The 71,364-nt window shown below is 33.7% G+C and overlaps 8 protein-coding genes across 17 annotated transcripts; 5 read left to right on the top strand and 3 right to left on the bottom strand.

Annotated features, from left to right (window-relative positions):
• Positions 1-6,834: 6,834 nt before the first annotated feature.
• LOC129896955 (probable ADP-ribosylation factor GTPase-activating protein AGD15) lies at positions 6,835-12,813 on the bottom strand. Of its 2 annotated transcripts, XR_008768087.1 has the most exons (9): positions 12,443-12,812; positions 11,353-11,411; positions 11,054-11,144; positions 9,921-9,975; positions 9,186-9,276; positions 8,897-9,080; positions 8,517-8,691; positions 8,328-8,428; positions 6,835-7,033 (listed from the first exon to the last, which is right to left on the bottom strand). XR_008768087.1 is itself a non-coding variant. In XM_055972957.1 (8 exons), coding segments are annotated over exons 1-8 (708 nt in total). In that variant the 5' UTR covers positions 12,494-12,813; the 3' UTR covers positions 8,231-8,426. The 2 variants fall into 2 exon arrangements, 1 of the variants encoding a protein (XP_055828932.1); XM_055972957.1 differs by lacking the exon at positions 6,835-7,033 and having other exon boundaries at positions 8,231-8,428; positions 12,443-12,813.
• Positions 12,814-19,452: 6,639 nt separating this feature from the next.
• On the top strand, positions 19,453-20,310 carry LOC129896621 (uncharacterized). The gene is made up of 2 exons (XM_055972554.1): positions 19,453-19,581; positions 19,671-20,310. Exons 1-2 carry the CDS (start codon positions 19,465-19,467, stop codon positions 20,169-20,171), a joined length of 618 nt encoding a protein of 205 aa, XP_055828529.1. The 5' UTR covers positions 19,453-19,464; the 3' UTR covers positions 20,172-20,310.
• Positions 20,311-27,106: 6,796 nt separating this feature from the next.
• On the top strand, positions 27,107-28,466 carry LOC129895994 (uncharacterized). The gene is made up of 2 exons (XM_055971800.1): positions 27,107-27,458; positions 27,550-28,466. The coding sequence occupies exons 1-2, from the start codon at positions 27,225-27,227 to the stop codon at positions 28,195-28,197; spliced, it is 882 nt and encodes a 293-aa protein (XP_055827775.1). The 5' UTR covers positions 27,107-27,224; the 3' UTR covers positions 28,198-28,466.
• Positions 28,467-33,334: 4,868 nt separating this feature from the next.
• Positions 33,335-35,820, top strand: LOC129893758 (F-box protein At3g57580-like). Its single transcript, XM_055969141.1, has 2 exons — positions 33,335-33,512; positions 34,386-35,820. Exon 2 carries the CDS (start codon positions 34,396-34,398, stop codon positions 35,539-35,541), a length of 1,146 nt encoding a protein of 381 aa, XP_055825116.1. The 5' UTR covers positions 33,335-33,512; positions 34,386-34,395; the 3' UTR covers positions 35,542-35,820.
• Positions 35,821-35,886: 66 nt separating this feature from the next.
• Positions 35,887-37,920, top strand: LOC129893757 (pentatricopeptide repeat-containing protein At2g13600-like). The gene has a single exon (XM_055969140.1). The coding sequence runs from the start codon at positions 35,976-35,978 to the stop codon at positions 37,761-37,763; it is 1,788 nt and encodes a 595-aa protein (XP_055825115.1). The 5' UTR covers positions 35,887-35,975; the 3' UTR covers positions 37,764-37,920.
• Positions 37,921-40,798: 2,878 nt separating this feature from the next.
• On the top strand, positions 40,799-43,799 carry LOC129895870 (E3 ubiquitin-protein ligase RING1-like). Of its 9 annotated transcripts, none has more exons than XR_008767874.1 (4): positions 40,799-42,089; positions 43,194-43,303; positions 43,406-43,450; positions 43,589-43,799. XR_008767874.1 is itself a non-coding variant. In XM_055971645.1 (2 exons), the coding sequence occupies exon 1, from the start codon at positions 40,926-40,928 to the stop codon at positions 42,066-42,068; it is 1,143 nt and encodes a 380-aa protein (XP_055827620.1). In that variant the 5' UTR covers positions 40,799-40,925; the 3' UTR covers position 42,069; positions 43,589-43,799. The 9 variants fall into 9 exon arrangements, 4 of the variants coding, with proteins under 4 accessions (XP_055827620.1, XP_055827619.1, XP_055827621.1 ...); XR_008767872.1 differs by having other exon boundaries at positions 43,194-43,323; XR_008767873.1 differs by lacking the exon at positions 43,406-43,450 and having other exon boundaries at positions 43,194-43,323.
• Positions 43,800-44,672: 873 nt separating this feature from the next.
• LOC129894115 (dolichyl-diphosphooligosaccharide--protein glycosyltransferase subunit STT3B) lies at positions 44,673-50,696 on the bottom strand. Its single transcript, XM_055969643.1, has 7 exons — positions 50,139-50,696; positions 49,160-49,673; positions 48,178-48,714; positions 46,392-46,846; positions 45,958-46,080; positions 45,666-45,725; positions 44,673-45,013 (listed from the first exon to the last, which is right to left on the bottom strand). The coding sequence occupies exons 1-7, from the start codon at positions 50,495-50,497 to the stop codon at positions 44,884-44,886; spliced, it is 2,178 nt and encodes a 725-aa protein (XP_055825618.1). The 5' UTR covers positions 50,498-50,696; the 3' UTR covers positions 44,673-44,883.
• Positions 50,697-57,385: 6,689 nt separating this feature from the next.
• Positions 57,386-67,826, bottom strand: LOC129895298 (plastid division protein CDP1, chloroplastic). Its single transcript, XM_055970992.1, has 12 exons — positions 67,036-67,826; positions 63,771-63,884; positions 63,555-63,692; positions 63,142-63,246; positions 62,924-63,046; positions 62,132-62,500; positions 61,821-61,916; positions 61,618-61,737; positions 61,172-61,237; positions 60,310-61,092; positions 59,551-59,741; positions 57,386-57,841 (listed from the first exon to the last, which is right to left on the bottom strand). Exons 1-12 carry the CDS (start codon positions 67,342-67,344, stop codon positions 57,757-57,759), a joined length of 2,499 nt encoding a protein of 832 aa, XP_055826967.1. The 5' UTR covers positions 67,345-67,826; the 3' UTR covers positions 57,386-57,756.
• Positions 67,827-71,364: the final 3,538 nt, after the last annotated feature.

Here is a 71,364-nt window from a genome sequence, read left to right as displayed (position 1 = left end):
GAAAAGATACTTGAAAAGTTCTAGTATTTAAATTTCAATGTTGCAAAAACTTCAATTGATGTAAGTTTTGCACTTCAAAAGAATGAAGGTGAAAGTGACTCACAATTGGAATATGCACGAGTTTTGAGAAGTTTGATGTATATTATGAATTGTACACTACCAGATATAGCATGTGCTATTAGCAAGCTGAGTCGATTCACGAGTAATCCCAATCAAACTCATTGGATATAATGGCAATGAAACGAGTCTTAAGGTATTTGAAACACACCCAAAACTATGTTTTACATTATAATAAATATCCTGCAGTAATTGAGGGATATAGTGATATAAACTAGATCACCGGATCATCTGAAGTTAAATCCATAAGTGGATATATTTTCACCGTTGGTAGAGGAGCAATATCTTGAAAATCATCAAAACAGACATGCATCGCCCGCTCTACAATGGGATCTGAATATATAACTTTAGACAAGGCCGGTGAAGAAGCTGAATGGCTTCAAAATTTCTTGGAAGATATTTCATTTTGGCACAAACCTTTGACATCTATATGTATATATTGTGATAGTCAAGCGGCAATAGATAGGGCAGGGAGCGTTATGTATAACAAAAAATCGCATCACATTCGACGGCAACACAATACTATTAGACAACTACTCTCTAGTGGGGTTATTACTATTGACTACGTAAAGTCAAGAGATAACGTATCGGATTCACTAACAAAAGGCCTATTTAAAGAGGCTATTGAAAGATCATCGAGGGGAATGGGTTGAGGCCTAGGATAAGTCATCATGGCGGTAACTCTATCTAGTATACTGGAGGTCCCAAGAACTAGGTTCAAAGAGATCAAACAAAGTTATGAATGACGGTTCAACATTGTCAAATAACTCAATCCATTCTCGTGATGATGACAATGTTCAGAAACAAGAATAAAATCCTAAGGCTTTTTAATGAGTTAATAAAATATTAAAGTTTTTTAATGATTATCTAAGTTTGGCAGAAAATGACTAGATAGTGTGTCTATAAGACTACACGTTTAGAAATCACCTATGTGAATGTGAAGTATAAGCTGCTTCAAGAGAAATGACGGTAAAGGCCCATTCTCTATGCATTCACGAAATCAGGCGGTGTTCATAAGTGAAACGAACACAACCGTGAGAATCATAGATGGTTGAGGGTTAATTGTGTGACTTATGTTGTCTAGTTATACAACAAAGTTCGACGGTTCAAAGATATCACATCTACTGATTGATCGAGTATATCCTATAAAAGTTCACTATGAAAAGTTGAATGGAAAACCTACTTATCGAGATGCAATTAATCTTCACTTGTATATCACACACTTATCCATGCATTCCTTTATCTTATAGCCATTCTCCATTCATGTGGGGGATTGTTGAGTTTAATTGATAGGTTGAATGAGAAATGGAGGGAAAAGAAGTGGAGGAAAAAATGAGTTGTTCCCTTTTGCTTTATGAAATAAGCATTTGTCCCACATAGGTGGTGGAAAGGAAAAGTCTCCTACTTAAAAGTAGAAGCACTCTTTCATGTTGCTAAAGGGTCAAGAAGAAGGTCTCCCCTCGTGTCGTCGTCATCGCTCGCTCGGCTCGGCTTCGGCTACGACTTCGGATTTGGATTTGGTCAAATGATCTGATTGATTGATAATCTTTTTGGACCAAATTTCCTTTAATTTTTTAATTAATTATTATTATTTAATTAATTCATTAAATAAAAAATCCTGACCCGTGATCCGACCCGTTTCTTTCTTTCCCGAATTAATTTAAAACATATTCTACCATTTTTTTCAATGGATTTTTCTGAAAGGTAGTAACTTTTTTTGAAAAGTTGCAAACCTTAAAATTGCGACCTTTCCCAACAAGCACATTTTTTGAAAAGTTGCAAACAGACTATATATTTTTGTTGATCCTCAAAATTGTTCCTTACGAAAATTTCTGATAAACAATCTTCTTCTTCTTTTCTGCACTTCCTAAAAACTGTGTGATATACTGTATTCGAGTGGTTCGCTATCACTATAATTTGCTGTACCGCTATTCTGGTGAGTAAATCATTCTATCCTGGGAGGAAAGATTCCAAAACCTCAGGTACGTTGAGAGGAATAATTTCCTTAAGGACACACTATGCATTCAGTGGGCTCGATTTTTGTTCTTACATAATTTTTCAGACGATGTTCTTATTTTCAGTTACTATCCATTTTCTGTCTTTTATTTTCAGAAATTATTGTTACTGTTTTAAATTTTTGCAATACAATTTATTAACAATTACAAAAGTTTTTGAATTCTGATATCTCAAACATAATATGATATTAATATGATTATGAAATTTATGATATTAAATATGTCATAATATTTGTATGCTGATGAATTAATTGAATCTATTATTATCTTTGTCCACCTTAGACATGAACGGCGCTAGAATACCGGAAAGTTTGATATGCTTGAGCACTAAAAATATATATGAGCGTGATTAAGTTATTTAAGAAATAAAAAATGGTATAGTTTAGAATCCCACAAACTTCTTCCTACTTGATTCATTATAAATATTCCATATATCCCAAATTATAGACCTACTTCTTTTCAGTACATACCACAAAAAATATCATCTTTCTATAATTAAAAATAATTAAATTTTAAGTTTTTCTCAATATATATAGTCACGCAAAGTTTTTCTTATTACATATAGTCACAAATATAAATCAAATTATTATTATTATTATTATTTATGTAACTTCAAATAATATTACGTAAATTAAAATCTATATACAGCTAGAGTAAGGTCAAGTTTAGTGAATATAGGAGTGAGGAAGGGACACAAAAGGGTCACATTCATAACTATAGGCTCTAGTGATTAGACTAGAATATGATGGATAAAAAATGAAGAATCCCCACCCACATACATAATTCATTTTTTTATAGCATAAATCAAGGGAAAAAGTCTCTCTCTATATATAGGCGTGGGTATAGATGGCGGTGGTGGTGGGGGCGCTTCTATCACTTTTCATGCCTATTTTAAGAAATTGTTTTTTCACCTAATGGCCTAACAAACAAATCAAAACATTTGGTGGTAATTTTTGGAAAAAACTTAAAAAATATTCGAGAATTTGTGTTTGTCTATATAATTTGTTATTACTTGACAAATATATTTGGCATAATCCCCAAGTTCTAAAAAAATTAGAAACGTGGAAACTTGAGAAATTTAAAAAAATTAAAAATAATCCCAAATTTTTATATTTTATAAAAACATCAATCATATATTAATCCGAACTAAATATTTTATCTACCAACTTATTCCATTAATATGATCAACCAAGATTTTATAAAAGAATAGTTTGGTATTACCTCATCCGGAAAAGAATAGTTTGAGTGACAAGATTTGAAAAAATAATATATTTTTTTAATTCGATTAATGTATTGCTCTTGCTTATAATATTATTTTGTTGTTGTTGATAATTATCAATTATGTTATAAGATAATTATTTTTTAACGGAACATGTTCATTATAAAATGATAACACAAACTTATGGGTATTTTTAATAATTTTTAGAACTTATAGGTACAAAATAATATTTTTTGAAATTTCACCAAAAATTGAGAAGATTTGTGGCCAAACGCATGGTGAAACGTCACCAAAATTTCTTTCAAAAATAAATTGCCAAGAATATTTGAAAACTTGGGGCCAAACGACACCTTGGTTTGGGTATTTGAAAGAATTAAGTCCAATATAAAATTTGGCAAAAGATAATATAGTATTTGATTGAAATGCATGAATAACTAATTTCAAGATAAAGTTTCGCATGTATAATAATTTCCTTTGTCTCAAATTAATTATTATGTTTCTTTTATCGAAACTCAGACTATGTAAATCTTGACCAACATTTGTTATATGCGTCTTTTTGCATTTGTAGTGTTGCTTGGCTTAAAAGATTTTATTTCCTTTAGAGCCTCAATTTTTCAAGAATGTGTAGTGCCATACTGGGAGGGCATACTTGAATGCCAAGACAAGCATTGATCATGATCACTTTTACCCCCCACCTCCTATAATCAGACACCAATTTGTTTTATTTTTTGTCAATTTGGAAATGTTTAATTTAAACAGAAGATTTTAAAAGTTGTATTAATATCGAATTTAATATTTTCACAAGTTTGAAGTTTTTGATGATATAAATTAGAAAACACAACAAGCAAAGTTTCACGTTACTTTTGAATGATGGGTGTATAAGTTAGAAAACCAGTGAAGATGATAAGAAATAATTAAAGGATATCTTATTCTAAAAGAAAAAAAAGCTAACTAGAGAACTTGGACAATTTAACAAATACTCCCACATATGTTTGTTTACAACTAAAAAGATCTAGGTCCCTCAAGGGACAATCCAATTGTCAAATTCAACAATTTAAAATGAAAGATAATGAATTTGAACCATAATTGAGTGTTTTTTTCAAAAATCAATCATGTAAAAGAAGAAAGGAAAATAAAATAGTAAAATCTATTTGTCCTTGGGGCCTTGCACATGGTCCTAGCCAACCAAGAGCAACCCAGCTACCTGATTTGTATCATCATGATGAAATAAACAAATTGGACCAGCAAGACAATCAGACTTATAGTTTATGTGACTGCAAGTACATTATTAAAAGTCATAATTAATTTCAAAGTGCGATTTTGATGGACAGATAAATATCACTTGAAAGGAAATACTTTATGGAATTTTCCATTGCAAATCCCAATTAGTCTAGCGCCAAGTGAATATAGTAGAACCCCCACCCCCACCCACCCATCCATATTTTTTTTAAAAAGTCATTATTGAGTCTTGTTTAGGGCAAAAAATAAATAAAGAATATGATTCTCCTTTGAACTGAAAGTCAATTAAAAATAATTTTTTTATCTTTTAAAGTAGGAGTAAGATTTATGTACATAATTACAAATTGTCTTTTCTAGATTTCACTTGTAGAATTACACAAGTTATATTGTTGTTGTTATATGATTGTCTCCTTGCCTTTTTAGATATCTATTTATTAAACACATATTGAAACGGGAATTTTGAAAGGACAGTGAGGAGCGCCAAAAAATATTTAGGGAAAAGCTCTCAAAATTTCTTGAAAGGTTTAAGGAAAAAGGAACATGCTTTTATTGATTATATATTTATATGAACATTAGGTAAAAAGTGTGACAAGTAAATGAATTCTCATCTTTAAAGTAAACCACTATGCACATGTTCTTGCTGGGTGAAAGAGACCTTACATTTTAATTAATTTCTACCAAAAAACAAAAAAAAAACAACTAATCTACTAATTAAAATTATTTATATAATCTTCCGTATACGTTTCACTCTTAGATAATTCATTACAGTATTATAATGCAATTTCCCCTTTATTGAAACTTAGAAAAATTATGATTTGAGTTCAAAAAGTTATATAACAACAAATCCAATGTAATAAAAAACCTTATTTATCTCGTGAAGATAAATAAACTGTTTCTAAAAGACCGTCAACTCAAGAATTCAGAAAGTTATAATAATTCTCTAAATTCTAAAATACAAATACAACCCTATTTCTATAATAAATAACGATGTCCTTTATCTCTTTTCAAGCATATCTAGTCATAATACCAACATTCGAATCTCAATCAGATGAGAAGATTACATAAAACAGGATTAAAGAAATATAAACATGTTTACCTGATTTTTAAATACTTGGATGATCCCTGATTGGCTTGTATAATAATAATAACAAGAATATTTTAAGGATTTTTTTTTTGGTTAAGTGATCCGTACATAGTATTTTGTTGACACATGATACCCAAGAATTCAAGTTAGATTTCTTTGTGGGGATTAAAAATATTGTTGGAAACATCATGAAGGTTTCCTAATTGCTAGGAGGGGAAAAAGGGGTTAGATATTTGTTGAAACGTCAATTGGTAACTCAATTTTATATATATATATATATATATATATATATATATATAATTTTTTATAATAATAAGTGAGTGATAATACAAGTTAGATACGGCCCCATAATTCAGATTGTGAGACAAAAAAAAACATCACAGTCATGTATTATATTTATACATATATGCATGTCAAGTTGATTCATTCAAACAACTTCAGCAACTCAACAAATTTTAATTAATTAATAAATTAATAAAATAAAGCAACACATCTAATCTATAGATAATTATTCAATTTATTTCTCCTTTAAAATCTTCTAGTCCAATCTTAAATACTTTGAAGTTGAATCCATTGAATTTATAGAGTAGTCAAATCAGTCGAGGAAGATTTATTATACACACTCACACTCAATGAATACAATGTGTGTGTTTGTGTATGGATACAATGAATATACGGGCAAGCTGACAACGGCTAAGTTAGAATTTTCATTAACAAATTTAAATCATAGAAAATCAAACACACAAAAAAACAAAAGGAATTAAACATCTTCTATATATTCCGACAAAAGGGAATTCAGATGACCCACTTGCGCAATGGTTCTTTCAATAGAGAGCTTGGCTTAGATACAAGAAAAAATGGACACGTACTGCGGGAGCTGGAAGTTTATGGCAAGAAGGGAAGAATTTTTTCATTTTTTTTTTCCTAATAAAAGTTGGCCTCGACTAATTCCATGGGATACCTGCCACCTCTTACCACCAACAAGTACCAGGTTAAAATGTCCACCAAGACTAGAACACGGGAATATATTTTTCATTTTATTTCAATTATATAAGGGAAGAAGAGTAAACAAACTTAGGAAGATAAAAAGAAACAAAAAAGGATCAAAATAGATTGTAGTATTACATGAAAGAAATTAAATCACTTTCTATACAGAAAAATTCATGAACCATACATTAGTCATTAAGACACAAGTGATAGAATCCAGTTGTCAATTCTTTAATTAAACATATTGGAAGCAACTAGTATTAGGTCTATACATGTTGTTTGACCCATGGAAACTACATTAACAATGGATAGAGACTAATCAGCCCAAATAACAATCCCAGTAAGTCTTCTCATAAGAAAAATAGGCACATCCTGCAAACAATACAAGGAAAACAAAAAAACATACTCTGCTTATTACAACTCTCCAAGAAAAGGAAAAAAATAAGGCAATATGTGACTCTGGGATAACCTTTTTAGGAAAACATATCAAAGCAAATGTGTAAATTATGGAAAATCTTCCTCTAAAAGGTAGTTATAAGAATCCAATAGTGGTAAATGAGAGTTATTTTTTTCTGATAAGACATTTTATACTAAATGTACTTGTCCGAACGAAAAGCAAGGCAGAAATCCTGGTGTTTACTGCATATCGAAGTATCCCTGAATTAAAATGAAAGAAATATGTGAAACTATATCTATAGTCGTCAACTTGTCTTGACAGATGGATCACTACATCTGAAGTGAACAAGATATTCTATGATGTTGAGTAACTCGTCTAAAATATGAGGTAGAGAATCGCCAACCAATTCCAGGATCCTGAATCCTGATAATACTTGGAGAGGTGTTGATTCACGCGCGACATATTTGCTAATTACAATTGGACATCCATTTTGCCTTTCAAGAGAAAATAAGAAATACAGATATATCTGTTCACCATTAAGCTGCCATTCAATCATCCTAGCAATTTTAGGGTAAGAAGGACGATTTTATAGACCACTCTAGTTTGCACATCGTTATGCATATTGAAATGAAACATGTATCCTATTCTGATACTTAAATGGATCTTGACATCTATCTATAAACGGTTTTTAATATATAGAATGATTCAGTATCACAGGAAGTGTGATAGCATGTTGAGCTAAGGGAATAATCCAGTTTGATCCGGTAATTAATCAATAGCTTTCCAATTCCATCGCCTTCTCTTGTCTCGGATTTTGATCATCTCAAGAAAGGAAAGATGACTCTTTTCTTTTTCTTTGAAAAATTTGACTTAAAAACATAGTATCCTTTCTTTTCTTGCAAAAGTTCTACTAAAACACAGTTTCAGAAAGAGTGAGATACTGCTTCCAAAATTTCCTTTTTCTCCAGTAACCATTCAGTCAAATGAACTTCTAAAATAAATATGCTGTTTTCACTCCAGAAATTTCAAATTCTAAGTTTTCCACCTTATCCATAGCGCAATTAGATCCCCTAACAGCAATCAGGAAGAATGCAGTTGATTATGCCAGAAGAAAAATCTACTTTAGTAGGACGGTATCAGACTAAAGTTATAACTACTGTAGTCCAGATGGATTCAATTGCATGAGATCATTAAATTTTTTATCTTCACTGTTTCTATAGTGCCGGTTGAATAAAACAACAAAATAAAATATGCAACAGATGTGCTTACATGTTGAAGTGCAACACTATTTATCATCCATGAACTCTAATCCAATGCAAAAGTGCTTGAATATAACTCCCAACTGGTTCTTCTCTTGGTCTCCTCAGCTCCTATATCCAAAAACAAATCAATTTATAGGTTGGTATTTCGTATTAATAAAAGTTGACCTTTATTTATTATAAGCAAGAGTGTACTTACACTCAAAAGTTGCCCAACGAGATGGAGGCACAATAGTGCGATCTTGGTTTCCCTCTGAGGCATAGAGCAAACTGAAGAGATCTTGTGTTTCTTCTTTGTGCTTCACGGATGGAGCACTGATGAGACCAGTTTTTGGAGGTAAATTAAGAAATTCATCCATCGTGTCCAAAGAAGCCTGATAAAATGAAATGCTTTTCTCAGCCATGCTTGACAATGAAATTAAAAGTCCACACAAAAAATGTAGTCTACATTTGGCTATACGACTAGCCAAACAACATAGCACATAATTAAGAGATTGTTGTGAACCAAATTATAAAAGATTAAGACGTATTCAAAGGCATAGTAATAAACATGTAAACAAAGTACAATACGTGCAGTACCCCACGAGATCTTGTTGTTGCAGGAACTTGTGGCGGTTGTACACTAAAAACATCCTCCTCCAAGGAATATTTTCTTGCTTTTCTTGGAATATCAGCTTTTCCTCCGAATTCACTTGTTTCACCAATCATATTAGATAGTCCTGGTTGAGGTTCATATCTCGAAGCCCATTTTTTATCCTGATACCTGGAATCAGAATAAAATTTATGCAAAGGGAACTATCGTATAGCTGTCGATCATTTGTAAAAGGAAACTTGTGAGTGCATGAAATAAGTTTTTGTGAAGAATTACTTGGTCCGGATAAATTTCCCAATGTCACTTCTATCTACGCTTGCTGATAGATCTGCCTCCCAATAATTGTTTGACTTCTCATTACCTACACCTGCACAACAAAACATGAAACAGAATATCAAAGGCAAATGGAATATAACAGGGCTCTATTTGGGATGAAGAAAAACATTTACTCCAAAGATAACAACTGTGTTTCTTATGTCTTGCGTTGTAAGCGTCTAAGGAAAAGTTTAAAACTGGAGCATACTAGTGCTACAGAAAAAATAGTAGCTCGCCCCCCACCTCGACAAAGCACATGACCAAAAAAAGGATGAATTAGTTTGACTTCACTATTGATCAACTTATATATCATTCTTGTGATAGTTGAAAAAAATGTATATATTACATTAATGGTTGAATAATTAGTTTGAAACATGTAATGAATTTCTTGTTAAAATTGTATAAAAGACAAATCGTAAAAAATATTATTCACACATCCCAAAATAGATAGAACTTCATGTAAATTAGGAAGAACGAGTCTCTTTTCCATATTATTCATTTAGATAAGGTAGTGACAATCTTCAAGGCTCATGAATACCTAAAGGTTTTTGTTACATTTGTGCTTGTGTGGTTTGCACAGAAAGAGCAATGCAGAGAGAGAGAGAGAGAGAGAGAGAGAGAGAGAGAGAGAGAGAGAGAGAGAGAGAGAGAGAGAGAGAGAGAGAGAGAGAGAGAGAGAGAGAGAGAGAGAGTTACATTGCATAAAAGAAATCTGCTCCGGCAGCCATGTGTCCAAAGTTGTTGATCTTACCTATCACAAGCAAGAAGCATGACAGATAGCTATTATCAATGAAGATTAAGCATTCAGAATCACTTGGACAATTCAAATGGAATCACTTAAATCTTTGATTCAGTAAATTTGCAGAATGTTTTTGTGCAGCAATGAAATGTGAACTTTCATGTACAGAACAATTGTTTGTTGTAGTAGTCTCATGTATATATTGCTTCCATCTTTTCAGTAAATCAGTTAGAGCCTCATGTCATGACCCGCCACTTGATCATGAAGACGGGGGAAAGATCTAGAGTCTTGGAGAGGTTAATAGAAGGCTCTAGAATGTCCAAGAGAATTCTAGAAGAAGGTAGAGGAATCTAGAGTCTTGGACAGGTTAATGTCATGACCCGCCACTTGATCATGAAGACGGGGGAAAGATCTAGAGTCTTGGAGAGGTTAATAGAAGGCTCTAGAATGTCCAAGAGAATTCTAGAAGAAGGTAGAGGAATCTAGAGTCTTGGACAGGTTAATAGAAGGCTCTAGAATGTTCAAGAGAAATCTTGAAGAAGGTAGAAGAACCTAGAGTCTTGGAGAGGTTAGTGGAAGACTCTAGATTCTTGTAGAAGCTTATAGAGAAGTCTTGAAAGACTTGGAATTCTCTAGAGTGTAAAGAGAGTTCTAGAGTAGGGACTTCTTTGTAAATATAGGAGGACTTGTATAGTAATTTTTATTTACACTTAAGCCCCTTAGGAGTAGTATAAATAGAAGGGGTCATTCATTTGTAAACCATCCAGAAATCAAGCAATCAAGCATTCTTCCAAAGCAATACAAAAGCCTTCTTCATAAAAGCTCTCTTGTCTTTCTTGCAATCTAGCATTCCCTTAGCGATCTAGTCTTAAAGGCTTACTTGAGCTTACGAGATCGTGAAAGATTCGTGAGTAAGTTGTCAAGTGCCGCACGGAAGTCTTAGTGGAAGTCTAAGTCCGTGACACTCAGGACAAAAATCAATGTTTTTTCTTTAATTTCATTCAATAAGTTCTCAGTAAAAAGTTAAGGTCCATTGAAGGAAAAAAAAAAAAAAAAACTGAAGTCAACAACACATATCTAAAGTGTGTACCTTGGAGATATGTACCCCAAGACTCCTATGAATTCCTGAGCATTGCAGACAGATGAATATCCCAAGGTTGATGCTCGCCCACCTCGGGGCCCTGATACAAAAATATCATAAACACTAACCAAAATCAATTCTGACTAATGTGTTAGATGAAAGGAACACCGTGAAAGACCTATAGATACAGAACAATCAGTACAAAAAAGACAAACATAGAGACAGTCTAGCTCATTTTATAACCTACTACAACTCTAGATGGTCATGATATACCGTTAATTGCTACAAACTGGTTGCAGAAAACTCACCTTCCCCGACAATCTGCACATTCCCTATTTTCTGGAAGCTTAAGAAGGCCTTCCAATATCTGCAAGTAGTAAATAATACACACTAAGCTAAAAGAGAATAACCAACTGTAACCAAAATAAAAATAAAAATTTAAGCACGATGAAAAAGAAAAGACAATATTCGAGTCCACAAAATTCATTGTGGGTCCTTAATGAATTTAATCACCTCACTGTACCCGAGGTTATAGATTATATACTCTTAGAATAAAACGGATAAACTATTAAAAAAGTAGTGGTACCTCAAACATAATAATTTTAGCGAACTCAAAAGTCAGCAATGAAATCACACAAAGATTCAACTTTATTTGTAAAGAAATAAATGCAAAAGAGGGAGAAAATCCGATGTAGAAAGCTGAGCGAAAACCTCCCAATTTATAGCCAACAATGAGTGCGAACTCACATATTCAAAACAGTCTCATTTGTTCAGAACATGTATAATGTCTTTTGGGGAAACAAATGTATGTTCGGAAGGAACAAGTCCGTTCTAAATCAGCGAAATTCAAATTAATTCTGTTCAATTCAAATCAATCAATCACATCATTTGTCGAAGCCGAGCGAGCGACTACAACGATGGTGCGAGGGACACCGTCTACTTAACCCTTTAAGAGCTAAAGTAAGTGTTTCCTAATACAAAAACAATTCCTTTCTTCTACCGATAAGAGAGAGATAACTTTTTATTTTTTATTCACCTGGTTCCGCACATTTATCAATTCTCATTTCCCAATTCACACCTTATTAAACTCAACAAAAGCTAACTCTCTTTGATTAAGAAAAAATTCTACTAAATCTAATTCCTCACTAAGGTCAGATAAAATTGGGCATAACTTCTATCTCTTCTCCTTATGAATTGTATATGCTGTCAAATTGCATTCAGTTCAAAGTAATCAACACACAAAGCTACAAATAAACAGGGTGATGATGAACCCAATACTTTCAACTCGAAAAATAAATTCATTAAAATTGCAGCATAATTTCAATATCGAGAAGCTAAAATGTTGAACCCATAAAATTTAAATCATCATGACTCACATATGCCTACGATGAACATTACCTTAGCGTGTTTGGCATTAAGCTCCTTAGAAACGGAAGCCTTGTCGTTCATGGCTGCTGATTAATTAATTTGTTACAAAAGCCAAAAAAGAACAACAAGGCCTAGCAACATCAACGGAGAGAGAAAGACAAATAAACAATCTCCCTCTCTGGAAGATATGGTGTATTTTTTTTTTTCTTTTCTTTTCTGAATGAATGAATGTTTTTTTTCTCATCACACATTCAAAGGAAACAGTTTCTTTTACATTCCCATAAAATGCGCTTTTTGTTGTAACGGCAACTCTAATATTAACCCATCAACTCCAATCTCTCTCAGACAACACACTAAATATTTTTACCCACATTGCTGTAAGTTTGGTTGATTAAAAAATCTGATAATTTTCTGTATGAAAAATGTACATTTTATTTTATGACCCAAATAAATTCTTATCCGCAAGGACAACCAGGCAGATACATATGCTTATCTAACATAGGTTGTGGTGCAATGATGAGATTGTTTCACCCTTAATTAGAGGTCTCGGGTTCGAGTCTATGTATAAAATTTTTTTTATTGGGAGTGTCACCCCTGAATGGACCTGCAGTGCGTAATCCAAATTTAGTCAGGGCTCCATGAACTCCGAACACCGGGTGGGAAACCAAAAAAACCAAGCACATACACAAATATCCATACCTAGAGCCGTCAATAATTGTTAGGCCCGATGGGCCAATCCGGTCCAACTTGTGATTTGATAGGGTCGTCCTAAGATTTTTAGAGCCCATATAAGAATATGACTTTTTAGTCCTGTCCGAATAAGATCACTACCATGTAGGGCTGGTGTAAAGTAGGTTGGCTGGCCCGTGGACCTAATAAAAAATAATTAAAAATAAAATAAAATATTAAAAATACAAGAGGAGTCCAAACTTAAAGTCTTAAACCATGAATATAAATATTATAAAGTTCAAAAACCCAAATATTAAAAATATTTTCTTGTACGGTTGTATCCAAAATATTTACATAAAATTACAACGATTTTGGATTGAAGTCATACAACCAAATATTTACTTAAAGCTAAACCTACTAAGTATTATTAAGATTATTTTATTTATGAATTAGAGACTTGGTTAACAAGTACTAGTAAATACCATGTAATATTGTCTTGTCGATATTTTTATGAGTTTGATGCACTTAAGCCGATGGTTTTTTGGAAACAGTCTCTCTACCGCCTCAAGGTAGTTGTAAGGTCTGCGTACACTCTACCCTCCTCATACCCCACTTAGTGGGATTACACTAGATATGTTGTTGTTGTTGTCAATATTTATGTTAACATTTTAAAATTAAAATTTAAATTATAAAAAATATTTTTTCTAAAAAAAAAGTGGGTTAGACCTACATACCCCATAGCCTACGTAGTTATGGGTTAAGCCGACTATTTTTTTGGTCGCCAAAATAATGGGTCAGCCTGACCTGACCCGTAAAGTTTCAAAGTATGTATGGGCTTGCCCGAATGGTCCACTTAAAATAAAAAATCCCTAATTGCATTAAAAAATATTTTATATTATGTATTTAATTATTTTTAAAAAAAAGAAAAAGAAAATTGAGGGGTATTATGAGGGTGGGGGGTGGGGATGCACCAAAGAAAATATGCTCTTGAGCTTATATTCGAAACTGGACTTAGTGCAGCAAAACCATCACCTACTCTTATGAACACTAGTGCAAAATTAACTACTATTGAGCATGATCAACATCTCAAAGAAGTTGTAAACTCTAGTGATGAAGTACTAACTGATTAAGGTGCCTATCAAAGACTTATAGGGAAACTCATATATCTATCAGTAGATCTGATACAGCTTACAGTGTATAAATACTCAGTCGATTTCTACTGAAATCAAAACAGTCTCATATGGATGCAACACTTAAAATAGTCAAATATGTAAAAAGAAAATTAGGACAAAGTTTGTTACTATCTAGCAACAAAAAAGATGTTCTCACAGCTCACTGTGATGCAAACTGGGCTGCTTGTGCCTTCTCTAGAAAGTCAGTTACAGGATTCACTATAAGCTTAGAGACTCACTAATTTCATGGAAATCAAAAAAACAATCTATTGTATTTAGGAACTCAGCTGAATTAGAATATAGAAGCTTAGCTTCTATAGTGGTTGAGTTAACTTGGATTGTGGGCTTAATCACATATCTTGGAGTTCAAATTCAACTACCAGTTACAGTGTTTAGTGACAGCAAAAAAACTATTCAAATGGCAGCTAATCCCGAGTATCATCAAAGGACTAAACACATAGAAATAAATTGTCATTTCATCAGGGAGAAGATTCAACAAGGTCTCATAAAGCCATAGTACATATCCACATATGATCAACCTGCTAATGTCCTAACCAAGAGCCTAAAAAAGGTTCAACAGGTCTACTTGATCTCCAAACTTAGACTGATAAACCTCTTTGAAGTACCAAGTTTAAGAGGGAGTGTTGAGGATATAATATGATCTAGAAGGCTCCTTGTTAGTTACAAAGTTAGTTAGGAAGTTAGAGTTGTTAGCTTGTTGTAAAGAGTATATTATACTCTTATATATAGACTACCTAGCTCAGGTTAGGATCACAACATTGAATGATATCCAATCCATTACTCTCTCTGCTTCTCTCTTCTTATTCCCCTTCTTCACCTTTTAGTTACTGTTTCATTGATTCTTGATCAGTAATTCATCAGAAACCAATGGATGTGGACCTTTGAGAATTTTACCTTTGAATATAAGGGTATGGGGTTTAACTTCGAAATCGGAAGTGAGAAACTCTTTGTGAGTTTCAACAAACCAATTGATGATATGGTCAATAATATATTCATAGTCGAGTTTTTAGGATGGTGATTAGTAATTGGGAGACCCAAATATTTTTCCATTCTATTGGTTGGTGTATATTCATCATAATAGATAGGATATTTGTATCTTGAGTAGTAACATTTTTTGAGAAATAGACAGTTGATCTATTGAAATTTATTTTTTTGCCAGATTGTTAATTTTGAGAGTGTATTAAATATGTGGACAATAGTAGCAGCATTGATGAAGTCATCTTCAGCCGTTAAAATGATATTATAAAGTAAGTAAAATGTAAGATTTGTATTCTACAAATTTTAACAGGTTGGCAAAGTCGTTCTTGAATAAAATTAAAGTTTTGTTAAGGATTCCATGCAATTATGAAAAGATAGGATGATAGATACTTTGTCTAGCGTCTATATTGGGTAAGAAGTAGTTAGTAGGTTTGCCATGGACAAAAATGAATATGGAGGAGGTCAACACACAAGACATTATAAGGGAGATGATATTTTTGGAAAAGCTTAGAAGAATAAGAGATTGCCTAATAAACTAAAGGACCATTCCAGTTGATCAAAAGTTTTATCTAAATCGATTTGTAAAAGCATTTTACCAAATTTGCATTTGACAATAGTAGATCGGTTATGTACTAAAATCTTCAAGAATTTCATCATGAAACTTTTCGAAGAGTGTACACCGAAACAATGTTGGTAACTACTACGATGAAGTACTACCACTACTATGGTACACTAACATGTTCTTGAGTCTTAATATTTTCTTTATTATCTCGCTACGTTTTTTGAATTCTGTCTAATAATAAATAACTTAATAATATCAAAAATACATATATGTTGATGAGATAAATTAAAACCTTAGAACACTTACATATATTTTGATTTTACTATATAGTTTAGGACTCCTTAGTTTTTAAAATATATTTCTCTCTTATCATATATTTTAGGATTACTTAATTATTAATTTTCCTAATACGTCTCACCATATATTTTTCTAAAACAATATATTTTTATAAAAAAAAAACATGTTCCGTGACAAGTCATGACATTGAACTTGACTATATGAATCTGGAAAAAAAATAAGAGAAAAATATCATTAATTTTTATACAAAAAAACTACTATTACTATTTATAATTGTAAGTGACTTCAAAGAACAAGTCCGGATAAAAATTGCATAATATATATATAACTTATACATTTTGTACAACAAACTATGATTAAATGTCACGACCCAAATTCGGGTGTGATGGCACTCATCTCAACCCACCGAGATAAGTCAGCCTAAACCTCAACGGAAAGTAAATGCGGAAGTAATTGAGATAAAACAAGGTTTAACTTAGTCAAAAATAAATAAATAATCTCCAAAATCCCCCAAGACTGGTTGTCACATATACAAGCCACTAATATATTACCGAAGTATGAAAGAAAATACAGTCACAGTGTCTTTGTCTCTAGAGTAGGACTAAAACATAATAAAAGATTAAGAGGTGTCCGCTAGATGGATGTAACAGCTACCTCAACACTCGGAATTGATAACCTCGACTGTAGTGGAAAACAGTAGAAGATCAAGCAGATCCGGGCTCACAACCTACACAAGTGTGAAAGCAAGGGGTGAGTACCAAACAACACGGTACTCAGCAAGTGGATAGCTAAAACTAAGCAAAGCTTAATAGATACAAGTACTCCTGTCCTCCCAACCGAACCTCCTTAACTACAACCTGCATAAAATCAGCCCAACTCTACACTTGTACAATAACAACAGTAATACAGTCCATAAATACTCATCAATAGTCTTGTCAATAAATCATACCAAGTCAAGTTCAGCATACAGAGCAATATGGGGGTAAACACAAAGTCATAAATATCAGAAAGGTGCAATGCAGTGCAATAAAATGATGCATGTCTGTCCTATCGGTACACATCCGCTGAATCACAGTCCGGAACCCATGGGGGACATTTCTGTCCATGTAACCTGCCACGGAGCGTGTGGCCCGTCCCCTTAATATATATATCTTGCCACGGAGCGTGTGGCCCGACCCCTTTTGTTTCACAATACCTGCCACGGAGCGTGTGGCCCGACCCCTTTGTTTCATATTACCTGCCACGGAGCGTGTGGCCCGACCCCTTTTATTTCGTATCATTTTCAGTCTCACATAATATGTCAGAACCAATGCAATCAATTCATGTTCATATAATTCACGATAATAACATGACAACAATAATAATATTGCATATCTCACATCAACATAGTCATTTCACATGTCCAAAATAAACCCATAATCACAACATATCAATTCCACCAATACATGTCATTAGATCACCATTTTATACCCCTCATCTCCATTTTTAAGGTCAATCATACAGTCAATAACCCAGTCCAGTTCTCATTACTCCCTAGTATATATGACACGGAAATACAAGCATCTATAAGCTTAAACTGAGGTTTAGAAATTCACTTGCCTTAATTAATCAAGCAATTACACCGGTACTTGAGCCTTCCTTTTTCGTTGGGTCTCCAAATCAATGTAATCTAGTCAAATAAATAACCACAATAAGATTTCGAATCTAACAACACCCATATTATTATATGTCTAGCCTAGATCAAAAACCTATCCAAATCTATAATCAAATTCTTAATGTTGACGTCAAATAACATGTCAACTCTCATATTTCCAAATTTTAAGCCTAGGGTTAGGTTCTAATTTCCCTAATATCATAAATTTAATGTAATTCATAAAATATAATATACCTAATATTTAATTATCTATTTTAATATATCAAAATTCAGGAACTAACTCATTCTATGTCATTGAAATCAAATCTGAAATTTTCTTTCCGATTATGTTCACTCATGATAAAATAAACTCACATGTCAAATTTCAGCTAAAACGGATCGTTATTCGACCCCCAAATCAAGATTTTATATGAAGAACCCTAGGGTCATATTTTCTTATTTCAACATTGTTTCTCCACCAATATACCCTAAAAATATATTCATAATCATATGAAAATTTAATGGAAAGGATGAGAATAATTACCTTGACGTTTTGGAATGAAAATCCCTATTTTTCTCTTCTCCTTTATTTTTCTTGTCCCCTTTCTTTTCTTTCTTCCTCCATATTTTTTTTTCTTGTTTCTTCGTTTTTTTTTTCTTGTTTGCCGCCGCACATCTGATGGCTTAATGCCATCAGATTGTGTGTATATATATATAAAATTTATTATTATTATTATTATTATTATTATTATTTATTCCCTTCTTTTTCTTTTCTAAATTAATTATGTACTAAAATGACAAATCCTACTAACCTAATTTATTAAATATAAGAAAAGTGGTATAAATATTAAATAAATTAATACTTTAGCCCATCAATTAAATTAATTATTTAAAATCACCCATCAATTAATTAAATGAAGTTATCGAATAGTCTAAAATTTACAATTTAAATGTACGGAATGAGTCTTTTATGAAGGAAAGAAGACTCGTTCTCAAAATGACCTAACGGGTCATTACATTAAAATTCAGTCCAAAACTATAAATGATGAATACTTTTATAAGATATAAAATTTTAGGATAATTTTTAAATTTTTAAAAATTCTCAGATATAAAAATTTGGCCAAAGTATTTGAGAATTTGAATTATTTACTAAAAATATTTGTCAAATAATAATAAGTATATGGTTAAACAATTTTTTTCAAGTTTTTTTTTTCCAGATATTCTTGGCAATATGTATGGCCAAACAGATTAAGCAAAGTAAAATGTATGGAATGAACAGTGGCGGTAAATGATACACCAATTATTACCATCAAAATTTTGATGAATCAATAAATATTTTTTTCATTAGAAGTTTTTGCTTTTTTTTGGAAAATAATTTAATTTTGTTCTAAGAATAGCGTTTGACCATGAATAATGATTTACCCACTTTTTTAAAAAGGAAAAAAGGAAATACTACTAGTATTCAATGAATAATGAATTTGACATAAAGGGAAGGAAAATGATTAAAGGTGAATTGACTAGACTACACTCCATTGTGCATTTTGATTTGCATTTGCAGGGGTATTTTTGGGTCATTTTTAGGTGTGAATGCGGTGGACATGACTGGTATCACTACCTCTAAAAATAGGCAACGAAAAAACCCTATTACTCACTCTTCTTCTTCTTCTTCTTTTCCATTAAAAAATTCTTCGAGATGGTTAAAAGAAACGCAGATACTGCCATGGAGATGAAGGATATGCCTGCTTTGATCGAAAGAGTCTTCGAAGAAGAGAAGGCTCCAAAGAAAGAAGAGAATGATTCATCTGCTGCCTATGGAAACTCATCAAGTACTCTTAAGGTATAGAATTTTTGTTTTTCAAAAAGATTTATTCTGAATTTTGACTCTAATTCATATATTTATTTATCGATTTTGATTTCCCTAACTAGGCGGAAGAAGAGAAATTAGATCCTGTGATTACAGAGGAAGAAGCGGAGATGTTTATCTCATGGGAAGCTGTAGTAGAATATACTAGGCCATACAACGATCCTCGCTGCGTGACTGGATACCATGAGAAGCGACCCTTGAAGATCCTAATCTCTGTAGGGGGGACTTCTCACAATTTTATTGATGAATCCTTAGCAGATAAGCTAGGTTGTGACTCATATCCAATCGAGCCTCGAACTGTTAACACCTCTTTTGGGAAAATGGTGACTTCCAGAGCATGCAACAACTTCAAATTTTCAGTTCAAGACAGCGTGTTTAATGTGAAGTTGTATTTACTTCCATTGTCGTCAAATTGTGAGATAGTATTAGGAAACCAATGGATGCGGAGCCTTGAAAATTTTAGTTTTGAATATAGGTGTATGGGGTTTAACTTCCAAATCGGAAGTGAGAAACACTTTGTGAGTTTCAACAACTCAGTTGATGATGAAGGCAGCAAGCGCTGAGTTTTCCATAGAGATCTTTTTTTAGGGTTTATGTATGTTTCTATTTCTGCAATAATAAAGGAACTACTTGTAGTCATCCGATCCTTAGTTGATTATAATTATACTAGTATTTCAATTTATGAAGTCTATACATTGAGTTCTTGCTTTTCTATCCCCTTACTCTACTGTTTGATTTCTTTTTATTTTTTATTTTTACCAAAAATCATTCGCACAGGAGTGTTCACCTCCTAAGTGATGGGTGTTTGGCAAGACCCCTACCATATCCATTACACTTCAAATCAAAAAAATACATAAATTGGATGGGGACATCAAACTTTACCTCCTTTTTTATCTTAGTATACAAAAAATATCCTAATAAAGTTTATGATCAAAAAAGGATCATAAGACAATAACCTCCCAAGTGATGCATCTAAATAGAACACCTAGAATGTAACACACAGAAGAAACAAGAGATGAAATGAATCATGGAGGATCATAATGCCAGTAAGAGGCCTTCTTTGGTCTTCTCCTGAAGAAAGGGCTGATTAATTATTGATTGTTTGATGAAATGTGTTTAATTAAAATTTATTTTAGATGTTTAAAACATAAGTCACATTTAACTCTCTGGTGGAAGACTCTTGACACCAACTTAATTAGACTAATGAGACATGGAAGCATTGGAAGGAAATTCATACTGCACTTGTGAAGGTCATATACTAGTTTGATTAGATGGAGTCTATGGACTATGCCACCGTACGTCTAGCCTGGGATTTGAAAGTAGATTTGGAAAAATCGTCTTGAAATATTTATTAGTGAATTTGTTCACGATTCGATTCACGCAGTTATAAATGAAGATAAAATATCAATACTTTTATTAAATCTAATATAGGTAGAAGAGGAAAACATTTGGTTATTAGTTAGCAGGCTTCAACAAAGTTATATAGATAAGTTACTTTTTTGAATTAATTTTTTAAATTAAACTTACGACAATCAGAAATTCATATTATAAATAAAAAATAAAAAAAATAATAGAGAGCACATATAAAAAAAAAAAATTAATGCAACATCATTCATTAGCCCTAAAATAATAATAAAAAAATATAAAATCAATGCACAATCTTATTAGCTCTTATCGATATTCATTCTCACGAGCAAATTAACATTCAATAACCTCAATCTTTTGTCAAACTAAAGCATAAACACAATAAGCAGGACATAACAAATTTAAGGGCTAATGTGATCATTCTACATAGTTTTATAATATTTCTATTTATATAGCTACAATATAAAATATTAAATAATATCATAAATATGACTATTTTATTAATCATTTTAAGGATTATGATAATAAAATGTTGTGACATAATGAAAATAAAAATTATTAAATTTTAAAATTAAAGAAATGTATTTTTAATTTTTTAACAATACATATTTAATATAGTTAAGAAAGCTTAAAGAGGCGATATATAATGTACAGCGTGTGTTTGTCATGCATGGGTGTGTGACAAGTGAGTGTGGGAAGTGGAAAAGAAAATGGGGAAAGTACAGGCTAGTAGTTCTTTGCAACTATCTCAGGTGTTGGCTAATAAGCTTTTTGTGAAACGAATTTGCCAAGTTATTTTTTTGATGTAGCCTCTCCTAGTACGTAATTGATCGGTTATGTCTTTTTTGTTGCTTAAAAAGAAACGATATTATTTATATATTAAGATTTGTTCATGAAGGAAATTACGAGCATCAGCTCTGTCGATAACACACATTAAAAAAAAGAAGAGATGCTTAAAAAATACAAGGATTGTTACTATCTAAATATAAGTTCATAAATTTTCTTTAGTGTTTTGCCAAGATATTTGCTACTATTAGTCTCCTTCGAAATGTGTCGCATCATCAAGCTGCTCAGCTGAAGGAGTAGTGACCTACAATCAACATAAATATGTGAAAATCATGCAGTAGTGTCATGCAAAGAGTTTAGGAGTACCTGTGACTCTGTGAGTCAGTCTCTATCATAATTTGTAATAATTTTTTTGATAGCTCTAATTTCAGCCCATGTAACATGCCTAGTAGTTCAATATGATGAGAATTTTCCTGCTTTTATGTTGCATGAATTTTCAAGCAAGCATTAGATTCATAGATTTGGATATAAGTATTTTTAATGGAATTTATAACTGAGCTAGGAATTTTGGAAGATAGTCTCGAAAAATTTCATTCATTATTATGAATTAGTTCTAAAATGGAAAGATTTTGATCGGATCTATTTAGAGGTCCATAGATTTCATGTCCCACATTCCAAGGTACTCCACTGGAGAAAATAAGGTTGGTGCGTCCAATACTTTTTTAAATATATGAGTCGTTAGTATTAAATTTAATAGAAGAGTAATATAGGCGTTTATTATATTTTTTGAGAGCATCTTAGCCCATAAATGGTCACTGTTTATTCTAAATCGCCAAATTAGGCTAGCTATTAGTGAGAATTTTTTTCAAAATGTTTTTTGGTATACCTGATCCTCCAAAAAAAATTGAGTTAGTAATGAGAGTGGTACGGCTTGCTAGTGCTAAAAAGTGTGTTTTCCACTCAGCAAACTTATTATTTATATGGTCAATAATATATTGATAGTAGACGCTTTTCGAATGGTAATTAATAATTGGGAGACCCAAATACTTTCCCATTCTATTTGTTTGGTGTATATTCATCATAGTAGATAGAATATTTGTATCTTGAATAGTAACATTTTCCGATAAATAGATAATAGATTTATTGTAATTTCATTTTTTGCCAGATTGCTTTGAGAGTGTATTAAATATGTGGACAATAGTAGCAGCATTGATTGAATCATCTTTAGCCATTAAAATGATATATATCATCGACATAAAGTAAGTGAAAAATAAGATTCGGATTCTATAAAATTTAACAGGTTGACAAAGTCGTTTTTAAATAATATCGAAGTATTGTTATGAATTCCATGCAAATTATGAAAAGATGGTGATCGATGGTCACCTTATCTAATGCCTCTATTGGGTAAGAAATGGTTAGTAGTTTTGCCATTGACAAGAATGGATATGGAGGAAGTTGACACACAAGACATTATAAGGGAGATGATATTGTTGGAAAAGCTTAGAAGGTTAAGAAATTGTCAAATAAAGGACCATTTCAGTCGATCAAAAGCTTTTTTTAAATCGATTTTTAAAAGTATTTTATCAAATTTGCATTTGACAATAGTAGATCGGTTATGTATTAAAATCTTCAAGAATTTCATCATGAAACTTTTCCAAGAATGTACACCAAGACGATCTTGGTTACTACTATGATGAAGTACTACCACTACTATGGTACACTAACATTGTTTTTGAGTCTCAATAATTTCTTTATTAACTCGCTATTTTATTCGAATTTAATTGTCTAATAATAAATAACTTAACAATATAAAAAAATACATATATGTTGATGAGATAAATTAAGACTTAAAATTCTTACCATATATTTTGATTTTACTATATATTTTAGAATTTATTAATTTTTAAAATATATTCTCTTTTACTATATATTTTAGGACTAATCAATTATTAATTTTCCTAATATGTCTCACCATATATTTTTTTCTTTTGCCATATATTTTTAAGATTCTTTAATTATTAACTTTCTTGATACCTCTTATCTTCTTTCTTTTTTTGACTCCTTAATTTTAAAAATATATTTCTCGCTTACCATATATTTTGGGACTATTTAATTATTAATTTTCCTAATACACCTCACCATATATTTTTCTTTTACCATATATTTTTAAGATTCTTTAATTATTAACTTTCTTGATACCTCTTATCTTTTTCTTTTTTTTTGACTCTTTAATTTTTAAAATATACCATATATTTTAAGACTATTTAATTATTAACTTTCCTAATACATCTCACCATATATTTTTCTTTTACCATATATTTTTAAAATTCTTTAATTATTAACTTTCCTAATACCTCTTTACCATATATATTTTTTGACCCTTAGTTTGTAAAAAATATTTTCTTTCTCATTATAAATTTTAGGAATCCTTATAATTAATTCTCTTAATACCTGTTTATCATATTATTATATGGTAGAAAGGTAAATGGACTAGAGTACACTCTATTGTGCATTTTAATTGCGTTTGTAGGGGCTTTTCGGTAATTTTGCAAGAACAAGGCCAGGGGTGAATGCGGTGGACTTGACTGGTAGTATTACCTCTATAAATACGCAACGAAAAACCCTATTACTCACTCTTCTTCTTCCTCATCGAGACGGTTAAAGAAAACTCAGATTTTTTGTTTTCTCCATTAGCCGGCTGTGGAAAATCTTCAACTTTCCAGGTATAGAATTTTCGTTTTCTCCAAAAGATTTGATTTGGAATTTTGGCTCTATTCATATTTTAATTTTCCTAATTAGGCGGAAGATGAAGAAAAAGAAGAAATGTGGATCACAATGGAACCTGTAGTAGAATATTCTGAGCCATACAATGGTGATTGCTGTGTGACCGGATACCATGAGAAGCGACCCTTGAAGATCCTAATCGCTATAGGAGGGACTACTCACAATTTTATTGATGAATCCTTAGCAGATAAGTTAGGCTGTGACTCATAAGTCATATCCAATCAAGCCTCGAACTGTTAACTCTGCTTTTGGGGAAATGGTAACAACTTCCAATTGTCTGTGCAAGGCATTCTGTTAAGTGTGAAGTTGTATCTACTTCCATTGTCCTCAAATTGTGAGATGGTATTAGGAAATCAGTGGATGTAATTTTACCGTTGAACATGACGGTGTGGTGTTTTACTTGGGAGGTAAGAAACGCTCTCTGCGTTTCAACGAATCAGTTGATGATGAATGAAGCAACCGCTGAGTTTTACTTTATATGTTTTCCCTAAAAGAGTTGATCTCTTCCTAAAACCTCCCATTATGTTTCAATAGGATAGTAGTGTGTGGATTATAATGCTATTAAAGCCTCATTAGTTTCTGTTTTCTGCAATTCTATGTTTATGTAGAGGAACTACTTGTAGTCATCCTCAGTTGATTGTCTACCTTTTTGCAATTTATGAAGTCTATTGAGTTTTTCCTGAGTTCTTGCAATTATATTGTTTGTTGTTTGATTAAAATTTATTTTAGATTTTCAAAACTCGATTCACATTTAAATCTCTGGTGGAAGACTCTTGTCACCAACTTAGACTAATGAGACATGGAAGCATTGGAAGGCAATTCATACTGCACTTGTGAAGGTCATATACTAGTGTTGAGCCTTGGAGTTTGTGGGGGATATTTTAAAAATTTTATCTTCAAATAAATATTTGATCTTGAAATCCACAAAAAGTGGCTCAGACTTGTTTTTGGGATTGAGACTTCTGATATTTTACTCCAAATCTTCATCCAAAAAAAAAAGAAGAAGTAAATAAGATATCTAAACATAACTTTAAATTTTAGAATCACAACTTCAAAAACTATGATCAAATGAGAGCTGATCAATTGGAAGATGTGAGAATGTGGAAGAGTAAAAATTGTGTGTGACAAGTGAGTGTGGGACGTGGGGATAGAAAATGGGGTACTGCAGGTTAGTAGTTATTTTAAGAAATTCTTTTCTTATTTTTTGTATTTTCTCAATTTCTTTTTCCTTTTTTGTGTTTCTCCATTTTAAAATACTCCATGTGAATATTAATTGACACTAAAATATTAAAATGCATGGGTGCTCCTTGAATGTACTCTATTACTCACTTTTGTCGAATGATAATAACTTGATAATCTAATAATTAGAAAATCCAAAAACAATTGAAGAACACAAAAACTATTTCCCTAATTCAAATTAAGTGGATCAAACTATCCATTATTTGTAGCGTTTTGCTAAAAGGCTCTTGATTATTCAAATGCTCTACTTGTTGGCGTTTCTAATTTGTGATGTTTTATCATTTTCTAGTTCACTCTTCTTTCTTTTCTTCTTTTGGGTACACCGGAAAGAACAAACAAAATAAAATTTTATATCGTTGATAAACAACACGGCTTAAGTCTGCTGAAAGAAGAAGTTTCATGTCCTTAAATTCATTCTACAACGTATCAAAGCTTGACAGCTATTAAGCAATATGTTCCCGCGCTAGTGTAATATTTAATTATTCTTCTAACCCATCATGTTATTCTTAAATATTGGGTAAAATCTATATATAATCACGTAACTATCATTTTTTTTCCTTTAAAAGTCATTTAATCATCACTTTTCTTTCTTAAAAGTCATTTAATCATCATTTCTGAAACAAAATTCATGCAACCTAAAAATATTGATTTTTCCGTGAGTAACTCATTTTTTACTCTTTTTAGAAAAATCTAATAAATAAAAATTTAATTAAAAAGCTCAATTCAACCTGACCATGTGAAGAAAGTAAATAATTAGAATACAATTGTAATCCAGTGTCGAAAAAATTACACACTTGGTAAAATTAACTACGCATTGAAAGATCAATTTTATGAACTAATTCTAATACCACTTTATGCATAACAACTAAAGAAAGAGGGAACCTTTTTGATCTATCTATCAAAAAGTTACGCGAAGTTCAAAGGATAGTTGAGTTGGTGTCACAACGGGAGATTGAAAATCAAATCACGCTTTATTCTTTTTTTAATCGATTAAGTTTTATGCAGTAAGTGTGGTATTCAATAAAAATGTGATATGTAATATCCCTCAGTTGATTCTTTTCTCAATCAAGCTTATCGCACATTACTTATTAAATGCAATTTACAGCATAAAAATAAATTTATTTAATGCTTACTCGAAGAATAATTGCTGGGAGGAATTTCCAAAAAGAAAGAAGTTAGAAAACACATTTGTACGTTATACTGATACACATTTGAGGAACATTTTGTAAGCATTTTCTCTAAATAGATATAACTTGTAGTACTTAATAGTAGTAATTTTTACTAATATGCATATTATCGGGTAATTATTTTAGTTGCAGGGGCATTTTCATTAATTTTGAAAGAAAAAGGACACGAGAAAGCGGTTGACACTGGAGAGAGAGTAGTACTATAAATAGACTCGATCGGAAAATCCTACCCCTCTGTATTTCTTCTTCGTCGAGATGGTTAAAGGAAACAAGCAAACCACAAATACTGCAACAGAGATGAGGGAAATGCGTGCTCTAGTCGAGAGGCTGTTTGAAGAATTGAATGCCAGGCAGGACAAGTTTGATCAAGCAATTTTAGAGTTGAAAGCATGCATTGAATCTTCTAAGGTTCAAGATAAAGCCGGAAAAGGGGTTGAATCTGCCATGAATGCTTCCTCTGACGGTCATGGAAGCTCATCTATGCTTCAGGTACAGTTGGTTACACTTCTCTAGACTTGATTTTTCTGTTGTAATGATTTTAAATCTTTGTTCTATTGTTACTGATTTCTTCTTCGTTAAGGAGGAGAAAATGAAGGGGCCTGGAAAAGCCCTAACCGCTACTGGACCTAATGAGAAGCGAGCCAAAGGTCTCTGTTTATTTTGTGATGAAAAATCTACTAGTGGCCGCAAATGCAGCAACAAAAAACATGATGTTTCGCTGATCGAAGATGATGATGTTGACGTACCGATTGTAGATCTTGTGACTACAGAGGAAAAAGAAATAGACATGGCGATATCACTGGACGCTGTAGTAGAATATTCTACGCCATACGACGGTGGTTCCTGCGTGACTGGGTATCATGGAAAGCGACCCTTGGCTGTGCTAATGGGTGCAGGAGGGACTTCGCACAATTTTATTAATGAATCCTTAGCAGATAAGCTAGGTTGTGAGACATTTCCAATCAAGCCTCGAACTGTTCGCTCAGCTTTTGGGAAAATGGTGACCTCCAGAGCATGCAACAACTTTCAATTGTCAATGCAAGGCACTGTGTTTAATTTGAAATTGTATCTACTTCCATTGTCGTCAAACTGTGACATGGTATTAGGAGGCGAATGGCTAGGGACCCTTGAGAAACTTATAGTTAGTTCTGATGGTGTGGAGTTCTACTTTCAAGGCAAGAAGAAATTTATGCGTTTCAACAGATCAGTTAGAGGCCGCAAGCCCTAAGAGTCTTGGGTAAATTGGATGTAAGTACTGATGCCTCAAATTTCACAGTAGTAATTTACCTCTTCTATTGTAGGTGTTTGCTAATGGGGATTTTAGGCTTGATATCTCTAGAATTCTTCACTATGCTTCTCAAGGATAGTAGCTATTATGCTATTAAATCTCACTAGTTTCTGTTTTCTGCTGTAATTTCCTAACAATTCTCCCTCCATGTGGAAGTGTAGGAACTACTTGTAGTTGATCATCTACCAATATAATAGTATGTCATTTTGAGTTATGAATTCCTTTGAGTTTTTGCTTGCAGTGTTATTTCTATTATCGATTCACATATTACTCCCTGGTAGTTTGATTGTCAAGGGGATGTGATTGTTCCATTTTCATGTGAGTTTTCTCCCTCTTATAAATTTTCTTGGGCACCTGTATATTCATGAAGATTGAAGGGTACAGGGCATTTTTATTCCCAAAGTTTCCATCAGTACATCGCAAGCAATAAAGCAGCTAATCAAACTACCTTTTCATTAGGATTTCCCCTAACAATTGGGAATCATATCTAGGAGCACAACTTCTCTACTTAAGTATATACATTTCCTATCCTTCTTGGTGGTTTTCACTAAAAACAGACGGTCATTCTTTAACAACAAATTTGATCTGCTGTTGTATATGTTCTGCTGTACATTAATTTCTTTTAAAAAATTTCTAGTTTCTGGCCTGCCAGATGGAGTAAATCACAGCTCCATACACTGCTGCCACTATCTCCTTCTTGAACCTACTCCAGTGTCTTTGGTTGATCCATTTCAGACTTCCCTTGACTTCTGTTTGTGGTACTTGAATCCCCAGCCATACTGCAACTTCCCTTCACAGCTCTCTTGTCCATTGACATGACATAAATAGATGAGTGGAGTCTTCATACGGTTGATCACATAGTACTCATTTTATACCTTCACACTCTATCCCCATAGACAATAATCTGCTTCTTGTCAACAATTTCTTCTGATTAGATAACCACAATATATATCTATGTTTGGGTTGCATTACCCTAGTTCAAATCAGAGCAGCTGTGTCCAGATTTACTCCTGTTTCAATCATAGTCAGGTAGCCCTTAGTAACAGAGTACTTACCAGATGAAGTTAGAGTATATCTGTTATTCCTATACCATCCTATCATGCCCAGTTTCAGATTGTTGAGTCTCCTCTAGTACCAACTGCTATCGTTAGGAGGTCTATGAGTCCAGAAGTCATCACCATTTTTCATATAAATTCCATGGATCCATCTCACACATAAAGCTTCCTTTTGGTGAAACACATCTAGACTTGATAATTTGTGAAATTTAAACTTATTTGACTTGATTCCCTCGAAAACAACTTAATGTATGATTTAGAAGTAGGGGATTAAGGGTAAATCTTGTTTGCAGTCGTGGGAACTGGGATCGTCTAACAAACACTTGTTGAACAATTCCTTGCGATGTGTTGTTCTTCGCTTGGAAAATCCTTTGATTTCTCTCTATAAATACGACGTATACAGTAGCTGCCAAACACATCCGATTTCTCTCTATCCATACCAAGCCTTCTGGTAAGTACTGTTGGAACGCAATTCATACCGCACTCGTGAATGTCTATGCACTATGCCACCTATCCATAGAGTTTGGGAGTAGATTTTAAAAATCTATCCTCAAATAAGGTTAAGCCATAAAATTTGATCTTCAAGTCCACAAAAAGTGGCTCAGACTAGTTTTTGGGTTATTGAGACTTACACTCACAAATCTTTGAATATAAATTCAAATTTTCAAATTTCAAACTTTAAAAAACTATCCCCAAACCCCAAACGGGAGCTATAACAAAACGGATGAACAAAGATAAAAAGGGGAAGGAGGAAAATGAATGGAATGAAAGAAATCATTGGTGACATATGAGGAGTCTTAGTCAGCCAACAAAATGCCAAACCCATCTTCCCACTTTACATATGCTTATGTGTATATCTCTATATGTTAGTATTGCGCATTTGTAAATGTGAGATTGTGGAAGAGTAAAAAGTTGTGCTCACTTTTCTCTCTCTCCCCGCTATGTGTAACAAATCAGTGGAACGTGGGAAAGAAAATGGGGTTGCCGGGTACTGCAGATTGGTACTCTCGTCGTTCCTTTTTAGTAAAACTTAATTTTATTCTAACTTTCAAAACTAAATTAGATTAAATTAAGGCAAATTCATCGGTGACCCCTTAAAGTTGACACCAATTTTCACTTAGACACTTAAACCAGGAGATGTTCATTTTAGATACCTCAAGTAAGGATCGAATATGTCATCTTGACACTTTTTTGACAATCATCAAAATATATTAAGTGTGTGTAATACACTCGCCTGTCAAAAGCAGCGAATTAAATAAAAACACATGGCATATATATATATCAAAAATAATTATCAAATAATGACTTTTGAATAAAAAAAATGACCAATAATTTGATAACACGTGACATTTTTTTTATCCAAAAAAAAATAAAAATTAACAACTATTAACCCTCCCCCACCCCGTCGTCATCTTCTCCAACCCCACCCACCCCAACCCCAACCCCTCCCCCACCCCACCAGATCTTCTTCTCCTCCAACACCCACCCAACGCTATCCATATCATCTAAAGAGAAAAATACAGAGTTATAATGGCAAACAAAAATATAAATCAAATTGGGTCAAAAAATTCGACGAACCTCCATTTTTCCGGCAAGATTAATACAAATCTAAAATTACTCACTAATTAACCCCCACCTCCACACCCCTATCAGTGGTCTTCCAACACCATCTACCCCGCCGTCATCTTCTCCAAAATCGATATGCTTTGTTGTTCGAGTTTTTTTTTTCGAAAGATGGTTAAGTCGCCGGAAAATCTTGACAGAAATCCGGGCATAAAAAATAAACTTAAGAATTTAAAAGTAACAAGAACTAAAACAAGTAACTGTAAATATTGATGGATACATGTAACAATATTAAAAAATGAAGAAGAAGAAGAACAACAACAAAAAAATATTTTTTAAGAAAAAACAGTTTCTACGCACCTCAGATAGGTGGAAAACACGCGAGATGTCAACTATGTAAAAAGTGTCAAGATGACACATTCGACCCTTACTTGATGTTTCTAAAATGAATATCTCCTAGTTTAGGTGTCTAAGTGAAAGTTGGTGTCAACTTTAGGGGGTCACCGATGAATTTCGCCTTAAATTAAATTAATATTTTAAAATAAAAATTCAGATATTCAAAATCTATATAAAAATATTATAAATTACATTTTTTCATATCAAAATAATATAAAAAAAACATTTTAAAATATTAGTTAAAGTTCGTATCATTTCACTCTAAAAAAATTAATAATTCTGATATTAAAAAAATGGAGGGAGTAGTTAATTTAGTATTTCCTCAATTTCCTCCTTTTTCCTTTTTGTGTTTCTCCCTTTGTGGCCCCTTTTTTTCTTCGAAAAAGACTTGTAACCTATTGGAAAAAACTCATAAATGCCTCCTTCCACTTTTTGGATAAATTTATTCTTAATATTTATTTTTGGGCTCAAATATATCCCCCAAACTAACATAAAAATTCAGGTCAAAATTGTGATCTGTTTTCACCTCCAAAATTAAAGGATAACATTTTTTTCTATCTATGGGTTAACATACCAAATTCAATAAAGTTCAAGACATTTCTTGCTTTATTAACCATAACACCTTCCCCCCTCCCCCAGATATTTTTTTCCTTCTATTTTCAGCGTAGATTAAACACTTGGACATATACAATAACAGAGAAAAATCGATCACAATTTTTTTTACAACGTAACGTTGTTACAGTAGTTTTACAATGCTAAAGAGCTCGAGGAACTATATATCATCTCAATATTTTATAAAATAATAACATAATTAACGTTGAATTAATGAAATAATATAAGGTATGTCCTCACACCTTCCTTTCTTGTTTAAATGTTATTCATAAATAATATATTTATTATGAATAATGGTGTGTCTATTATACCTTGTATATAGAGGCAAAAGTTTATAAACGTAACATAATAAATTTAGTGGACTTTTGGCCTCACGTAAGTCCTACTGCCTTTCATTCTTAATTAAACATTATGCACCAAGTAAATAGTACTGACTTTCTATATGCTGAGTAAATTTACATTTTGTTTGCAATGCATTTTATTGCGTTGTGAAACTAATAATCATTGACGTTTTCAAAGAAGGTAAAAGTGGAAGTAGATATAACAAAGCCACTACTTAGTGAAATACAGATTGAAATTCACGCTATTACTATAATTGGAAAAAGGAAACATTATATTGCATAGCCAGCCAGAAATGTCCAACCTAAAATAAGTACAAAACTATAAAAGTGAAATTTTAATCCTTGAATTGTTGTAAAAATGCAAAGAGAAGGAAATATTAGTTTAGCTTATCATCCCTTTTCAGTTTAAGCGTAAACTCAAAATCAAACGTATAACGATAATTCAAGTTTTAAGGTGGAAACTTATTTGGTTGATAACCAAAGATAAGGAAGTTTTAAGTATATCAACCGAATGAAACTTCAATCTCAAATCAGAGACCAGTTAAATTATTCTCCAAAACACAGATTTGGAATTCCAAATCATGATTTTAAATCTGTGAGCATTAATAATATTGGTATTAGTTATGCAGATATTATTTTATTTCTTATGCATTGTTTAATTTGGTATATTAAAAATAATATACATGACATAATTTTTTATATATTTACAAAAATATTCTCCACAAATATGATGAAAAGGACTTAGAAAAGATTTCGAGGAACGATTACATTTTTAACCATATTAATGCATGCATTTAAAATCCGTTATGTTACTAATATCATAAATTTCCATATATTATTGTACATACCTGATACCTTGATAATAAAAGAGCAAACATTAATTATATATAGATTGAAAAATTATAACAAGCAAGATACTAATAATATACCAAGTTAATGAAAGTATTATTTTTTCCAAAGGGCATTCTACCTTACGAGTCTGGTAAATTAAATACTAATAAGAAGGCAAAACCAAAAGAGAAAAAATGTAGACAGTGGGATTGTCCTGTGTGCCTGTTGTCGCAATAATTAGTACAAATCCCTTTTGCACCATTTGAAGAGTCTGCCCTCCTACTTTACCACTACCAATATCCCCCCAGTGCCAGTATGAGAGACACCGTTTTGTTTTTGCATGTAAAAGTGAAAGCAACAAAATATGCACACAGAGAACATTAATAGGGAAATATGTCAGCTTAGTTGGTTTTGAGAATTTCTTGAAGCTCTTCTTAAGTTTTCTCAAGAATACAAGGTTTATTTCTAATGCAAAAAACCCTTTTTGGGTCTGGCAAATATTTGTGGTTTTCTTTTGAAAAGATAGAATCTTTACAACTTTTTCTGTTTTACAATGTGGTTTTCTTGGTTAATCTTTACATTTATCAAGTGTGATTTAGGGGGTGGAGATGTATGGGATGAACTGAGCTGTGTTTTCGTTCATTATGGGCTAGAGAAATTGCCTTACTTGTACAGTGTTCAAACTAGGAAAAAGAAGTAGTTCTGTTTGGGAGCATAACTAGCATGGGGTTACTGGGAAGGTTAGGAGTTTGCTAGCAATGTGTGGACACAGTAGATACATAATATTATTTCTGTTTCTTGGAAAGGGCGAAACTCCATACTATTGTTGTATTTAGGTTTTGTGCTAGCTAGTCTTGATAAATGAGGATGATTGGTATTTGGTACTCATATCCCAATTTACTTATGTTTGATGTTTTATTGATGAATACCAGTTTGTCAGGTATTCTGCTTATCCTATAGCTTGTGAGTGGTTCTATTGGCAACTGAGATTATTTGCTACCCATATATCTGAAAATGTTGTGGATTTCTTGCTGATTCTGCATCTTCAATGTTGATTATTCCTCTAATGTTTGTTGCACTTGTTAATCCACTTAGTATATAGTAGTAGCTCTGTTTGTATCCCTGATTATTGGTGTACTTTTACGTTTTCCTCTAGTTTGAATTTTTGGGCAGAGTGAGGTCATTTCTTCTCACTGTTATGTGGATCTTCATGGTTGAAATAGGGGTTAAGACCTGAATTGTAATTCACACATTTAGAGGATAAAAAGTTTCTTTTCTTGTGTCAAAATTTCCCAACTATTTCTTAGTTAACAGAATTGAATTATCGCAGGGTTGTGAAAATGAAGAAGGAAATTTGGTTTCCAAGCAGTGACATGCTATATGAAGTATTACCGAAATTGTCTACTAAGGATTTGCTGAAATTGAAGTGTGTGTCTAAGGGATGGCAATGTCTTATATCTGACCGCAGTTTCATCCAAGGTCAGTTGAAAAAGATGGAACCTCTCACAGGTTTCTTCTACCAGGGTAGGTACCAGTGGTGTGATGAAGATTATGAATGGATCAGCTTCATAACTATGGAAAGAGTTACCACTGAAGTCCATATTGATGTTCTTGATTTCCTCCCAGAACGTATTGTCATCCAGGATTCAAGTTATGGACTTATCTGTTGTCGAAGTAGCTTTCCTTGTCATGTTCCTGTAATCTACATCTGCAACCCTCTGAATAAGGAGTGGAAAGAACTTCAGTGGCCAAATCCTTCCAGAGAAAGCTGCATAACCTTGGTTTTTGATCCATTCAAGAACCCGATTGATGCATTCACAAATTTTAAGGTTGTGATAGTTAGCCAAAATGAAACTAGCAGAGAAGGAGATGGGTATTTCTCTTTTAACATTTATTCATCAGAAACAGGAGAATGGAGAAGATCCGGAGAGATTTGTCTTTGCAATCACAACATGCAGAAAAAAGGAAGCATCTGTGTAAAAGGGATTCTATATTGGCTTACTGATGGAGACGAAATCCTTATGTTCGATCCAGAAAATGAGATATCTTGGTTGATAATGGTGCCACTCCCCACCACCCAGTTCAATTTAACACCCGAGATGTGCATGGGAGAAGCTGAAGGAAAGCTACATTATGTGTTGATTTCTGAGCACGGGCTTCAGTTATGGGTGCTAAAGGATCACTTTACTTCTCAATGGGATCTTACTTCTACAATCTCCTTGGAATTGCTGGAAAAAGAAAACGACAAGCATCTGTTCAGGGTAGCTGAAAAGTTATCAAAAGACTATAATTCCGGGTACCCTTGGATTGGGACTCTAGCTTTCAAGGACAACATCTTGCTTATGAGGGTTGCAGCTGATATCTATTTGTATCACTTTGAGACAAGGAAGATGCGACACCTCTGCAACCTTTCTGCTCTTGCGCCAAAGCCTTTTTTTTCTGCTATTGTGGTTCCATATACAATGAGCTTAGTCCCACTTGCTTAGGCATAAAAAAGTCACTCTTTTCTCCTTTGATTTAGCAATGTACATGGGCCATGACCGATATGTTCTTTCTGAATATGCTTGGGATATCCATCAGTTTTTGTTCCATCCTTGGTGTGAGCATGTTTAGAAAGGCTTTAATTGCACTAGTTTTTAATTATATGGAAGTGCATATGATGCTGATCAGACAGAGATATTAAACAGGAAAGTCACAATTACTTTATCTTAGGTTGTGATCTAATGTCAAGCTTTAATAGATCTGAGGCATACTATGAATGGTTTGCTCAGTTGATGTGCTTTTCTTCTATTTTATGGATACTATATTCAAGCTTCTGGGAATTAAAAAGAGTTCATTTTGATTCAAAACTTTAGTTGGTATTATATATGAGACATATTGTAGCTACATATATTTCTTGTTTTCTTTACAAAATATCCATATGCTTCCTTCTAAACTCAAAAAGCTCACAACTTTAGGTGAAATACTAATTTGTATTCATAATGAAGCATCTTTTTCTAAATTTACAAATAAGAAATACTACAGAGCATCTGTCATATGGGACAAGAACCAAGAGGAGGAGAGTAAATATTCGAATATACTGCGTCAATGTGTGGAGACATCAAGATTGGATAACGCCAAAGCCATTCACGCGAAACTGCTGAAAAACCCAGGCAGTACGTCTTCGCTATACTTACACAACCATCTTCTAAATGCTTATGTGAAATGTGGTGACACTGCGGACGGACTCAAACTGTTTGATGAAATGACTGAGAGAAATGTGGTGTCTTGGACTGCTCTCATTGCTGGCTTTGTGCAAAAGGGCTTCCCTATTGAAGCTTTTTCTTTGTTTGCCCGTATGCACCTGAGTGGGACGAAGCCTAACGAGTTCACTTTCGTCAGTGCCCTCCACGCTTGCTCGTTTGAGGATAGATTAAGCTTGACTAATGCATACCAAGTATATGGACTAATTACAGAACTTGGATTCGAGTCCAATGTTTATTTAGTGAATGCTTTTTTGACGACTTTGATAAGGCACGGTAGATTAGATGAAGCATTAATGGTTTTTCAGCGGTGTTCCAATAAAGATATTGTGACTTGGAATGCAATGCTAGGTGGTTGCATGCAATTTTGTTGCTCAGAGGTACCAAGGCTTTGGTACAGGATGATCCACGAAGGAGTTGTACCAGATAACTTCAGTTTTGCTAGTGTTCTTACTGGGATAGCAGAGCTTTTTGCTCTTGATTTGGGTGTGCAAGTACATTCCCAGCTTGTTAAGTCTGGTCATGGAAGTGAGATGTGTGTAGGGAACTCTTTGGTGGATATGTATTTGAAAAATCGAAGTTTGGGTGAGGGTTTCAAAGCATTCGAGGAGATCTGTTTTAAAGACGTTTGTTCCTGGACGCAAATGGCAGCAGGGTGTTTGAATTGTGACGAGCCAATTGAAGCGCTCAGGGTCATTGGAGAAATGAGAAGGGCAGGAGTAATGCCTAATAAGTTTACTCTAGCAACTGCTTTTAGTGCATGTGCCAATATAGCCTCTTTTAAAGAAGGGGAGAAAGTTCATGGCTTGAGGATCAAACTTGGGGATGACATTGATGTCTGTGTAGATAATGCATTGCTCGACATGTACGCTAAATGTGGTTGCATGGATGGGGCATTCATGGTTTTTCAGTCAATGGGTGAACACACTACTGTTTCATGGACCACTATGATTATGGGCTATGCGCAAAATGGATATCCCAAAAAAGCTCTTGAAATCTTCCATCAGATGAGGGAGGAAGGGGCAGAGCCTAACTACATTACCTTCATATGTGTGCTTTATGCTTGCAGCCAAGGAGGACTTATCGATGAGGGATGGAAGTATTTCACTTCAATGAGTGATGACTATGGTATTCTCCCCGCAGAAGATCACTATGCTTGTATGGTGAATCTACTTGGACGTGCTGGACGCATTAGAGAAGCTGAGGAATTAACCTTGAGCATGCCCTTTCAACCAGGTTTGCTGGTATGGCAAACATTGCTTGGGGCATCCCGGCTTCATGGGGATATGGAAACTGCTAAGCGAGCAGCAGAACGAGCATTACAAGTTGACAAAGTTGATCCTTCAATCTATGTGTTATTGTCCAATACATTTGCTGGTTTGCAAAACTGGGATGGAGTTGGAACTGTGAGAGAATTGATGCAAAGCAGGGATGTCAAGAAAGTTCCTGGCTCCAGTTGGTTTTAAATGTCAATAAAGAATCCTATGGTGTAACTTTGATTCTTCTAGCTTGAATGATGAACCAGTCGCTAACTGTCAAGTAACTCCCAATATAACAGTAAAAACAAGAGATCAAATTTTCATCGTAATAGGATCCACACAACTTGTCATTCCTTGGTTATAATGTTTGTTCAGCAACAAGGCTGTATTTGGCCTTATTGTTTTTCGATTTTTCTTGTTGGTGCTCTTCTCTGCTCTTCATTGCAAATAAATCAACTCGAATTTAAGTAACACATTGTCACTGGAAAGTTTTTACACCAATAAAATATTTTATTTTCATATTTTACGAAAATTTATTTATAAATATGGAAAAGGGCCAAAAATATCTTTGAACTAGGAAAAAGTTTAAAAATACCCTTTTGATATAAAAATACCCATCTACTCATCTTTTGATCTAAAAATACCCTACTTGGCTCACTATAATCCTTGAAACTAACAACCCTCTTTTTATTTTTTATTTTTTAAAATATCTATCATATGTCATTTTCTTATTGGATGAAATAAAAATCTCAACTCCACTAAAAAAATTCATAATTTATCTAAGCCAAAAATAATATACCTCTTCAAAATTTTAAAAAAATAATTAAAATTCTAATAATTTTTTATTGCTGTAGCTTTTTCTTCTTATTTTTTTTATAGCACAAGAAAAAGGAGTTCACGTGAAGTATTGCAACGTGGCTTAAAACACAATGCTTACGTATCCAACTTGCTTAACCTCTTGGGTTCCTTTCGTGCTATTATTATTTATCACTAATTTCTTTATACTCTTTAATTCTATATGATAGTAACTCATGCGAGTTTTTGACCAAAAATATTTTTAAACTTACCTCAAACTTAAATAACATTTTTAAAATATATTTTTTGATAAAAAATATTCTTCAAGTATTTAAAAATTAACAATTTTCATCCTTCAATTAGATATTGTAAAAAAATTAAGCAATCCTACAGAAACTTGTGCAATTCATGTGAACAAAAAAAAATTATGCATAATTTATTATCTGCTATAAAAAGCTCCTAAAAAAAGAATATTAAAAATCGTGGACACAATTGCTTGCTGAAACAAAAAATATTAGGAAGGTGTGATGATACATGATCTGTTCTTCTTCTCTTTTACCAATAGAAAAAAACTGGAGCTTAATTATCTTCGCCTTTTTTAAAGTCAAATTGTAGTTGTGTCAATAATTTTTCAGTGCAATCTAATATTAAGGTGATCAAAATTCTAATTATGTCTCTCATTTGAGTTTTTAATCAAAATTTTGATTATGTCTTGCATTCGAGTTTCATTCTCCATTACTAGAAGTGGAAGTCTCCTGCAAACACAGCTTAAGCAGATTCAGTTGAGAAGAAACATATTTCAATTAGTAATTTTTAATATTAAATCACATGAGAAATAAATGAAAAAAACTGCTAATTAAACTCAATCGCTCAAAAAGTTTACGATAATATTTTGGCGTATGTTAGAATAATAAATACAAATGAGTGACTTGATTTTTGTAGAATCTGTTACTTTTCTGAAAAATTCTAGCAGAAGAATGAAAATTGTTAAACTTTAAATACTTAAAGGATGTTTTCTGCTAAGAATAATATTTTAAAAATATAATTTAAACTTAGAATATAGTGTAAGGATGATTTTGGACAAAAACTCTAACTCATGCTAACAGATAACATATAAAATAAAAAATCTATAAAGGAGTCCTGTCCTTATTTCAATTAAAATTACCTAAAATAAATCACTTCCTTCCCTTTTTTTAATTCTTCTAAATTTTGTCGACCCACTTATTTTCTGAACTTTTAATTATTTATATCGAGAGAACTTTTATAATTATTATTATTATCTATGTGTATATTAATATATTTTTTTACTTTTATTATTATTTGATATAGAAATATGATCAATAAAAGTTCATGTAATTGTTCTCAATTTATTTGATATTGAGGGATAGTTACTATTTAGGGTTGCTTATTTTGAACTTCAAATCATATTAAACTCAATTTAAACTTGAATTGACCCAAACAAGAGTTAAACTCTGGACTTAGCATAGAAAACAATTGCTTACTTACCCCACATGAACTTCCCTTAATTCAGCCACTTGGGCTGACACAATTTGAAGGAAATGTATAGCTTGGAAAGGGAATAACATTTTGAGAAACATTAAATTTATCTAACATGTTATTATTTTATTTTTGATCTAATGATATCAAGGTTGATATGAAATATCATGATAATACAAAATAGTTTACACCATAAGATAAACAAATCAGCAAAATAGGTAAATATTTATTGCGATACCTAACAAAATAAACAACTTTAAGAATTAACAAATTAAAGTGAAAATTTGCTTAACTATAGTTTAGTGGTTATAAATTTATTTACAAAACACGTGTGATATATTCATTGACATAATGTAGACCCCTGAATCCTAATGATAATAAATTTTTACATGTATAAAATGCCTTATGTATATCTGCATGAAATGATCTGACCTAATATATATAACCACTAAAATAATGATATAATGGACTATAAAACTAAAAGTAAGTAAAAACCTCATGCAATCTCTTATTTTGATCATCCTTTTTAACTAGTTGTTGTCTTGTGGTGTTTTTTTTTTCCACAACAATTCAGTATTAGGTAACTTTAACATGCTTTTTATTCATGAGAATATGATTGAGTGCAATATAATAAAAGAATTTAAAACGATGAATTTGTTAAATTTATTGTTGTTTGAAAAATGATAATTAATGTTTATTCTTTATAATACATGAATTTATATTTCAAATTTAAACTAATTTGAAGTAGATTTAGATGTTGGATGTTGAATTATTGAAATTGAATCAACAAAAAAAAACATTTGATTTTATTGTTTAATATGATAAGTCCTATGAAGATTGTTAACTAACGAGGGAGTCGGAAGTTGTTATCACCGACCCCACCTTCCATCAACACCCATTCAGAAGCGAGTAGTACTCATCAGCTATTTATACTCGCAGTTGAAATGCCACGCGCCCCTCTTCTTCCTCTTTCCTTCATTTCTCAAATTCCCTAACTTCATCGATTTTTTCTTTTGTTTCTCTCTCTCTCTCTCTCTAAATTTCATTTTCTTCCTTCTCCATATAGATAAGGAAAGAATGTCGTCGGCCGGAGCAGTAGGTGGCGGAGGCGCTGCCGGAAATCAACCACAGAATTACCATTGTTACCAATGTGAACAGACAGTTACCATTACGACATCACCAAATTCTGAGCTCTCATGCCCTAATTGCAACGGTACGTTTCTAGAGGAATCGGAAACCGCACCACCTTCCAACCCAAATCCTGATAGTCATCCATTTTTCTCCACCGCCACTAACGATGACCTACCTTTCGGCGGTGGCTTTCCGATTGTTTTCTCTTCAAACGCTGCTTCCCCTGCCGATGGTTCTGTCGGTTTTAATGATCTTTCCGCTCTATTTGGTGGTATGGCGGGTGGTTCCACTGCCTTACCCGGTCGATCCCCCAATCAATTTGATCCTTTCGCTTTCCTAAACAACTATTTCAGTACTATGAGAGGTGGGAATATTCAATTAATCTTCGAGAACCATCCCGGAGGAGAAGGAGGCGGAGCTGGTGGTGATTTTAGGATTCCGGGGAATCTTGGAGACTATTTTCTTGGGCCTGGGCTTGAGCAATTGATCCAGCAGCTTGCGGAAAATGATCCAAATCGTCATGGTACACCTCCGGCTGCAAAGTCGGCTGTTGCTGCGCTTCCAGATATTAAGATCAATGAGGAGTTGTTGGATTCTGATTCATCTCAATGTGCAGTTTGTAAAGATACTTTTGAAGTCGGCATGGAGGCGAAGCAGATACCTTGCAAACATATATACCATAAGGATTGTATAATGCCATGGCTGGAGTTGCACAATTCTTGCCCAGTGTGTCGCTATGAGCTGCCTACTGATGATCCTGATTATGAGAATAGGAAAACATCACAGCAGCATACTGCCAATACTAGTAATAATAATACCAACAACAACAACACTGGTGGGATGTTTGGGGGTTCAGAAGGTGGGGAAAATCAGGAGAATTCTCAGATACCTAGTACAGGGGAGAGGAGGCTTAGGATACCATTGCAATGGCTTTTCAGGGGACTTGGATCACCTGCTGAGACGAGCAACAGCGGAGGAGCAAGTAATGGTGCTAACAATCGCAACAACAACAATACGAGCAACAATGCTCCTCGTGGGGAGTCTAATCCGGATTCTGGAGGGCAACCGAGGCAGGAGGATCTCGATTAAAGTATGGAGTAGAGTTCTGAGGTTTACTCCAAATCTTGCATGTTCATAGTTGTTACATTAAGTTTCTTGTATGCTAGTATTCGAGAATTACAAGTGCCCCATCCTTGTAATATATGGGAATTTCGGAAAATAATGTTTTTGATTGTTGATTTGTTGATCATTTGCTTTAATTTTCGCCTCGAAGTAATTTTCTCTTGATAGTGTGAAAAAATGATCGAAACTATCACAAGAATATCTATGTAGAAGGGTGTTAGATGTAACTAAAGATGTGATTGAACAAGATTTTTCACTAGACAAGCCACTTCCTTCAACATCAGTTGGCTTGGCTATAACGCCTTATCATTTATATCTTTGAGTGGTGAACTATCAATTATGATGCCGAATCCATTCTTTTGAAAATTGTCAACAAGGAGGGTATGGATTTATATGGTTAATTTGGTTTAATTCGTACCAACTGAACATTTGCTTGTTTCGAGTATCTATCTTAGTTGCTATGTCCTTAAAAGCATTCTTTTATAGTGAAATCAGCAACTGTTCTTCACCGTCGATTACCATTACGTATTAAAACAAGTATAGTAAATAAACATCTATATTCACATTCCTTTTCTGTCTCTTATGTCCTTGTTGAAGGAAGTAGACATATGTTCTACTGAATAAAATGTGTATTTAAAGTCAAGTGTGCTATCAGCACTTCACTTGGCTGACATTTTTCTTTCCGTGTCTTTATGATTCAGTCCCTTTACTTTTGTGAACATTATGTTTTGACATCTTGTTTTTCAAGAGGTAGGGTGTGTGTGTCTCTTTGCTCCCATTTCTCATATATTGCCACTAGAAAAAGTCTTATCATATTAATGCTATTTTTGTTCCATGCTCTGTAATGTTCATTCACTAGATTAGCATAGTTGCATTTTCATTTGCTCTAGTTCAGGGATTATCCTGTAATGCGTCTTAGGATCAATTTCAGTTGTTTCAGATCAAGTTATTCTTTCCTTCACATCATAACTTTAGACATACTTTGGACTAGTTTTCTTTGAAAATATTGTCCTAAGTACCTTTTATTTTTACCAGATTCTTACTCATAGAAATAGCCTTCTCATGCCATGGTGACTTTTCTTAACCTCCCAGGAGCTCCCTACTTTGCTCCCTTGGATGTCGTGGTGACTTAATTCTCAGCAAAAACAGGATTAAAGAGATGAGAGGTCCCTTCTCTAAAGACAGGAGTGCGGAGAGGGGAGGTTGGGGGAAATGCAATTGTGTAAATTTCCATTTCTGCATCCCTTCTGTTGTTACTGTTTTCATTAAGTTTTTTTAACATGATTGCATATTTGCATGCTCAGCTTTGCGATTCAGCAATGTGGAAGTGTTGTATTTCCCGGTTTGAGGTGACGGTCATTTATTTGTTGTCTCTATCATGTTTCAAATTGGTGCTGAAGAGGCTATTTAGCAGTCATTTATTGGTGTGCAATATCATGTCTCTATCAGCAATGGCTTGCTTATTGGGGTTTTTCATCTTCTGGCAGGAGAGCCGTGGTATCTCAAGTTGTAAAAGAACATAATACACCGAGAAGTAGAGATCAATGATATAATACTTGTGCCAGTTATATAATGATTATTGATAGAACTTATCACTCAAAATTTCCAACCTAAACATCCTTCATAGTTCTTTTGAAAAAAAGGTTCATATTATTGTATATTTTTCAAAGTTCAATTTTGCAGTTCTCTCCTTTACAATTTTATCTGTTGGCTTTGAAGGTAATTATGGTTGCATTAAATCAATTAGATATTGGAGCTCATCATCTGAATTTCTTACTAAAGCATACTAATGTTACCACTTGGAAACTTGTAAAGGAGTTACTTTAAATTCCCTTATATTCTATCATTTTGCTTCCGATGACGACATATTCATTAAAATTCTTGATTTGACGATGAGTTGATATAGTATATGTAATACTAAACCTACCTTGAAGGTCAAATTATGGAAACAAATTTTGTTTAGCCATTCTAAAAGTTGGCGAGTCTTAAATAATATTCAAAACTCAAAACATGAACTTTTAAGTAGTTCAATAATCCAAATCACGTTAAGTGATTTTTAACGGCTGTGCAAAGCCATCAATGGTGACGGCAAGTGTTCTTAAATATATAGCCTTTACTAATGCATTACTACTACTTATTATATGGAAGTAGATTGGCACTTGTAAATTTTAATATAAGCGTCAAAAATATTGAAATTCCATTTATCAAGATCTTGTTTTATCGCTACGTCATGTTTGTTGCATTTATCCATCGTGTTGCCAAACAAACGGAAATTGTGGTTGTATGAAGTAGAAGAGGAATAGAGACAAAAACTTTGTCCATGTAAATTCTGTTGTCCCGTTATTTTCTTAAGTTGATTTCTTGTCTAGTGTTTCATGTATAATACTATATAACAGCCATACCAGCAATGTATTTTTAATCTTTGATCTGTTTCACTCAACTTTGGAGTAAAGACCAAAATTGGCCAACTAAACATGCAACTAGTAGTCATAGAGTGACTTTTAACCAACGGATGAATTTACTGTCATCATATTCTCAAATTCCTCTAACCACGAAAGACTTCAGACAAACTACTCAAAAGACTTGCTTGCTACTAAATATTACACTGGTCATATTAGTGTGAGAAAGTCATACTACAAAAAGTACATCCCAGGCAACTGGAGCCATAAATTTCAACCCCGAGTAAAAGATAAGAAAGAAAGCAGTAATCTCTATCTATCTAATGCTTTCAAAAATTGAAATCCTCATTACAGCCGCAGAGATGGAGAAGACACCCTGTTTATTACCACCTGTTCTTGGGTGGTTTGACTTTATAAATTCTGACTATCCAATTCGAAGTCGTGAACGCCTCTTCCAAGTATTCAAGCTTGATGTCCTTGTTTCCTATTTCAACTCCCCTGGCTCTATCATATCTGGGCCATAAATAGACATTGGGAAAGACATCAGCAAGGCACTACCAAACATTCCAATAATGTCTCCAAAAGCCACAAGCCGGTTACACTTTCAAAACCAATGGGTTTAACATTAACATAAAACATGTTTCTGGAAACCAATTTGATATCCAAAAGCAGCAAACGGGCTGTTCTCAGAACAAAATCAACATATCATTCTGATAATTGTATTTGCACACATACAAAAATGTCTAAAGTGTTTTCAAACTTCAACGATATTTTTCTTATATAATATTTTTTCTAAAGCTAATTTTCAAAAACCAAATCCTAATGTGAAGATTTTTTTTCCAAAATCCAAACCCAAACCCAGATCAGATCTAACAAAACAAAACCCTACAAAATAAATAAGAATCTCTGTGGAAAAAGCAAAATTTGCAACTTCATGTTAACTGCTGTCAGAAAGTCAGGAATCATATTTTGATAAACCCCATTTATTCTATGATTATCTTTTGCCAATCCCCAACCATAACGCTTGTTCCCAAAAGTGCAAAAAGAGGGCCTTAATAATTGGAGATATGCACGAGATCAATAAGGGTCTAAAAGTCCACCACAAAACCAGAAAGTACAATGATGCCTTTGATAATCACGAGGAATAGTGAGGTTAGTAACTTACCCAGGAGGCTGGCCATATTCTGTTGTCAGCTCACCAAAGCGATAATAAGATAGCTTGTACCTAATCATGAAACATCAGTTGTATAAAATCAATCTCTGTGTGAGAGAGAAAAGAAAGAGATCTAATAGTATATGAACGATGGCAAACAAAATATAGACAAAATAAACTTCAGAAACCAAAATATTTTAGAAAGTTACAATAAAATGTGATAGGCTGCTCTCAAGTGAACAAATTACTGCTGGACAAGGATGAATCAATATACAAAATGAGCCATGAGTAAAGGGTAACTCACATTAGACAGTTCAACATCTTAGGCGCAGCACCTTTGTCAACACGATACTCGCCATTAACAAGGTAATCTGGTTCTTTGATGACAGGAAAAACTCCGCCACCTATTCTCACCATCCACAAGAATCTAGCACGAAACGGATGATCACAATTAAATTAGAATGAAGTCACAAGACAAGACCATCATTAAAGAAAGAACACAGAGAGATGAAACCCTATACAAAAAATATTTATCAACATATGAATATTTGAGAAGACATCTTCAATGCTTACAGGGGATAATCGATAACAAAAAGAAAGGTGAAAAGAATTTCACCGCAAGCCTGACATTAACATGAAGCAGTATTTTCTGGATTACACCTTCATTAAGGAAAATAAGATACAACATATGAGGTGAAATATTAGCAACCACGCTTTTTAAATTAACAAACTACTTACTTGTTTATGTCATCAGATGAATACCCAGTTACACCTCCAAACACAACCAATACATAATCCACATCCAGTGATCTCATTATCTCATATGCTTCATCCTCATAAGATGACATGGCTCTTCCAACTGTAGCTATATGTGTGTTGTTCCAGGTATTATTATCTACAATCACAGTCCTGTTCCCCATGGCAGTGATCTGATAACCATAATCCCACCAAGACATCACCTTAGCATCCTGAGGAGTGTTTTGCCTCAGCCAAAAATACGCTTCACGGTAGTCATCGAAGATAACCCTATTCCCATGGGCACCCCTTGCAGCTAGGACAATGGAGGGAGATGAGTATGCCTCAGACGTCACCCAGGTACAATGGATTGCATATCTAGTCAGCAAATAGAAAGCACCGACAAGCAATGCAATTGCTCCATTTTTTTGGTAGGGCAAGGAGTGATCAGGCGCACCCTGTTTTAGTCACAATCATTTACAAAAGCAAGTTAGTTATAGGCCACATTTGGAAACTACATAGTTCCAAAAATCAATTATGGTTGGTGATTTCTTGTTGAATATCACCTCATTTGAAAGAAAATGCAGGAATTGATAAGTTAAATCATGTACTTAAAACAGCTAATTGCACACAAAAAGATCAAATGTCATTTTGCTTCATTTCTGATTTACTAAATTCCAAGAACAAAAAGAAATACCTACTTTTGCCCAAGTATTTTATTTTTGAAAGTGGAACAAAAATAAATTCTTAAGCAAAAATATAATTCTACTTTTTGATCATTTTACATAACCTTTTTAGAGTACACAATTCCATGTAACTTTTTTTTCCAAAATGAAGGCATCTTCATGCCGTTAATTACTAAAGAGACAATTCAATGTAGCATATGCAAATTTTGAACTCCAGCCTCACACCATCATCAATAAGGAGAATCTCACAGCAAGAATAACTGAATCAGCTCAGACAACATGGTGGTTAAAGGTAACACATCTTGCTTCATGAGAAAATATAAAATGAGAAACGGTTTGCTAATTCTATCATATTGCCCAATACCTTTGCCAAAGAATTAGTATTCAGTAATACATGGAGTAAAAATTTGTTGTACTTACTTGCACTACATTATTGGATCAGACAATAGCCCAACCCGAAAAGGGATTTGCAGAGAAGCAGACAACAACAGAACTAGAGTAGGTGGAAATCAAAACAATTGGCTACTGTTTGCTAAATTCATAAACATTAAACTCCTCGTAGTCAGTAGATATCATTTTTGTCACTACATATCGATTTAGTTGCTTGCACATATTAAGACCTCTTGGAACATACACACATAAGTTAAATTACCAAACACCGTCTGTTGACCATTTTAGAGAAATTGAGTTGAGAGATAATCCAAAAGGGGAAAAAAGAATGTGTTAACTGCTTCTGTGAAGGCGGTTTATTTCAAACTTGAAGGAAGTTGAAGAAACAAAAACATCAAATTTTACCCTTCCCTATAGAGATCTTTTAGACGTGTCCAGTCAGACAAATACATCAAATATCTTCATTTCTCCATTTGCTTGTAGGAGCACTCTAGAAGTATACAAAATTTTCCAATAAAATTATGTTTACTAAATGACTCCTAAACTATTTAACACCACAGATTTGGTTCCTGCTAATATGTCTTTCAAGTTAGCTGAATTAGTAGCAGTAAGAAGTTTGCACCAACTGGCTTCTTGTTAAGAAGATATAGGCTCATCGTGTGATTTGAAGTATTAGAAAAAAACCGATAAATAATCATATTCAGTGATGCTACCTTTGAGGAAGCCTTTGAGCTAGTTGTTCCTTTACCAGAGCCACCTTGAGTAGGTTTTGTTTTTGTCCGCACCAACTGACTTAAATTCTTGATAGTTGCCGAGACAGCAATAGCACTGATGAGGCATACCGCAGGTGTAGCAACAAGAATCAATCGAACCATGACCCCAGCAAAGTACATGCTGGTGAGACCATACATCACGATAAATATAGTAGCATCCGACAGTCGTTTGAAGCAGAAATACAGACCCGCCGGGAAAAGGATTAGCAATATATGAAAATCAAACATGAAAGATGACCATGCGGTTGGCTGATGCTCTGAAACAGAAGCGATAATGGGAATGTGGTCTTTCGCATAAGTTGGATCCAGAAGTGAGTAAAACCGGCCAGTCCATGGAGAGATGTAACCAGAAGCAGTGCCAACTCCAAGAGCAATGGCACCGACACTTATAGCACAAGTCAATGTTATCCTTAAGAAAGCTTGAAACAACTTCTGATCATTCAGTAGATGTTTCACCCAATCCAAGAAATAAAACACCTGCAACAAGATCAAAACTTAGTATAGTGAACAAGCTGTACAGCTTCTAAAAGCATCAGCAGAATCCTAACACCAATTATAAGTCATGAGCAAAGAATAAAAAAGCAGGTTGAAGGAGATAATATGTCATGTGAAACAAATATCCATCCTACAGATTAGATTCTCATGGGAAAAATATCAAATGCCGAGATGAAAAAAATCTACAAGCCGAGGAGAAGAAATCCTCCAGGTGGAGGAGTTAAGTAAAATGATATGAACTCCCATCAACGACCCCCCTAAAAAACTTAAAGATTAGGATTGGGGAATTTCTGCAATTCTTCCTGAAGCTATGGACTACACAAGAAACGTGAATGACTACTTCATAGCTATATAAACGATTTAAAAGACATAATTCATTTTTATTCATCTATTTCCATTGAAATAACACAAGGGACAAAAAGAATACCTGCATCAAGAAAAATACTCCCATTGCTGCCATATGTTCTCCCGACTGTACATGCTGAAAACCCACAAAACGAATTTGCATTGCTAGCAACATTCCTAAAATGTACATGCAGTTGTAAGCCACATATAGCCTCATTGAATATCTTCCGACAACCAAGAGTACCAGCACATACAGTGGGATAAGATTAATGATAAAGACATAACCACCCCAAGCTGAAACCATGTAGAAGTACCCTAAAGCTGAGGCCAGAGACCAAGCAAGTGAACCTGTTTTCACTGCCTTAACGAATAAATAGAAAGTAAGCAACAGAGCAAATATTGCAACACCCTCATTGTCATATGATCCTGCCACCGACCTTGAGATGTAACCAGGGCAGATAGCAATTAGTGCTGCAGCCACAAGACCGGCACCCGTATCCCATAACTCTTTCCCAAAGAAGTAAGCAACAAGAGTTGTGTTGGAAGCAAAGAATGGAGCTGTGAGCACACATACCTCACGGATATGGACAGCAAACCTAAAAACAGAATGTTCTATTTTTAGCTATCGGAGAAGAAATCTGTATTTTCCAGTAATGCAATGCATGTCTCTCGGGTTACAGATCGTATTAGCACGAGGACTGGCCACCTTCTGAAATTTTAACTTGACAAAAAGCAGTATACTTAAACTTGGCTAATTTAGTAAAGATAAGTTGCCTGTGCTCTTGATTTTGCAGCTTAAAGGTAAGTAAGTTTCACTTATGACTAAACTTTGCTCTCTATGTCTCTTTTCCAATCAAAAAAATAAATTATTTTTCAGTGACTCATCATTACATTTGATGTTTCTCTAGATAGTTTTCTGATTCATACATATTACAGTGCTTCCTCTTCACACTTTTCTTTAAAAAAATTACACCTTCAAGTCCTCACCTTATGCAGTAATATGAAGTAGTTTCCTTTTCGTAATTAATAAAAAAAAAGAAGCAGAATAACAAAAGCGATACCTGAGGAATCTAAGTATCCAGTAGATAAAGGCAGCAGTGACCATAAGTCCAGGGTAAAGCGTACCACCAATGATACGTCCAAGTGGATACCAACTCTCGGAGTCAAACCAGTTCCAGAACTCGTAAAAACCTTTCTGAGTCAAGTACAAGGTCGTCCTGTAATTGAAATACGGATCGAACTCATGGATCATGCTCTCATATCTGAGCACACTGAATAGCCGAGTGATAAATGCGAGAATGTAGACGAGTCCGAGAATCGAAATCCGAAGCAGAAGCTCCTGTTGCTTCGTCTTCAGCTTTAGAGATTTGAGTGAGAAGAGTGACTGCGATGACGAAAGCAGATCCGTTGCTTTCTCCATTAGATCTACTACTGATTCAGCTCAATTGATGAACAGAAAGCTAGTTTTCCAATCGAATTTTATCGACGTTTTGGATCTTTCTTACATTTATGGATCAAAAACGCAAACCCTACTGAAACGCTAGTGATAGTACTCTATGAATCATGAAAGGATCCTCAGAGCAAGTATCGAGTCTGAGGAATCGACAAAAATGACAAAAAAAAAAAAACGAGGACTTTTACGAGGTATTTTTAGTCAATGGGCTCATCTGTACCTTTACTCTTTCCTTTTAGGCCCAATTTCGACCCAATCCAGGCTTAGGGAAATTTGGATAAAATTCACCACGAATTTACGAAGAAGGTCAGCTAAAATATGAACGTGTTGAAAATGAGTTAAATAAGAATGAATAAAGTATTTGATACGTCTGTATTAACATGAATGAAAAAATAGGGTCATCGATGAATAATATGGATATTATCAACAAGGGAACAAGGAATTAGATAAAGGTGCAGTAACATTTTATTGAATTTACCTTTATTTTTCAACCAAGTAGTTCAAAACGGATGCAAACATTAGTATAGCAATGAGTATGCATGTACTTTGATTACCTAAAATGCTTCAATTCTTTTGAGAATAATCAAACAATATAAGTAAGTCAAGTCGATACTGTAAGACTTGTGAACAACTTAACAAGATAAGTAAGATAAAAATAGTATCAAATTTTGTCTATTTGACGTAATTTATAAACATTTGAACAACATAGTCTATTCTTATCGATCTAACATAGCTTGTAAATAATTTGAAAATATGTAAAAATAAAACTATACTCAAGAGTCATGGTCTACCTGACATGATCTAAAATCCCAACTAGTAGTATATGGGGCTGATGGTGGAATTTTGTCCAATGTTCTCTTTGTATCGAGTATGTGCCTAACTAATCTTAAACCTTTTCTGATAGTACGTCCCCAACTAACTTATAAAGGAACTTCAAAATTCAATGATGGATCAATAGTCTGATGGAATAGGGGGTGACCCCAAGAATTTTCTCTTCGGTGATCAATTTCACCTATACTAAACTAGAACAGAACTATGCAACATAGTTTCCCATATGCAAAACCGAAGTATAATTAAGTAATGGACCACTTTTGCTATTTTTTGTCATTACATGTGTGGAATTTTGAATATGCTTTTTAAAAATAAAAAAAAAGTTTAACACTGTTATAAAATAAATTAATCTAACAAAATAAGAAGGAGAGAATAAGAGAAAGAAGGAGTGGAGAAGATCAGAGAATTCCGTCTGTTCTTTCATTGAAAATATGCCCATGTTATAGCCAAAGAAAGAGAAAAAGTGGTGGGCAACTTGCCTCCCTTTTAAGTGGATCCCACAAAGTGAAACATCCACTTTCATAACACTCTATTTTGGATGTCCACGTGTAATGTGTTTTATTAAAAACTTTACAAGAAACAATATACATAGTTATCCTGAACACCCATAGATATTGTGCCTCGTTAAAATCTTACTAGAAAAAATCCAATGGAAAAAACCTAGTGAAGAAAAAAGAGTGCACACTTCTGGTAATACGCCTTGAGTGCTGCCTCATTAAAAACCTTACCAGGAAAACTCAGTGGAAAAAACCCTTGGTTAAGGGAAAAAGAATATAGCACGTATTTTGCTCCCACTGATGAAAACTTCATTTGATATTTTGGAGACGACGCATTCTAATCTTATAACTTAGTTTCTCAAAAGTTGATGTTGATAATGCATTTGTGAATAAATCTGCAAGATTATCACTCGAACGAACTTGTTGTACATCAATATCACCATTCTTCTAAAGATCATGTGTGAAGAATAATTTTGGTGAAATATGTTTCGTTCGGTCTCCTTTTATGAAGCCACCTTTCAATTGAGCTATGCATACGACATTGTCTTCGAATATAACTGTGGGTACTTTGACATCATTTTTCATGCCGCATTTTTCTTTGATAAACTGTATCATCGATCTCAACCATATACATTCTCTACTTGATCCAGAATTGCTATTATTTTAGTATGATTTGAAGAAGTAACAACAATAGACTACTTTGTAGATCGTCATGATATAGCAGTTCCTCCGTATGTAAATAGATAGTCTGTTTGAGATCGAGCTTTATGTGGGTCTGATAAATAACCTGCATCTGCATAACCAATAAGGTCTGCACAACATTTGTTAATATAAAACAAACTCATATCAATGGTACCCTTTAGGTATCGCAAAATATATTTGATACCATTTCAATATCTTCGCGTTGGGGATGAACTATACCTTGCCAACAAATTAACAGAAAATGTTAGATCAGGTCTGATTGCGTTAACAAGATACATAAGTGCAACAATAGTATTGAGATATGGTACTTCAGGACCAAGAATTTCTTCATTCTCTTGTGGAGGTCGAAATGAATCTTTATCCACTTCTAGTGATCGAACAACTATTGGAGTCCTTAATAGATGTGCTTTGTCCATGTAAAATTGTTTTAAGATTTTCTCAGTGTAGGCAGATTGGTGGACAAAGACTTCATCTGCTAAATGTTCAATTTACAGACCCAGACAAAGTTTTATCTTTTCAAGGTCTTTCATCTCAAATTCTTTCTTTAAATATTCAATTGCCTTTTGGACCTCTTAAGGGGTTCCAATGAGATTTGTGTCATCAACGTAAACGGCGAGTATAACAAACTCTGATTCCATTTTCTTAATAAAAATACATGGACAAATGACATCATTTATATAACTTTCATTTATCAAGTACTCACTAAGGCGATTATACCACATAGCTCTGATTATTTCAGACCATATAATGATCTTTGCAATTTCATTGAGTACATCTTTCGAGACTTAGTACATGCTTCAGATAATTTTAATCCTTCTGAGATTTTCATGTAAATTTCATTATCAAGTGAACCATAAAGGTAAGCTGTAACTACATCCATTAGATGTATTTTAAATTTTTTATGTACAGCTAGACTAATGAGATATTGAAAAGTTATTCCATCCATAACAGATGAATATGTTTCTTCATAGTTGACCCCGAGTTTTTGAGAGAATCCTTGTGCAACAAGGCGTGCCTTGTATCTTACAATTTCATTTCTCTCATTTCATTTTCGTACAAAAATCCATTTATAGCCAACTGGTTTTACACCTTCAGGAGTTTGGACTACAGGTCCAAAAACCTCACATTTAGAAGTGAGTCTAATTCTGATTGAATTGTCTTTTGCCATTTTGGTCAATCACATCTACGTCGACATTCTTCGACGGATTTAGGCTTAAGACTTTCACTATATTTCATGAGGTTAAGTGCAACATTATATGCAAAAATATTATTAATCGAGATTTTCGATCGATCTAAATTTATGTCATCACCGATAGAGCTTATTGAAAGTTCTTCATTCACTTGAGTTTCGGGTTCACTGATTTCTTCATGAATATCATAATTACTCAAATCTTGACCTTTTTCAAGAGGTTCTTTTGTAGTATCATCTTTATTATTTCTCACGCTTCTCTTTCTAGGATTCTTATCCTTTGAACCCAATGGCCTACCACACTTCAGGCGTGTTTGGAATTCAGAAGCTATGATACTAGTAGATGATCTTTTTGGGACATCAATCTGGATAGACACATTCACTGTAGGGATATGTGACTTAGTAATCCGTTTCTTATCAGTAAATGCATCTAGCATTTGATTTGCTATTTTTTGTAAATGGATGATCTTCTGGACCTCCAGCTCACATGTGCGGGTACATGGATCAAAATGAGATAGTGATGAAACTTTCTATGCAATTTCTCTTTCAGGTTTCTTTTTCTTTCCCCTTAATTGCGAAAAAATTATTTCATCAAACTGACAATCTACAAATCGAGCAGTAAATAAGTCTCCTATCAACGGTTTAAGATATCGAATTATGGAGGGTGAGTGAAACCTAACATGTATGTCTAACCTTCGTTGAGGACCCATCTTTGTACGTTGTGGTGGTGCTACAGGCACGTATACCGCACAACCAAAAATATCTCTTAATCTGCATCCAAATTTGGAGTTTTGTAGATGGGCTATATTTAGCTCATGACCAAATACTAATTATGACGGAAATTTATCGATCTGAGACATACAAGTGCTGCTGCATGTAAGATAGAATGAGCCCAAACAGTAATCGACAATTTTATTTTCATAAGTAAGGGTCTTACTATCAATTATAGGCGCTTAATAAATGACTCTGCATTGCCAATTTGAGTATGGACATGAGCAACAAGATATTCAATTTTTATCCCAATTGATAAGCAATAATCATCAAAAGCTTGAGATGTAAATTCTCCAGCATTATTAAGGCGAATAGCCTTAATTGGATAATCTGGGAATTGCCCTCTTAATTTTATTATTTGTGGTAACAACTTCGCAAATGCCAAGTTGCGAGATGATAAGAGGCACACATGAGACCATCTAGATAATGCATCTATTAGAACCATAAAATATCAAAATAATTCACTAGGTGGATGAATAGGTCCACAAATATCCTCATGTATACGCTCTAAAAAGCCAGGAAATTCGATGTCAACCTTCGGGGTTGACGGTCTAACAATTAATTTGCCTTGATAACAAACAACACAAGAAAATTCATCATTCGTAAGAATCTTCAGGTTTTTTAACAGATGTTCAATCGAATTTTTAAAATTTGTCTCATCATTATTGATCCAGGATGACCTATTCGATCATGCCATATCACAAATGTATTTAGATCAGTAAACTTCTGGTTTACGATCAAATGTGCTTCAATTACACTAATTTTTGCATAATATAGGTCAGACGACAAAGTTGATAATTTTTTCAAAATATATTTTTGGCCCGAGACACTCTTGGTTATACCAAGGTATTCAGTATTCATTTTATTTAGTGTTTCAACATGATATCTATTTCTGCGGATATCTTTAAAACTTAACAAGTTTCTTGGGAATTTAGAAGAGAATAATGCATCTTCTATAACAAACTTTTTCTCCTTAGGCAGAAATATAGTAGCTCTTCCGAAGCCTTCAATAATTTTTGAATTACCAGAAATTGTAGTAACATTTGCTTTTCTTCCAAGTAAGTAGGAAAAATATTTCTCGTTTTTAAAAATGGCATGAGTCGTTCCACTATCAATTACACAAATATCCTCATGATTGATCATTGATCCAAACAAAATTTGAGGCATATCCATATTTTTCTTCAAAAAAAAATAAAGTAAACATTATAATTAAAACATGGCTCATTATACAAATTTTATTTATTTATGTGAATTAGAAAAATATAAACATATTATTTAGTACAAACAAATAAAAAGAAAATTATTTAAATATTATCAGGATTATCAATATTTATATTTTCTTCTGGAAAATTAAAGAAATCAACTACATCCAAATGTATAGGCTTAGTATTATCTTCAGAGATAAAGTTTGTCTTTGGATTATTTTCTGCCCTCTTCAAGAATGCCTGATATAGCTAAACCAGACGTTTTGATGACCGGCAGGTCCGTGACCAATGCCTTATACCTCCACATCTATGACGTATACTTTTTGAATTTTTCTTTGGTATAGCTTATTATTTTTCACTCTTCTTTTTATACTATTGATCATTTCTTGATGTCAGCCGAATCATGATTATAATTTCTTCTTCGACCACGATTGGGGCCATGACCTCTTTCTCGTTGGTTATAATTTTTCTGATTCATTTTAGGGAGTGGCAAAGAACTAACGGGCCAACTATCATAATTTTTCATAAACACTTCGTTGTGGCGTTCAGCAATAATGTGAGAAAGTAATTCAGAATATTTTTTAAAACCTATTTCGCGATATTGCTGTTGCAGTAGCATATTCGCGGGTGAAAATGTGGAATATGTTTTTTCAAGTTTGTCTTGCTCAGTGATTTCTTCTCCACATAAATTTAACTGTGCTATAATTCTAGACAAGACAGAATTATATTCAGCTATAATTTTAAAATTCATTAATCTTAGATTGAGTCAATCATGCCGTGCCTGTGGAAGGATGACCAACTTCAGGTGACCATATCTTTCTTTTAGATTCTTCCACAGTTTAAGGGGGTCTTTTAATGTGAGGTACTGTAATTTTAACCCTCGTCAAGATGATAGTAGAGAAATATCATGACTTTGGCACGGTCTTAACTAGATGTCATATTGTCATCTTTGATGGTGTCTATCAGACCCATCGATTCCAGGTGTATTTCAGCATCTAGTACTCATGACGAGTAACCTTTTTCCATATATATCAAGAGCAACAAATTCAAGTTTAGCGATATTCGACATTTTAAGAAAATAAAATTCTTACCCTTTTGTTACCTTCTTAAAATAGCACAAAGTAATGAAGTCTTATACTGATAATATATTATAAAATAAACTAATTTAGCAAAATAAGAAGCGAGTAAGAGAAAAAGAGAATGGAGAAGATCATAGAATTGTGTCTGTTCTTTCATTGAAAAATATGGCCATTTTATAGCCCAAAAGAGAAAAAGTGATGGCCACTTGTCCTCTTTTAAGTGGATCCCACATAGTGGAACATCCAATTGCATAACAAACATGTATTAATACCAAAAAGACTCTTATCCAAAGATATTCTTTCCACTAGCACTCTCCATTTAGGTGGCCTATGATGAGCAACCGTAGTGGGGGCTACGAAAGTAGGCCGTCATAACTTGTGCAGATTAGGGACCAAACAACAATTGATTTTCCACGTTATTTTGCAGGCATTGAAGTCAAGGTGGGTTAAGTCACGAAAGTCTACCAGAAAACACTGGAGCAGTAAATTTTATAACGATTCCAAAAGTTCAATACAGAAAGTAGAAATGATACAGAGTATGAACACACTATGTTTACTCAAATTCTCTTAACAAGCACATATACCGTAACACAATCATAAATCTATTCGATACTGCCAACAAATTTAGTCGGAAATCAGTTTAACAAATCAGATTTTAATTTCACAGTCTAATTACCTCGCTACAATAGATTAGCTAATCCCTTCAGCATTTAAAGATATCAGACCCAAAAAAATAAAAAAGAATACACCAACTAAATGACTAATGATGCCAGAAATTACCTGCCAAAATTGACAAGGATAAAAGAAAAAGGCATTATTTTAAATAGGAAGGTAAACGAAACAGAACAGACCAGAACCTCCTTGAAACTGCAGTCAATGTCAGCTTGAACATCTCATATACAGGTAAGCTGTGGTTTATATACTGAGAATTCTACTCTCACTATGCTAGAAGTCACGACTCTGTTAGAATGTCTCCTTCACTAAACCTCCAAGCACCGTCATCTTGCCTCTTCAGAACATACCGGATTTTGTAAGTGCTGCAAAATGATCACAAAGGAACTTTTAGTTGTTTTATATGAAAACAAGCACGGATTCATTCTGAGCTAAAGAGGTGGAACTCTTAATTCAAGGAGGAACAATTTGAGAAAATGATGCCAAAATAGCTCGTTACAAGATTCTGTAGTAGAATCGGATACAACATATAACAGGCAGCTGAAGTGAGTAACAAATCCTCAAGTTACTGATCAGATTTGCATGAAAAATTGAATTTTACCACGAAGCGATGGCCCAATCTCACACTTCATAAATCACTCAAGTAAATTATATGTGAAAAGAAAAAATAAATTCAGCACCTGATACATTTAGATTATACTTGTATATAATATTATGATTGGATAATTACAATAGATGGTCATTAGGTCATTTTAATTACAAAAAAATGGCCATTTGGTAAATATTCGGTGTATATTCATGTATACTCAGTGTATATTTCATGTATGATAATGTATATTTAGTGTATAACTCATATACAAGTAATCAATACTATATAGTCAGTGTATATTTTCTATGACTTTTGGCAAGCTATATTGTATAGTCACAATATATTTTCTATGATTTTTGGCTATTTTTTATCTCAATAAGACATGACTATATTTGTTGTAAACTAATTAATTTATTGTATATATTTGAAATTTTCTCTTTATTTTTTAGCGATACTATAATGTGTAGCTAGCTTCAAATTACAATTTAACAGCAAATTTAGTCCTTGCCTTCTTTCAATGGACATGCTTAAAAAATCTCAACTTCTTAGAGATGAGCCAATTCGGCCTTACACTAACAGAACAACCAAATGGAATAGAAATCTAAAAGCTCAACCAGCATCTGAATTCCACCCTCCAGTAACCTGCACACACTTCCTCACATCCTGCAACCTTACCTGCAATTGACACCCCCCCCCCGCCCCCCAAAACACACACACACACATCCTACAGCAGTACTATATTGCCAGTGAATTCTTCGAGTGCTCCACCATGAACAACTGTGGGCACCAGAATTTAACTTGAACAGAAAATTACAACTCAGAAGGGGAGCCTTAAAGTAACTAGTAAAGTTATTGTCATGTGACCAGGAGGTCACGGGTTCAAGCCTTGGAAAGGTAAGGCTGCGTACAATAGACTCTTGTGGTCGGCCCCTTCCCCGGATGCCGAGCATAGCGGGAGCTTAGTGCACCGGGCTGCCCCTTTAGAAAATTACAACTCAACTACCATTGCTTATGCCTAGCCCCTTCATTGCTTCTATGCAAATACTTCCTCCAACTTTGCACCCTACTCTACCAACACTCCACCATATCTTACAGCATGCCATCAAATCCTCAAATTAACCAACTCCTTCTCCCCAATCTAGGCAAACCTCTTAAGTGCCATTAAGTGAGGGGATAATAGTTGCAAGGATTTGTGGAGGGTATGGATTACACAGAGATATGAGAGTGTGCGCGAAGGGAGCAACAAAAGGCTGGAAATATAGAGTTAAATGTTGAGCACAAACAACTACGCCTCAACCCCAAACAAAGAGTTAAATGTTGAGCACAACATATTAAAATCAGAATTAGCACAAATATTAGGTACAATGTATGAAAATCTCACTAATTTAATCATGTCTCAATTGTCAAGGGAAAATCATTTTGTCCTAGCACTCAAAAAGTCAAATATCTAGCGGACATAATTTCTAGCCAACAATTTCTGATTACCTGTAATAATTTGGGTTCTTAAGCTGTGATTCATCAACTAGTTCAGCTGCTTCCTCCAGGATTGCCTCTATTTCTGCCATCTCCTGACCAATCCCATCGGTCAAAATCTCTGCTCGTAAAACTGAAAGTTGGAGAAAAACAAATCTCCAGAAACACGACCTGGTTTTCGCTGCTTCAGACAAGGCTTGCCACTGTTGTACAATTAGAAAGAACAGGGTCAGCAAGGCACTTAGGTGTAGAAAAACATTGGTTTAAGTTTTTGACATTCTGCGGAATCAATGAGATCCAACCTTACTCCAGAATCACAACATATTACGAAAAAAGACTTCACTAGTTCATCATAATAACTTTGCAGATACATAAAACCAATCTGCTCAGTGAATTTCACACAAGCAACATATTACTTCACTTTTTTACTTTTTTACTTTTTTTTTACCCACCCCTAGGAACTCCCCCTTTTGCTCCGTTGGTGACTCGAACAGCCGAACCCACAACCTCAGGGTTGGAGGTGTGCTTAGCCCAACTATCTCAATTTGAGCTCATCTGATAAGAAAATCATGTTTGACAACCTGAAATTTAATATTTAACTCTTTTTTTAAGTCCAAGTATCACGCATGGTGCTACAAGTGAACATGTACTCTTATGGCATGCAAATGGGGTTTATAATGCATATATGTTAGTAAAATAATTGATGTTGAACACCACAATTTCCATCAATACCTATAGGCACATCACACATTAATAAGCACTGCAGCTAACCTGAACAAGCATTGGCTCATCAAGAACATCAAAGAGACCATCAATGTCATGGTCAGGCCCTAGTGCTTTTGCCTTAATGGTTTGCCATTTCTTGATAAGGGTCTCAGCTTCTTCAATAGGCATTGGTGTCTTGTAAGCTGCTGTCGCGGAAGGTGATAGACCAGCAGCAAATAAAGAATTTTGGAGACCAGAAGCTTGTGGGTGCATCCCTATCTGCATTGTGAACTTTGGAAGCAACTTCTTCAACTTCTCAATGATGCCACTTCTCCTATTGCTTGAGTGCCTATGATTAGGATCTTGAGGAAAATCCATTTTCCAGGAATGGGAGCTTGTCATCCTTGGCGTGTTTAGCCACCAACCAGATCCATTTTTCATTCTCCACAACTGAATGTTCATTAGCTTGAAGGAAACAAAGATGACGCATCCAACTGACACAACAAAAATTATCTTCTCAACTATGCTATTCAGGCCCAACCAAATTTCCCAAACCTTACGTCCAGCACCCAAATTTCTTTTTAACTGAACAGATGGCATCCCAGCAGCACTGCCCACATTGACCTTGTCCACTGTAAATTGAGCTTGTAAATTAGGTGAAGCTAACTGCTTTACAGCTGACCCGAGATGCCGTGAAGTATCACCATACGAAAGTGGTTCATCTATAGCTCTTTGGTCCCGTGGAATAGCAGGTGCAAGTGGTCTGTGATTAATATGAGATGCAGTCTGCAGACCTCTTCTGCTTCCCCTGCTCACGAAAGGTCGTTTCTCGCCGCGAAAGAAGTTTACCTGTTGCAAATCTTTAGAGTTAGTTCAGCTCTCTACAATGAGGTACTTTTTGAATCAAACATTTCGTAACATGACTCACTAAAGATGGAGAACAATCCCTCGTATCCGGGAACAAGCCGAGCACATTATCCTTCAACCAGGTCTCCTGGAAATCCACAAGATGTTATGATGAGAAACATTTGACTTCAACCCAACTCGACAAAAGACTTATCCCAGATAGAAATATCACCCTCAGATAAAAGAATAGAAACTAGCTTTGTTTTTATCATTATCTATGGTCAGCATATCCTAGTTTTGTTTACAAAAGGATGGACTCCGCAAAAGAGTAACAAAATGTAAACAACTATAAGTTGGTGCTGAGGAGTTAGGGTCACAGAGAATTGCATTTACACTTTTAAAAGAGAAAAAATAATGACCCATAGTGAATATAAAATGAAATAACTGCAGAGGGAGAAACCAGGAAACCAGCCTATATGAACAACATAGTTTCAGAGTCTGATTAACAGCACGTAAAACAATACATACCAGCGGTTTTGATACAGTTGAAACATCTTTCATTTCTTTGACCAATGCTAAATTACGTGAAGCTGTATCTGAGTTCAGCTCAAGCTGCCGAAGCTTTTCAGTAGCTGCAGCCTCATCACCCTGTATTAACAGAATTTACTTCTCCATAAACACTCAAGGGAGAGGAAATACATAGCCAGTGAAAGAGGAAATTGCAGATTTACCTGCCCAAGAAGGAACAACAAGAAGGCTTCCTCAAATTTCAAATCAACTCCTTCTGAAGCAATCAAACACTCAGAAATTATTTTGGATTTGTTAATCTGCAATAAACAATTGAAATTTTTTGTCAACATATTACTCCATCCGGTGTCCTGACACGCTCAGGTAAAACATCTAGCAAGATATTGGAATAGTCTTACAGACACAGAGTTGATGCAATTCAATCTCATATTTTAGCAGAGTGAAAACACTTTATTGTGGTCAACTTCAGCATGTGAAAATCAAAGTACAAAAAACAGACCAACATCGTAATTACCAGATCAATCTGCTTGCTGGAAAATCCTAGGGCAATATGAGCTAATAAAACCATGTAGAAACAGTTAAAATCAATTACAACTCTTTGGCTTTGTGACTCAATGGACTTTTTGTTCTTCCTTGTGAGAGCCAAATTATCCCATTGAAGGAGTTCAACAATCTCCGAAGCCATAAGCTTGTTGAGAGCTTGATTTAAGAAGCATTGCCAATCCTGAACTTGGCAGGAAGCTTCTACATCAAGGCCCTGTCTGAGCAGTTCACGCAATGCTGCAATGGCCCCTAACCTCCGTTCAGCATTTTCAGGTGTACGAGGCATGCCTAATAACTCCAAGGTGCAGGCAGGGGCAAGCTCTTCCAACGATTCTTCTATCTAAGAACAAGGTTAAATATAATTTCAATGAGAAACAAGAAACAGCACATCAGAGAAGTATTTGCACTAAATGTTGCAGAAACTGAAACCAAACAACTCCCAAGTCTCCAACTATAGACATAACATCATAGCTACACACTTTTACAGAGAAGAACCTTCTATATCTAACTCATGCTAGATTTTCAGTCTACTGCAATTACTTTTAGAATGATAAAGAATGTACTGATGATGAGATGGACGTAGTAAAATTGATGCACATTCACATAGCACAGCCTTAAATATCTAGCACTATGTTTCCAGCTTGTTCTACTTCTAAACTACAGCAGTTACATGTAAAATGAAAAATAAAATGAAGAAAAAATACAATTTCGCCTTCGCAAAATAAACTCTGGATATAAGACAGCAGAACTAAAACAAGCTAACCTGAGATAACAATGTCATCTTCCCAAGAGAAACTTTGCTCCTTAAAAGACATTGAGCACGAGCAAGAGCTTCAAATCCTTGTGAAATTTTGTTCTTCTCAAATCCAACTTTTGCAATTGCACACTTCAAGAAAGCACCTTGAATAAGAAACCCAAGCATAACACAGATCCCAAGTAAAAGACAGCATAGAGTTATGATATTTTCTCTCTTTGCCTAACCTCAGCAAGTGCCATGGACAAAAGAATATCATGAACATAAGGCTTAGAGTCTGGATGTTGAAGAGCTTTGTGTCCAATATTTAGCACAAACTTCTCTTCCCCAACCTGAATGAATATTGCTAACATTGTAAATAATCATTTTCGCACAAACTTGCAAGGAAAGTAATCCGCTTGCTCAATCTAAGAAATTATTACAATTCTAATAGAGCAGGTATGAATATAGTGTGTATACTGAAATAAAGCTAAACATAAAAGAAAAGAGCAAAGCACCGGTCCATGGATAAAGTCCATAACTACAAACTTAAATTGGATGGTAACTTCATCTTCCCTCAGTTATATGCCTTTTGATACTGTTCTATTTTATTTACTTTGCAAAACAATTCCAGAAAATGCAATAGTATACTGTATCTTACCTCTTGAAGAAGACAAAGAGCGCTAGATAACCAAGCCCATGGTATTCTAAGAGAAGACCTTGGTGGAACCTTTTCTTTTATATTTCCGGCATATTCTGGCTCAAACAAAAGCTTATCCCTCACATCCATTAACAGATTCTGAAAACATGTAGCCAAGCATGAGAATACAGGATAACCTTTATAAGAAAGCTAAATATGTAGGATTGCAGCTACCACCTGGCGAGAAACAACAGCATCCATGGTGTATCCATCTTCGATCTCAGCATTCTTGAGATGCATTACTGACTTGACAATTTCATCCTTCTCAGCTCGGTCTGAGACTCCAAGGATCTGCAAGTTTATACAAAATTGTAGATCATTTCTTGGAAATAGAAATGTCCTTCCTCCCCTTACCTCCAGCTTTAGTACCACTTCTTGGACATCAAATCAACTTTGCTAGACTTAGTACATAACAACAATATTCCCACTTGAAAGCACGGCCCAGAAAGGAAAGGCACATTAAAAGGAAATAAAATCAAAAGAGATTGTTTTATCTATAATATAGCATCCAAGAATGTGCAAATAACTATAAAAAGGATCCATGCTCCTCACACTAACATAAAGAGTCCATAGGTACAGTATCTCCATATTATTTACATTGTTCATCCAATACTTTGTATTGTATACGGCCTCATTTTTCCTTCACAAGACTTAAAACATTTTTTGGAGAAGACTTCCTGCCTGCAAATTATGGAATATGGAATGTGTAGAACGGAGACTGGTAATAACGAAATATACTTACTCTATATAGCTGACCTATATTTTGGCTAAACCCCTTCTTCAATGCATTTATGTAGTATTTGGATATCATAAACCCACTATTTAACACATGGCCACTAAGTTTTAAATGTGAAACCAAAAATACATACCTCCCTCCGTCCAATTTACATAGTGGTGTTTGACAAGGCATAGAGTTTGGAAGAAAGACTTTTGGAACTTGTGGTTTAAAACAAGCTCATCTCATTAAGGGTAAAATGGTAAGTCTCAAGTTACATTTATAAATATAGAAAGGTGCCACAATGGGGCAAAGGGAGTACTATTTCTTTTTAATAAGGAAAAGGTACTATTTTAATTTATTTATTTTTGAAAAAGGGCACTACTATTTATATCTCATAATTAGAATTCAGAATGGATGCTTGGAGCCACCATATTAATAAAGGCATGGCTCGAAACAATAACAACTATGCTTCAATTCCAAACTAGTTGCAGTTAGGTATTAATTTTCCACATCCATTCCGCTCTATTTGATCAAATTGATAGATACGAACTCTCGCCATAATCAATCAAATGGAAAAAAAGTTAAAGGAGAAACTCCATGAAAGGAAAGTTGATGATTCATATAAATCGCTCAGAGTGAAATGTCCCAAAGAAATCTATTGGTCGTGTTTCGTTCAGATGTCCAATAACTTGTCTTTTATGACAAATTGGTTTTCTTAATCTAGAGATTCTCAAAATCTCATGCTTATTTCCCACTAACATACAAATCTCTAACCAAACTAAAGAGACTCATGAAAGGCACCTTACCTAATGTATGTATGTGTATCAAGAACTACTAAATCTTAGCCAATCAGTTGTTATTGCTTATGTAGATCCCTTCCATTACATAGTATCTTGTTCTTCCCTTATGTAGATCCCCTCCCCCTAAAGTCTCGTGTTTTACTTGGACAGCCTTAAAAGAAGCATGCCTCACTCGAGACAATCTTATGAGAAGAAGATTTCAACTGGTCAATAGGTGTTACATGTGTCAGTCAACTTCAGAAAGCATCAACCACCTTATGCTTCACTGCCCTTTTGCAACACACTTTTGGAACATGTTCCTAGCGCTTTTTGGTATAAGTTGGTCCATGCCCTTCAATATAAGAGACACCTACACTAGTTGTAGCTCTATGGAAGTTAGAAAATCCATCGGGAAAATCTGGATCATGACCCCAGATTGTATTTTCTGCGTTATTTGGAATGAAAGAAACAGGAGATGTTTCGATGGAGTTTTAACTCCAATTTGTAAGCTTAAGGCTAGTAGTTTGGCTAACCTTTTTAGCTAGGCTAACTTTTCCCCTGTAAATAACTTAGATCACTACCTAGATTTTGTCAGCTCGTTAGCTCTATAAGTTTTTTGTTCTTACTGAGCTGACAGATCCCCCTTTTGTATCTTTGCATCTACTGGATGCCTTAATGAAATCTCACTTACTTCATCAAAAAAAAAAGTATCTTGTTCTTCGCTAGGTCATCAAAAAGAAGTATTTTGTTATCCGCTAAATCCACATAAATTTTAAGAAACTATAGGTGTTTGAGACAGCTTCTTATCCATGTGGTTCAAGCCTACCTCCTCTCATTTCAACGCCATTGATCACCATCAATCATCACATTGGGGAACTTATGGACCACTGGCATTTGGACCTAGATATTGCAATCACGTCTAGTCTAACTTCAATTCAATTCTTCTTATAGAGGCTAAACTTGCAAAGGAATGTTAGCAGAAACAAAGTTGCAAATATTATACAATCACTACATAATTAAGATTAGCATATTTGTTGGAGTAAATCAACAAACCCACCCTCCTTTCTCACTAACAATAATAACTGCATGGCTCTATCTTTTTTAGCATTAACACAAGTGCACAGCAAGCATGCAACATGATGTTTCATGGCAAGTTTAGCTGGATTCGTTCTCAAGGATTCATTGTGTGACAGTTCTGAAACTCATGAATTTCAAATGCATAACTTGACAGCTATCCATGAGGAATTATTCCAACAATTTAAGCATTAATTGTACAGTCGAGTTAAAATGGTTATGTGAGGAAGTTATGTAATTCAATGAGACGTGATTTTCTGAGCCATTTATTTTAATCTGCTTCCGGAGTAAGCTACATATATTTGTTGCGTGTATTATTATTCACTGGCCCTAAAAATTTGTGTGTATAATATATTGTAAGAAATTTCTATCATTGGTCAAGTAAGGTGCTTCCTCAGTATAAAATATTAGTCTTCCCAGAAAATGGAAGGCGAAAGTCAAAAGATGAAGAACAAACAAGCTATCCAATACGCGCATGCAAAAACATAAAAGGAAAATGATGAACTTTCCATGAACCAAAACAATAGTTAATATCTAGTTTTCTGATCCATTCATTAGGCATCCATTTTGTTTCTCTGAGATGTAAGTAATTGAGTATATTTGCACCAGGTATCTTCTATCAATTAGTACAAGCATGACTAGAACAACTTCCATTTGTTTCTAACTCATGCAAATTGCACAATGATTTTAGAACTCTTGAATTTAGATACGAGTGGAGCAATTAATTTATCACATTATTTACAGAAATACTATTAACACCCACAAAAATTACAGAAATCATACTTGCATAGCTTTCTCCAAATAATTCCAAAACAGAAAAAGAAGAAAATCAAAGTCATTTTGCTATACATAATGCAACTAATAGCGGTACCTGGTAACAAGTGACTGGGATTTCAATAGACGGAACTGTCGGAAGCTGAGAATTAGCAATACTCCTATCTACAGTGCCGCTTTCCAGAACGCGAGTGTCAGTGGCATACAATCTCCACCGGCGATTAACTTTCTTCCTGGAGCCGCACCGACCAACAGTAACCCTAGCTCTAAATTTCCCCCATTTCTTATCGCTTTTGCCTCTGATTGGAACATCTAAAGCAGCATTGTAGAAAAACACCTTGTCTAGGTCATTCTCAATGCGACATAAGGAAAGTGCACTCGGCACTTGATGAAATACTGCCGTCATATACACTGCAATGTTGTTCTGTCCTGTTTTTGCAGGATTTTTTGTGGCATTACTCACAATTCGCCAAAATCAACATTGCAAAAACAATTGACTATCATTTCACATCAAAGCAAAATTAAAGCATATGACTCCAACAGGAAGAAATGTAGCGCTGACCACTGAGTGCTATCTCTGCTGCTAAAATTTCAATTTGTATGTTGTAGTTCTGGAAAACAGTGAGATGGAGAGAGTGAATCCATCATCAATCTAGAAAAATCAGTGTGAATTCTTTGTTTGTTCAACAAGTTGAGCTTGCTTGAGGGTGTAAAAGAATGGGTTATATACCTTGCAGTAATTGGAATGAAGGAATCGTTAGGATTGCCGTTGCTTTAATGCTTTTTCCCTTTTTTGTGATTAACATGTGAAGAAATTTGCATAACAAGATGGAAATGGAAATAGAAATAGAAAAGGAAATTGAGAAGGAAAAATTCTGGCAGTGGTGTTTATGTGATTCCAAAGTCTGGAATTGTCTTGAGACACATTGGCCCAATGGGCTATGTATGGGATGACCAATTTTTAGACATCTTAAGATGGGATTCGACTCATAGGATCAGATTCTATATTTATATTTAAATATTTGTTTGACCATGGAATTTAGAGCCGTTTGGATGGGTTTTAAGTTGGTCAAAATTAATTTAAAGCTCCTTTTTAGCTTTTGGACGTGTTTGTCTAATGTTAGCTTTAAGCCATAAAGTTCTTAAAGTCAGTCAAAAATGAAAAGTTAGGATTTCTAACTTTTTTTTCCGCTTAAAGTCATTTTCTTTGACCATGGAAATTGTTTTTATATCCCTTATATTTTAACTAAATTTTCAAACTACCCTTTTTATTTTTTTAACCCTAAAATTCACATCATTTTCCTTATTTAAACACTTTTATCCAAACACTCAACTGCTTATTTATAAAAATAACTTTCAGCACTTCAAAGTTCTAAAAACACTTCATACATAAAAGTTACTTTTTTTAAGCCCATCCAAATGGACTCTTATTCGGATTTTGAAAATTTAATTTTCAAATATTTTCAAGTTTTCAAATATTGGCTAGGACTAGTTTCTCAAATTTTTAATTTTCAAGTTTCAACTTCAAAAGTTATAGCCAAACAGAGCTTATTATGTACCCCCTTTAGACCTTTCGGTAAATTTCATCTAGACACTCAAATTATGGTTCGTTTCAATTGAGCACCCAGACGAATGTTGAAGTGTTCCTAATAGACACTTTCTGCTCAAAATTTGAACATACTTTTGCGCGTAATCTCAAATGTCATTACAAAGATAAGTTAACGATATAAAATATGTCATTTTATTTAATTATACACAGCATTCTCAATTGAAATATACATGAAGTTATGTCTTATTGAGATTATAATACAATTCTAAATGTAAGAATAATAAATTGAATCACAATCAAATAAACACGATAACAAAGATACGATTATGAAATAAAAGTAAGGGGAGATAGACTTTAGAAGAAAAGAAAGAATAATATAATAATTAAAATGCATTAATCATTTGATTCAATCAAAGAGAAAGAGGAATAGGAATGAACTCATACATGAAAAATTCTTAGTATCAAAGAGAGGTTCGTTGAGAAGATACAAGGAAATTCTCCCATAAACTCACATAAAGAATATTTCTTTATCTTTAAACTTAGCTAGCCCTAATATGAAGACTTAAAAGACTATAAAGAGACTGTTTTCGAAAGACCTCCGGCTCAAAGTAGCAGTCCTAACTCATGATGATAGTAAGAATGTTTCAAAATTCTTAATGGCCTCTGTGCTTATCACCACTTTCCTCATAAATTCATTTGAGCATGATAAATTACAAGAATGATCAAATTATTAAAATAATTACTTGAGAATTTTAATGGCCTTGAAGTCTTTCTTCCATACTTTTTTTTTAAGTTATCCAAAACTCACGATGGCCGAAAGAACGCTCCAAAATTCTTAATGACTTTTGTATTTGTCATCACTTCCCTCATAAATTCACTTTAGCATGTTATGAACTTTAAAAGTTCTTTTAATGAAATCTTTCATGATATTTTGAGCTCTTCATGGGTGATTAAAAATTTTCATATCCAACATATAGGCTACACCGTCATTATTGATATCAATCTTGCTAAAAAAATTAACTCTTATTGACTCATGAATTGATATATAGCTCAAATCGGCTCATGAGACAATTGAAAACTTCATAACTAAACATAATAGATATTTCTGAATATAAAAATATATTTGACTAAGATTATTAATTTGACTCATCATATTCACTATTCATACAGTAGTTAATTCATCTTTTGAATAAATTTGTGAGTTCTAATGATAGTAAACGTTAATTTATATATCTATCTATTTTTAAGCAATAGACATTCATTAATGTCATGGACAAATAAAAAATCTTATGCACGCATGCTTTCCATGAACATACTAGTTTAACAACTTTGATAGTAACTAACAAGCTAGATGAACGTAAATACATGCATGAAATAAATATTAGGTCGTTTTATGCATGTGTATATTTTCACTAATACAATACAGTTTGATCATTTTGATGACAAACAAATTAAACTATAAACATTAATATACATGCATTGCATGGACGTTATATTCATGTACAGTATGTATATAATTTTATTATTCTAATTCGATAACTTTGATGATTAATAAACAATATAAGCATAATACAAATATAAAATAATCAACAAGTAATTTTGCGTATGTACAAATCATAAATAATTTAGTTTGGTCAATTTAGCAACTAACTACGAACATATATACATACATAAAAATGAACATAATATTATTTTATGCATGTTGTTGGTATTTTACTCATTCTAGTTTGACGCTACTTTAGTGATTAACAAACTATAAATTTTGATGCATGCATAAATTAAACATGAACATAATGTATGTATAAATATTAGATATTTTAGTTTAATCACTTTAGTGACTAACAAATTATGCAATTTTAGACACATATGTTAATTATTACTTATTGTGTTTGATACAAGAAGCACATTAAATAGCCCAAAATAAATTTATCTATAGCTCAAGACATGCACAAATATAAACTTCATTAACCTTATTAAACTAATTTAATTAAATAAATCTTAGCAATATTTCTATAAGTAATTTGTACTATCTGTGGATAGGCTCAATAAGAGACCGTGCAAATTTAATTAAAGCATAAACTTTAAATTTAATATGGACTAATTCCTCAAATATCACAAATCTGTATCCAAATGGGCTAAGGCTATTATCAGCAAGAGAAATCATTATTCTTACCTGTAAAATAATTCGAAAAGGTTATGTTTGTTTCAGTAAATACATAATCATATTTGAAGGTTGATTTCAGATACCAACAAAAGTTCGTTTATTTTACTTTAGTAGGTAAAAATCAACCATTACTTTTAAGCATCATGGACAATGAATAATTTCGTACACAAAAGATATATCATATTCAAACTTAAGCTTACTGCTCGTCAAAATTTTGAACATAATAATCTTATATAAAAACATTATCAAATTTGTATCTGAAGCGAAAAATATTATCACAAAGTGATGTTTTTAAGTAGTAATTATCTAGAGGGTGATAATGACTAAAAATAATGAATAATTGTGGTTTGTTCATTTTGATAGTTGGCCGTAGCAGTTAATGATGGTGGTTGACGATATGTAGTGATTGTTGTGGCGATTTTTATTATTGATTGATGATTGTAATGGTGAGTGGATGTGACGATTATGAATGATTGATAATTGTGGTGATTGACACTGACAATACTTGTGATTGACGATGGTGATAATGGTGGGTGACAATATTAGTAACGGCTATTAGTTGGAAAATAGATGAAATTGTAGAAACCTTTGAATAGATATTTTAGTGATCAAATTTAATTATAAATTTTAATCATTTAGATTTATTCAAATCCATTAAATGATCATAAATGATAAATAAACACACTTAGGGATCGTTCGGTAAAGTTTTAAAA

This window comes from Solanum dulcamara, chromosome 7 (assembly GCF_947179165.1).
Source record: "Solanum dulcamara chromosome 7, daSolDulc1.2, whole genome shotgun sequence".
In the NCBI taxonomy this organism is placed as follows: domain Eukaryota; kingdom Viridiplantae; phylum Streptophyta; class Magnoliopsida; order Solanales; family Solanaceae; genus Solanum; species Solanum dulcamara.
Note: the sequence above shows the minus strand (reverse complement) of the source record. Positions and strands in the feature narration are given on the sequence as shown.

Excerpts from the sequence above, each read along its gene's own strand:
- LOC129896955 (XM_055972957.1), bottom strand. The coding sequence starts at position 12,493 with ATGAACGACAAGGCTTCCGTTTCTAAGGAGCTTAATGCCAAACACGCT. Across the intron at positions 9,081-9,185 it reads GGGAAATTTATCCGGACCAA|GTATCAGGATAAAAAATGGG; the intron begins GTAATTCTTCAC and ends TTCTGATTCCAG. Across the intron at positions 8,692-8,896 it reads CAACAACAAGATCTCGTGGG|GCTTCTTTGGACACGATGGA; the intron begins GTACTGCACGTA and ends TCATTTTATCAG.
- LOC129896621 (XM_055972554.1), top strand. The coding sequence starts at position 19,465 with ATGGAGATGAAGGATATGCCTGCTTTGATCGAAAGAGTCTTCGAAGAA. Across the intron at positions 19,582-19,670 it reads ACTCATCAAGTACTCTTAAG|GCGGAAGAAGAGAAATTAGA; the intron begins GTATAGAATTTT and ends TTCCCTAACTAG.
- LOC129895994 (XM_055971800.1), top strand. The coding sequence starts at position 27,225 with ATGGTTAAAGGAAACAAGCAAACCACAAATACTGCAACAGAGATGAGG. Across the intron at positions 27,459-27,549 it reads GAAGCTCATCTATGCTTCAG|GAGGAGAAAATGAAGGGGCC; the intron begins GTACAGTTGGTT and ends TTCTTCGTTAAG.
- LOC129893758 (XM_055969141.1), top strand. The coding sequence starts at position 34,396 with ATGAAGAAGGAAATTTGGTTTCCAAGCAGTGACATGCTATATGAAGTA.
- LOC129893757 (XM_055969140.1), top strand. The coding sequence starts at position 35,976 with ATGCTTCCTTCTAAACTCAAAAAGCTCACAACTTTAGGTGAAATACTA.
- LOC129895870 (XM_055971645.1), top strand. The coding sequence starts at position 40,926 with ATGTCGTCGGCCGGAGCAGTAGGTGGCGGAGGCGCTGCCGGAAATCAA.
- LOC129894115 (XM_055969643.1), bottom strand. The coding sequence starts at position 50,497 with ATGGAGAAAGCAACGGATCTGCTTTCGTCATCGCAGTCACTCTTCTCA. Across the intron at positions 48,715-49,159 it reads GAGTATTTTTCTTGATGCAG|GTGTTTTATTTCTTGGATTG; the intron begins GTATTCTTTTTG and ends ATCTTGTTGCAG. Across the intron at positions 46,081-46,391 it reads TCATCTGATGACATAAACAA|ATTCTTGTGGATGGTGAGAA; the intron begins GTAAGTAGTTTG and ends GTTTCGTGCTAG.
- LOC129895298 (XM_055970992.1), bottom strand. The coding sequence starts at position 67,344 with ATGACGGCAGTATTTCATCAAGTGCCGAGTGCACTTTCCTTATGTCGC. Across the intron at positions 63,047-63,141 it reads TGTCCATGGCACTTGCTGAG|TGTGCAATTGCAAAAGTTGG; the intron begins GTTAGGCAAAGA and ends GCTTTCTTGAAG. Across the intron at positions 61,917-62,131 it reads CCAGCAAGCAGATTGATCTG|ATTAACAAATCCAAAATAAT; the intron begins GTAATTACGATG and ends TGTTTATTGCAG.